General features: G+C 44.5%; 1 protein-coding gene across 1 annotated transcript; it reads left to right on the top strand.

The window, feature by feature from the left end:
- The first annotated feature begins 31,998 nt into the window (after positions 1 to 31,998).
- On the top strand, positions 31,999 to 52,446 carry LOC124613542 (skeletal aspartic acid-rich protein 1-like). The gene is made up of 3 exons (XM_047142254.1): positions 31,999 to 32,182; positions 50,439 to 50,498; positions 52,166 to 52,446. Exons 1-3 carry the CDS (start codon positions 31,999 to 32,001, stop codon positions 52,444 to 52,446), a joined length of 525 nt encoding a protein of 174 aa, XP_046998210.1.
- Positions 52,447 to 72,089: the final 19,643 nt, after the last annotated feature.

Genomic DNA, 72,089 nt, shown 5'->3' with positions numbered 1-72,089 from the left:
AACGCTCATTTCCATTTTCCAGAACTCGTGACCATATGAGTTGGACCCTACACCACTGATCAGATGAGTCCCGCTTTCAGTTGTAGGGTTCGAGTGTAGAACAGACCTCACGAAATCATGGACCCAAGTTGTCCACAAGGCACTGTGCATGCTGGTGGCGTCTCCATAACCGTTGGGCTGTGTTTACACGGAATGGGTAGGTTCCTCTGGTCCAGCTGCGCCGACCATTGATTAGAAATGGTTACGATCAGCTACTTGGAGACCATTCGTAGCCATTCAAACAACAGTGCGCCTTGTCACCGGGACACAACTGTTCGCAGTTGGTTTGACGAACATTTTAGACAGTTCCAGCGAATGATTTGGCCACACAGACCGCTCGACATGTATCGCTTCGAACATTTATGGGACACAGGCGAGGGGTCAGTTCGTGCACTAAATCGTGCACTGGCAACACTTTCGCGGTTATGGCCGGCTATAGAGGCAGGATGGGTCAGTATTTCTGCAGGGACTTTCAGCGACTTGTTCAGTCCATGACACGTCGAGTTGCTGCTCTCCGTCGGGCATAAGGAGATCCGAAACGACATTACGAGGTATCGACCTCAGTGTAAATCAACGAAGAAGACACTACAGAGGGACACAGACGCTTAGTCTGTTTCTAAGTACGTAACGCATCCACTTAAATACACTACTGGCCATTAAAATTGCTACACCACGAAGATGACGTGCTACAGACGGCCGGCCAGGGTGGCCGAACGGTTCTAGGCGCTACATTCTGGAACCGCGCGACCGCTACGGTCGCAGGTTCGAATCCTGCCTCGGGCATGGATGTGTGTGACGTCCTTAGGTTAGTTAGGTTTAAGTAGTTCTAAGTTCTAGGGGACTGATGACATGAGAAGTTAAGTCCCATAGTGCTCAGAGCCATTTTGATACAGACGCGAAATTTAACTGACAGGAAGAAGATGCTGTAATATGCAAATGATTAGCTTTTCAAAGCATTCACACAAGGTTGGAGCCGGTGGCGACACCTACAACGCGCTGACATGGGGAAATTTTCCAACCTATTTCTCATACACAAAGAGCAGTTGACCGGCGTTGCCTGGTAAAACGTTGTTGTGATGCCTCGTGTAAGGAGGAGAAATGCATACCATCACGTTTCCGACTTTGATAAAGGTCGGATTGTAGCCTATCACGATTGCGGTTTATCGCTCGGGCGAGATCCAATGACTGTTAGCAGAATATGGAATCGGTGGGTTCAGGAGGGTAATACGGAACGCCGTGCTGGATCCCAACGGCGTCGTATCACTAGCAATCGAGATGACAGGCACCTTATCCGCATGGCTGTAAGGGATCGTGCAGCCACGTCTCGATCCCTGAGTCAATAGATGGGGACGTTTGCAAGACAACAACCACCTGCACGAGCAGTTCGACGAGTGCAACAGCATGGACCATAGATGCGGTTACCCTTGACGCTGCATCACAGACACGAGCGCCTGCGATGGTGTACTCAACGACGAACTTGGGCGCACGAATGGCAAAACATCATTTTTTCAGATGAATCCAGGTTCTGTTTATAGCATACGATGGTCGCATCCGTGTTTGGCGACATCGCTGTGAACACACATTGGAAGCGTGTACTGGTCATCGCCATACTGGCGTATCGCCCGGCGTGATGGAATGGGGTGCCATCGGTTACACGTCTCGGTCACCTCTTGTTCGCATTGACGGCACTTTGAACAGTGGACGTTACATTTCAGATGTGTTACGATCCATGGCTCTACCCTTCATTCGATCCCTCCGAAACCCTACATTTCAGCAGGATAATGCACGACCGCATGTTGCAGGTCCTGTACGGGCCTTTCTGGATACAGAAAATGTTCGACTGCTGCCCTGACCAGCACTTTCTCCAGATCTATCACCAATTCAAAGTGTCTGGTCAATGGTGGCCGAGCAACTGGCTCGTCACAATACGCCAGTCACTAATCTTGATGAACTGTGGTATGGTGTTGAAGCTGAATGGGCAGCTGTACCTGTACGCACCATCCAAGCCCTGTTTGACTCAATACCCACGCGTAACAAGGCCGTTATTACGGCCAGAGGTGGTTATTATGGGTAGTGATTCCTCAGGATCTATGCACCCAAATTGCGTGAAAATGTAATCGCGTGTCAGTTCTAGTATAATATATTTGTCCAATGATTACCCGTTTATCATCTGCATTTCTTCTTGATGTAGCAGTTTTAATGGCCAGTAGTGTACGTAGGTGATGGAAACGTCTTACACCATCAGAACTTGAAAAGACTACCTTTGAATAGTATGCTACTGCACTAACGTGCGGTAACGACCTTGGCTACGTAAGGTTGCGTAGAGATCAAGAGCCGCGGCGTCTAGTAGGGAGACTACAACAGAGGACATGAGGCAGAACGTGTTCTTATACAGCTGCCTAGCCCCGCGGCGCACGGCACTTCAAAATAAAGCAATTACAATGCGCCGTGTTTACCGTTTCTTGCCGGTACGGCCGTGCATCACCGAAATGGGTCTAATTCGTGAGCGTCGCCTGACGGAGTAGTCCGACGTGTGAGAGACAGGTGCGCCCTGAACCGCTGGCCGGCTCGCCTGGAGATTAATACAGAACCAGAGGAGGAGCGCCTCGCCGCGAGGACTCGGCGCATAAATTTCGTCTCCCCGTACAGCCCCTCCGCCGGCACGACTATTTGGACTGCGGTTGAGCCTCACAGGCCTTTGTGGGCGCACCTACTGGATTCCTCGTCTTATGGGACTGCTCCTGCTGGACTGGCGTCAATTTATAAGGACTGGTCTCGGCGACTGCTCAGCAGACCTTCACGTTAATTCCGCTTTTATCTGTACACCTTAAGCACGAAATTCCAAAACCTGCAGAGGTGGCGCGATGGCTCGTGACAGCTCTCCCCTTCCCAAAACACACATCAGTGGAAGTTTTATACTTGTACTATGCCATTTCCATTGAATTTTCTCATGTTGGCAAATGAGAAGAGGCGATCCCTTTTTCTCTTGGCAAAAACTTTCTAAAGCCAAGATCGCATAAGTATTTCTTTATTTTCAACAACAGTTTTCGACACACTTGTCATCTTCAGGTCTTCAGAATTGTTTTTTACAAAACGTTTTCATTGTCAGTTGGAACCACGTACCAAGTTGGCGTGTTGGTGGATAAACTGCCTCAGCTTATACAAAGGTTCCTCAGAAATATAACATTTACAGTCAAAAAGCTCCTTGTGCACATGGCAATGTCCTTATATGTAGCGCGCACAGATGATTGTTGCGTCATAAAAATCACTGTATACAATAGACTCCACAGTAGCACATCGGTTTAAGTCAGCATGACATATTCTATTCCTTGATTATCCACCTTAAACGGCGTACATGGTACAACTCATATCCACTAACATGACTACTTGGCATGTTGTTCCAACTCACAATGGACACGTTTTATAGCAAAAAGTTTGAAGACCTGAAGATGACAGCAAAGTCTGCCGAGGCCGATTGCTGAAAATAAAGAAATACTTCTGCAGCATTGGCTTTAGAAAGTTTTTTCCAAATATGTCAGTCCCCAGAATTGAGAGATAACTTCCGCAGAATGTTTTGTGCTCACGTATTATGACGATTTGGAAAACGTAAATCTCCTTTATAAAAATCAACATGGATACCGCAAAATTCCGCACCATAGCGCTCTAGACAACGTTGATGTCGTGTTCCTCGACTTCAGGAATTCATTTGACACCGTCCCGCACTGCTGTTTAGTGAAAAAAGAGTACGAATTTACCCAGTATCGGACCACATTTGCGACTCGAAGAAAGACTTCCTTACAGATAGAACCCAACGCGTCGCTCTTAATGGAACAAAATCGACAGATGTGAAGGTAATTTCCGGAGTACCCAAGGAAGTGTGACAGGACCGTTACATCTACATCTACATCTACATCATACTTCGCAAGCCACCTAATGGTGTGTGACGGAGGGTCTGATCCCTCCAACCCTGTTCCACTCGCGAATAGTGTGTATTGGCTCTAATTTCTCGAATTTTCTTCTCGTAGTCAAGACGTGTGATGTATGTGGGGAGGGGGGGGGGGGGAGGAAGGGAAAGGGGGGGGGGGGGGGAAGAAATGTGTTGTACGACTCCTCCTGAAAAGTGCTGTCCCGAAATTTCAGCAGTAAATCTCTCCGTGATGCACAACGCCTATCTTGTATCCGTAAGCATTTTGCACGCAAGAATGACAACGTGGATTTTCTTGAATTACAGCGCCAACTACCAAGAATCAAAACAAATGTTTAAGACAAAATGTACGTAGTTTTTTATGTAGAATCTGATTCTGCAATAAAAATGGGGGTTCCCATTACAAATTTTTGCCTCCCGCCCCATACCCAGGAGGCTGGGGTGGTGTGCTAATTTTAGCACCAGCAGATGTCCTCTTCGAAAATAATTAACTTTGGATTCTACACATTTTTTTCGTGTGAAGCTTATTTTTCGAGTTATTCTTGTTTGTCAGCTTAAAATTTACACCCTGTATAAGGCAAGCTAGATGGATTTCTTCAAAAAACATTCAAAACGAACATGGATTCACACAGGAAATTTTTTTCTTTTATTAATAAGGAATTCTAGTTATTACAAGGTTGTGTGAACACCTGCCCACGCGGATGAGCTAGTGAGATCAGCGGTAACATTAAGGCACACATTCCCACCATTTCCACATCGACCGACAACACTTCCAATGCTGTTCGTGAGTCCACAAACAGAACCGAGAGAACAATGGAAGCTGACTAAGGGAAGCCGGGAGGAGAAAACGCTCCACAAAAAAAAGTATTACAAAAAAAACTGACTTGCCAAATGTAGGTGAAAACGACTGAAAGAAACATCATTCCTCTCATTTCAACGCTCACATAGCCATAACCGTCAGACCTGTGTTCACAGACATCGTGCCAAATGATATACTGCTAACCGTTGAGTGCACACTTTGACGTTAAATCATGTGCATAATGACGTTGTCAGAGTTTCTTACTATTATTGTTCTTAAATCAATTGGATGACTCACGTTGTTCTCGTATTTTAGGTCGAATGGTCTTGCATTCAACTGAATTGCAATTTCATGTATGTATGCTGAAGGGATGAATGAGTAATTACTGAACAAAAAAAAAAAAAAAGGCTCAAATGGCTCTGAGCACTATGGGACTTAACTCCTGAGGTCATCAGTCCCCTAGAACTTAGAACTACTTAAACCTAACCAACCTAAGGACATCACACACATCCATGCCCGAAGCAGGATTCGAACCTGCGACCGTAGCGGTCGCGCGGTTCCAGACTGTAGCGCCTAGAACCGCTCGGCCACCCCGGCTGGCAATTACTGAACATTTTATTATTATTATTATTATTATTATTGTTGTTATATTAATATATTTTAGATATCGCCTCGCCCCAAACTGAAGCCTGGATTTGCGCCTGAGTGCGTCAGTTTCTGCATGATACTCATCCCTCCTCATAAGATGGGGACGTAAGTCAGCACGCCTTTCTTCTAACTTTCTTTGTTACGAAGATGTAAAAAGCAGTACGTCTTTTTTTTAAAGCACCGCCTATCTTTATTCAGTAATCCACTTGCTCTTCTCAAGAGCTGTTCAAAACGTGTAATAGTGTGCCATTTACATACAGGTGACGTTATTAGTAACTTCACACAAAGTTGACTTTGACTCTCCTGTACAATAGGGTAACGCAGCTCGTCACTTGCTGGATGTGGCAGGAAAGAAAAGGAAAAACACCTGAAAAGTGTGCACCGGTCATTCAGTCAACCGTTTTCTGAGAAAGCCGATAACGATACAACTAGTGTGACGTGAGAGTGAAATATGTAATAAAAAATCTTTTACGAGGTGCTCGCTGTGTTTCTGTCAGACAGTTGTAAGTAGGCTGTTTAGGTTTTTATATTGGTAACGCCACGTAGCGCTCTGTATGAAAATCACAGGCTGTGCTGTGTGCAGTCTGTGGCTGGTTGGCATTGCTGGAATATTCGCTATTGTAGTGTTGGGCAGTTGGATGTGAACAGCATGTCGCGTTGCGCAGTTGAAGGTGAGCCGCCAGCAGTGGTGGACGTGGGGAGAGAGATGGCGGAGTTTTGAGAGCGGATGATCTGGACGTGTGTCCATCGGAGACAGTAAATTTGTAAGAATGGATGTCATGAACTGATATATATATATATATATATATATATATATATATATATATATATATATATATAATGACTTTTCAACAGTATTAACGTAAATACATTGTTTGTTCTTTATCAAAAAAAAAAAAATGGTTCAAATGGCTCTGAGCACTGTGAGACTTAACATCTGAGGTCATCAGTCCCCTAGAACTTAGAACTACTTAAACCTAACTAACCTAAGGACATCACACACATCTATGCCCGAGGCAGGATTCGAACCTGCGACCGTAGCGGTCGCGCGGTTCCAGACAGAAGCGCCTAGAACCGCTCGGCCAATTCGGCCGGCGTTCTTTATCAAATCTTTCATTTGCCAACTATGCCTATCAGTAGTTAGTCCCTTCAGTAGTTAGAATCTTTTATTTAGCTGGCAGTAGTGGCGCTCGCTGTATTGCAGTAGTTGGAGTAACGAAGATTTTTGTGAGGTAAGCGATTCATGAAAGGTATAGGTTATTGTTAGTCAGCGCCATTCTTTTGCAGGGATTTTTGAAAGTCAGATTGCATTGTGCTAAAAATACTGTGTGTCAGTTTAAGCACAGTCGTTTATAATTTTTCCTAGGGGAGGATTCACAGAGTACCTAAGTTTTTTATCGGGTAATTTACTCATTCCATTACGACCGTCGGAGTAATTCCCCCTGAAACATCGGGCCTATGAAACAAATACGAAATAGTGACATATCTACAGATCACTGCCCTGCCAAGTATAGTACAAGTTTTCAGTACTTTTTAACCGCGACACGTGGTGTTTGGAATCTGGTATTCCTGTGATAGCATCATGAGAACTGAGAACACTAAACTTATTAAGCAAAGATGCAGCTGTCTATAAAGGTCCTCGAACTTTCGTAAGAACAGCAACCCGCAGCAGTCAGCAACCTCGTCCAAGCGCACATCCCGCGGCGTCAGCTGCGGCTATGTCGTCAATACCGAGCCTCGCAAAACCTCGTCAACTGTCACGGTTCTTCTGCTGTGTGGCGTTGCTTCTTTGTACTTGCCTGGCAGCAGATGGGAGTGTGCCGTCAATGTCGTCATTTTATATCCGGTGCCGGCAGCTGAGGTGGTAAACGCGCGCACGATGCGGTTGTACTCGATACGGAGGTGGCCACATTGAGTACTGGAAGTGCGCAGGCCGCGGTGGCCGAGCGGTTCTAGGCGCTTTAGCCCGGAACCGCGCGACTGCTACGGTCGCAGGTTCGAATCCTGCCTCGGGCATGGATGTGTGTGATGTCCTTAGGTTAGATAGGTTTAAGTAGTTCTAACAAGGGGAGGCCGCCAATTGTGAAATTCAGATTCGATTCATACTGCGCATAAGAAAAGTTCATGGCCAGAGGTGTAATGTGGCAAAGCGCCAAGATGCACTTCTCAGCCGTTGTCGAGAAAATCGACAGTTAAAAGAAACCGTTGCGGTGAAATACTCTCTACGATTAATAATTTTCTACAGCATCGTGGCGCAGCGGTAAGCGCTCGGGTTCGTAATCCGAAGGTCGCCGGATCGAATCTCGCGCCATGCAATTTTTTTTATAAACTATTAATGAATTGCTTATGCATGTTGGTGAAAGCGGATCGCTCTCCAATTGTACCGCATCCATTTTTCCGTTTTTTTAACAGGTGTACCAAAGCTCTCCCGTCCGCACTGATTTTCGACGATGTTATAAGTTGCACTAGTGACCGTATCTACCTTCTTTCGAAGTTAGCAGGCAACTACGCTGTTATGCGGCGGCTCGTTTCGGCCCATTCAACATCTGTCCTTCAAGTGTAACGAGCGAGTAACGGAGTTTATATTTCATACATGCCGCAGCAAATTTGTGTTCGTGGGGTCTCTATTCTAATTCGAACGTTTGACTTACGCTATACGTATTCGTTTCGGAATACCGTTTCTACGTCTTCCGTTAACTATACGTGGTTAACATTGTGAGGACAACTAATAACATTTGTGAGATACAACTTTGTTTGCGGAAAACATAATAATGATGTTCGAAGTCGCCAGTTTTTCCACGACAAACGACTTTCAACAACTTATTATGTGCATAATTGTTGCAACTGATTGCGGGGAATTATATATATAGATATATACACATTTGAATAATAAAAAAACAAATACTAAAAAAAAAAGAGTTGCATGTTGCGAGATTCGATCCGGCGACCTTCGGATTACGAACCCGAGCGCTTACCGCTGCGCCACGATGCTGTAGAAAATTATTAATCGTAGAGAGTATTTCACCGCAACGATGTCTTTTAACTGTCGATTTTCTCGACAACGGCTGAGAAGTGCATCTTGGCGCTTTACCACATTACACCTCTGGCCATGAACTTTTATTATGCGCAGTATGAATCGAATCTGAATTTCACAATTGGCGGGCTCCCCTTGTAAGTTCTAGGGGACTGATGACCTCAGAAGTTAAGTCCCATAGTGGTCAGAGCCATTTGAAGTACTGGAAGTGGAAAACGTTCCCATTGCCGATATTTGGCTGGAAGTGTAGGAGAAGTGGTGGCGAAAAGCTCTTAATCACAAGAATACGCGTCAGTGTCGTGAGATAAGACTTGATCCTTCTGCAGTATCTTATCGAGTGGTGCCTACTAACAAGGGAACCTCCCCATCGCACCCCCCTCAGATTTAGTTATAAGTTGGCACAGTGGATAGGCCTTGAAAAACTGAACACAGATCAATCGAGAAAACAGGAAGAAGTTGTGTGGAACTATGAAAAAAATAAGCAAAATATACAAACTGAGTAGTCTATGCGCAAGATACGCAACATCAAGGACAATGTGATTTCAGGAGCGCCGTGGTCCCGTGGTTAGCGAGAGTAGCTGCGGAACGAGAGGTCCTAAGTTCAAGTTTTCCATCGAGTGAAAAGTTTACTTTCTTTATTTTCGCAAAGTTATGATCTGTCCGTTCGTTCATTGACGTCTCTGTTCACTGAAATAAGTTTAGTGTCTGTGTTTTGCGACCGCACCGCTAAACCGTGCGATTAGTAGACGAAAGGACGTGCCTCTCCAATGGGAACCGAAAACATTTGATCGCACGCTCATAAGTCAACCGATTCCTTCACAGGAAAACGAGTCTGATATATTCTATACGACATTGGTGACGGCATGTGCGTCACATGACAGGAATATGTTGTCGACCCACCTAACTTGTACACTTGGCGAATGGGTAAAAAGATTCTTCTAACTTGCCCGATTTAGGTTTTGTTATGGATGTGATAATCACTCCCAAAAAAGTGATGAAAACATAAGAGTTTGTCACATAAACTGCAACAAATGAATGAAAGAGTTTCACAGTCGCACAGTTTTCCCTGTGCTCTGTCAAAACATCTGTTTTTAACGTTTTCAAATTTTTCCGGGTGTAGACTGTCAAATCCTGCATATGTCCAAGCAAATATGAACACGTCCTGGAATTTTGGAGAGCGAAGTTGATTATGTGTGAGTGCCTGAACTTTGATAATTGTCTGAAAATAAAAAATCAAACTTTTCACTCCAGGGAAGACTTGAACCATGGAACTCTCCTTCCGCAGCTGCTCACGCCAACCACAGGACCACGGCGCTCCTGAAATCACATTGTCCTTGATGTTGCCTATCTTGCGCATAGACTACTCAGTTTGTATATTTTGCTTATTTTTTTCATAGTTCCACACAACTTCTTCCTGTTTTCTCGATTGATCTGTGTTCAGTTTTTCAAGGCCTATCCACTGTGCCAACTTATAACTAAATCTGAGGGGGGTGCGATGGGGAGGTTCCCTTGTAAGATGTTCATGGTGATCTAAATTGGGACACTCTGCTCAGTGGAGACTATCATTCTATTAATGGGGGAATACGCTATGTGCTCACACATGAGTGAACATTCTATATTCTTCCGTTCTCATTGAGAACGACACACTTAATTCTCCATTGCTGAAGTGCCCATCACAGCTACTCTCACGACTGAAACACACATTTGATACACTGCGCTGAGGAGCAAAAACGTTCCTGAACACAGCATTTTATTGTCACCAACGAACAGCTTTGAAAATAGATGACAGCGTACGGTTTGCAAGTAATGGCGGGACGGTCTTGCCGAGCGGGATTAGCCAAGCGGTCTCAGGCACTGCAGTCATAGACTGTGCGGCTGGTCCCGGCGGAGGTTCGAGTCCTCCCTTGGGCATGAGTGTGTGTGTTTGCCCTTAGGACAATTTAGGTTAAGTAGTGTGTAAGCTTAGGGACTGATGACCTTAGCAATTAAGTCCCATAAGATTTCACACACATTTGAACATTTTTTTTGGGACTGTCTTGGGAACAGCAGTGTATCCATCACATCAGCTGCTGTGACAGTGTCTTTACGACTATGCATGACCATCTCTTTATGACCCGTGTTTGTGCCCTCTTGGATGCCCCATCGGTTGAGTTCCGAACAACGGACTGTGCGAATGGAGACAAGCAGTGGGGTGCTACGTCTCTTTGCTGACGGAGAGGATGCGTTTCCGGAATAGATTATCAACGGTGATGAGTCATGGCTGCATGTTTTATGTTGTTGTTGTGTCGGCCGAAGTGGCCGTGCGGTTAAAGGCGCTGCAGTCTGGAACCGCAAGACCGCTACGGTCGCAGGTTCGAATCCTGCCTCGGGCATGGATGTTTGTGATGTCCTTAGGTTAGTTAGGTTTAACTAGTTCTAAGTTCTAGGGGACTAATGACCTCAGAAGTTGAATCCCATAGTGCTCAGAGCCATTTGTTGTTGTTGTTGTCTTCAGTCCAGAGACTGGTTTGATGCACCTCTTCATGCCACTCTATCCTGTGCAAGCTTCTCCATATCCCAGTACCTACTCCAACCTACATCCTTCTGAATCTGCTTAGTGTATTCATCTCTTGGTCTCCCTCTACGATTTTTACCCTCCACGCTGCCTTCAAGTACTAAATTGGTGATCCCTTGATGCCTCAGAACATGTCCTACCAACCGATCCCTTCTTCTAGTCAAGTTGTACCACTAATTTCTCTTCTTCCCAGTACTATTCAGTACCTACTCATCAGTTATGTGATATACCCATTTAATCTTCAGCATTCTTCAGTAGCACCACATTTCGAAAGCTTCTATTCTCTTCTTGTCTAAACTAGTTATTGTCCATGTTTCACTTCAATACATGGCTACACTCCACACAAATACTTTCAGAAAACACTTACTGACAATTAAATCTGTAGTCGAAGTTAACAAGTTTCTCTTTTTCAGAAACGCTCTCCTTGCCATTGCCAGTCTACATTTTATGTCCTCACTACTTCCACCATCATCAGTTATTTTTCTCCCCAAATAGCACAACTCATCTACTACTGTAAGTGTCTCATTTCCTTTTTTTCTTTTATATGCTGAAGCAAAACCAGTCAGCACAGTGTGGAAATCGCCAGGTTCTGCAACACCAAAACAATTACAGTTTTTGACTGTCATGGAATGATTTACCGGTATGCAGTTCCCCATCATACTACTGTTATACACGTATGCTAGACGTCAGTGTTGGCTAAACTGAGGAAGCACCCTGCGAGGAAAGGACCAGAACTTTCTCAGTCTAGGTGGCACGTTGACCATGACAATGCGCGGCCTCTCCTCGCAAATCGAATCGTGCAGTTTCTGGCTCAATTCAACATTACCTGTGTACCGCATCCCCCTTATAGCCCCGATCATGCACCCTGTGACCCTTTGTTTTATTCCCATTACCAAAGACAAAGCTTCGGAGCATTCGATTTACGAACTCAGAAGCAGTGCTTAAGAAATATCAGGCGCTTCTCAAGAACCTGACCAAGAATGGCCTGCACCATGTGTTCGATGAGTGGTAGATACGTTATAAAAAATGCATTCAAGTGGGAGGCGAGTACAAAAAAGATCATGTAAACATGTAAATGGAGTAATAAACTCTAAGAAGAAAAATCAGTGTCAGTCTTTGTTGATGAGCCCTCATATTTAGGAGTAGTCATTACACGACAAGGTAACACGCGTTTCAGCAATACTTGTTTGTTGTTGTTGTTGTTGTGGTCTTCAGTCCTGAGACTGGTTTGATGCAGCTCTCCATGCTACTCTATCCTGTGCAAGCTTTTTCATCTCCCAGTACCTACTGCAACCTACATCCTTCTGAATCTGCTTAGTGTATTCATCTCTTGGTCTCCCTCTACGATTTTTACCCTCAACGCTGCCCTCCAATACTATGACTCCCAATACCCAAATTTTTATCGGTGACATAAATTGAGAGATGATAACAGACATCGAAACAGGTGATTATGCCTTATGGCAACGTGAAAACGTGTGGTGTCACCGCCAGACACCACACTTGCTAGGTGGTAGCATTTAAATCGGCCGCGGTCCGTTAGTATACGTCGGACCCGCGTGTCGCCACTGTCAGTGATTGCAGACCGAGCGCCGCCACACGGCAGGTCTAGAGAGACTTCCTAGCACTCGCCCCAGTTATACAACCGACTTTGCTAGCGATGGTTCACTGACAAAATACGCTCTCATTTGCCGAGACGATAGTTAACATAGCCTTCAGCTACGTCATTTCCTACGACCTAGCAAGGCGCCATTACCATTTGCTATTTATCTTGTACCGTCAGACCGATGTTCACCAATTATGGATTAAAGTTAAGTATTCCAGAAGCTACGTACTATTTTTGCTACTATAAAGACCTTGTCCTGTTCCAGACCTCACGCCATCCTGCGTGAGCTTAAACGCGTGCCCTTCGGCCTCCCGTCCTAGTGGATTGGCTGTCTGGCCAGTCCAGAAAAAAAACGTTTAGCCATTTCAACACTTAGGGAAATCAAATGGAGTTTTAATAGAGATTCTTTAGATTCAATACTTTTGGTTTTAAATCTCTCAGCTGTTAAGATGTAGTTTTGATGAGAGAAAGCAATTTCTGGGTTACAGGCATTCTTCTGAAAATTTTCTAGGGTAAACTCGATGTGCTCCAAGTTTTCTTTCTTCACTGCTTTTCCCCTCTCTCTTCTCCTTTTCTTCTGTTTAGCCCAGTTGCAACGTGTAAGTTCCAGTCTGCGATTTTCTGGGAGCAGAGTTGGAATGTTCTCTTACCGTGGTGGCGATAAAAACAGCGGCATGAAGCTTAGAAATATAAGAGGTAGGGCGTCAGATATCTTGCGGATAACCGATACTCCGGAGACGGTGCAGGCTTGGCCAGGGCTCGTCTTGGACAACGGCCAGGCAATACTGGTTCCCCAGCGTCCTATCAAGCTGTGTACTGGATAGAGAGCTGCCTCAGGGAAGACAATAACATGCTTGAAATACTGCACTTACAAAAGAGTTCACAGCAAACTGAAAGAATTTTTAAACATGTATGGGAAAAAATAATCCAACTTCGAGATCGCCAATTTTCTTTACTGATTAACGATTTCGGCTCATTACCTATGAAACGTCCCCTTAGAAAAATTATGAAAGTGCTGAAAAAACTCTTACGTTAATTGATACAGAGACAGATGCGTAAAACTGAACGTACTCATACAGTTTTCTCTTTACTTATTCTGATCGTCACTAAACTGCTGAAAATAAGAATAACAATAACTGAGGTAGCCGTGCTGTAGGGTGTTTTTTCACTTTCCTTAGGCAGCGCTTATCGTAAAAGAAAACTGAAGTAAAACTTTTATGGTTGTCGGTAGCTTTGGACTCATGCTACGCAGTTTGAATCTGATGATGCTTGACTGACTAGATTTTCGGTGTACTTTTCTGTATTGCGTTATCATTTGGCTCAGGCAAGGTATTACGCCTTAAGATCTCGAAAGCCACCAAAACAAACGTGGTTAAGATTTGATAAGAAGAAGACATATTACTTCCCCCCACATACGTATCGTTGAACGACCACAATGTAAAAATCTAAAAATTAGAGCTAATACAGAGATTTACAGACAGTCGTTCTTCCCAGGCGCCGTTCGCAAATGGAACAGGGAAGGGGTAAATGGTCTATATTGTCGTAAGTTCGGATTTCCGTAGAGAATTAACGCAACAGGTGCACCGAGAAAAGTTTTAAACCTCTCGTGAAAGACATGGTGGTTAAATTACTATCATTATCTCCTATGTTTGTGCCAGCGTGTGGTGTAACGTTGCATTAATCTTATACTCTAATATTTTGTTTTATCTTCAGTTCGTATGTATGCTTAATAAGATACTGTATATCGATTGTGCTCGAAACATCTCCGGTCGTTATTAGTGCCGGAAACCTGGGGGCTGTTTCTACCAGCCAGACATTTCACGATTCCGTCGTATGTTAACATGTACACTTCAGGTACACGTCACAAATATTTTTTCCACTAACCATGTGTCGTAAGTGTTCTCAGCAGCGCGTACAAGGAGGAATGGTCAATATTCAGGAATACGAAAGGAACAATCATTCGGAGCAAGACAGTCTAGTAAACATGGCTTCTAAAATGCACACCTTAAGAGCTATGAACACTTCTTCATCTTCGACGTTGTGAAATAAATCTCTTCCACTGCAAACTCTTTCCTTTCCATATTTTGGGAAGAGGTAGTATGGTAGTATGGATCGAAACATCAACAAAATTGTCTACTAAGCACGGGCTCTAAAATGCATACCTGAGCTGTGAGTACTTGGTTCGTCATTTTACAGCCCATGTTTACTGGACATTTTTCTGTTTTGTTTTGGTCCATACTACGACCTCCAAAAATATGGAAAACAAAGAGCTTGCAATAGAAGCGATTTGTTTCACAATATCGAAGAAGAAGAGCCGCTCATAGCTCTAATAGCTATTAAGTTCTTAGAATTTTTTGGTTCAAAAGTTCGATCCTGTCAATCCTTGAATATCGCACATTCTTCCTCGTATACACTGTATATGTGTCTCTTGTGCGGAAGATACCGCACACTCTTAGGTCATTTTGTAGTCCTCTCCTTGACTGTAATTGGGATCGTTACAGTTACAAACGATTAACAATCTACTTGATTTTTGTCAACGAGTGCTCAAACACTTTTAGGGATCCCTACAAACTTTTTATTTATTACTAGAACCATCCCTGTTAAATGTATTCGCAATCGATTTGAATAATAAAAGCACAATATTGAAAAAAAACTCACTTAAAAACTAGTAATATTTCTAGCAGGCGCCCACGCTAAATACATATATCTCCACGCACATCCAGCTTCAGACTGCCCAACCACCCCTTCGCATTAGGTCGTACTGGTATCTCAAACGCTTTCCAATCCGAAAAGGCAACGTTTCCTAATAAGGCGTGCTCTGATCAGCCGGCGGGAGACTAGGATTGTATTTTCCAGTCCTTTCACCAGTTGGATCACGCACCTAGTGCGTAATCAGTACGCAGTAGATGTCTCCCGGTTGGGTTATCCTATATTCCACATCATTATACATTACACATACCGAATTATTTGACTGGAGTGACTGTCTCCAAAAACAACGATCATTATATTTTAGATATGGCGGGTCTCAGAGTAGGGCCGATTAACCCAAAACATTACAGTGGCAAATTTTCTGTATACTACGTTCCAGATGAATTCCAGGAAAAAAACACACATCTAGACTCATAAATTTCTTCCGAGGTCACGAGGAGTGTATGAGTGAAATGCGTCGCGTTTCATGAAAACCTTGAAGTCACCATTCGACTTGCTGCACATACCGAGTCTAGGTACGGGGTCGTTGCTGCGGTATTTTGCATGCAGCTAAGGCAGCAACCCCCTCCCCCCTTCTCCCTGCAACACACACCGGCTGATGAGATCATACAGCTAGGAAGGGGTGGAGGGGTTAATCCTGCGCCGCATTAAGACGCCGCTGCCTTCGTATCGCAGGAATTCTGCCTGATGCGCCGCATACCAATGCAGACCACGACGCGACTTGCCAGATGCCGACAGCGTGCTTCGCATACGGAGCCAGTCGGCTATGTGACCTCCTTTGGTGGCTGCGTCTTATTATTGAAAGCCGACTCACTCATATTTAGCCGCCAACTACGTCAGTAACAGAATATGAATCGGAAGCTCCGTGTTTGGTCTCCGGGCTTTATGTAGCACTCAACCATTGGTATCACTATGCTGAAGTCTGAGGCTTAAAAAAACTGTAGCGTTTGATCTACACTGAAACGCCAAAGAAACTCGTATAGGCATGCGTATTCAAATACAGAGATAGGTAAAGAAGCAGAATACGACGCTGCTGTCGGCAACGCCTATATAAGACAAGTGTCTGGCGCAGTTGTTAGATCGGCTACTGCTGCTACAATGGCAGGTTATCAAGATTTAAGTGAGTTTGAACGTGGTGTTATAGCCGACGTACTAGCGATGGGACACAGCATCTCCGAGGTAGCGATGAAGTTGGCATTTTCCCGGTACGACCATTTCACGAGTGTACCGTGAATATCAGGAATCCGCTAAAACATCAGATCTCCGACATCGCTGTGGCTGGAAAAATATCCTGCAAGAGCGGTTCAAAATGGTTCGAATGGTTCGGAGCACTATGGGACTTAACATCTGAGGTCATCAGTCCGCTAGAACTTACAACTACTTAAACCTAATTGACCTAAGGACATCACATACATCCATGCCCGAGGCAGGATTCGAACCTACGACTATGGCAGTCGCTCGGTTCCGGACTGAAGCGCCTAGAACTGCTCGGCCACCGCGCCCGGCTGCAAGAGCGGAACCAGCGGCGACTGAAGAGAATCGCTCAGAGTGACTGATGTGCAACCTTTCCGCAAATTGCTGCAGATTTCAGTGCTGAGCCATCAACAAGTGGCAGCGTGCGAACCATTCAAAGCAACATCATCGATGTGAGCTTTCGGAGCCGAATGCCCACTCGTGTATCCTTGATGACTGCACCACACAAAGCCTTCCGCCTCGCCACGTCCCGTCAACACCGACATTGGACTGTTTATGATAGGAAACACGTTTCCTGGTGGGACGAGTCTCGTTTAAAATTGTATCCAACGGATGGACGTGTACGGGTAAGGAGTCAACCTCATGAATCCACTGACCCAACACGTCAGCAGTGGACTGTTAAAGCTGGTGGAGGTTCTGTAATGGTGTGGGGCGTGTGCAGTTGGACTGATGTGGGACCCCTGATATGTCTAGATAGGACTCTGGCAGGCGACACGTATGTAAGCATCCTGTCTGATCACCAGTAATCACGCATGTCCATTGTGACTTGGCCAAATCCAGCAGGACAATGAGACACCCCACTCGTCCAGAATTGCTACAGAGTGGCTCGATAAGGACTCTTCTGAGTTTAAAGACTTCCGTTGAACTCCTCAGACATGAACCTTATTGAGTGTATCTGAGTTGCATTACAACGTGCTGTTCAGAAGAGATCGCCACCCCCTCGTACTCTTACGGATTTATGGGCAGCCCTGCACAGGATTCGTGGTGTCAATCCTTTCCAGCACTATTTCAGACTTTAGTCGAGTCCTTGCCACGTCGTGTTGTGACAATTGTGTGTGCTCGTGTGAGTCCTACACGATATTAAGCAGGTGTACCTGTTGCTTTGGCTCTTCAGTGTATTAGACCTAAACTTTGGTTATGGTTCTTCAGGTCACTGCGTTTTGAAGTAGTACATCTCCAAACACAGACGTGCAAGGTTCATTTACAACGCCGTTTCGAATAATGATGGCAGGTTTTTACTTGCTTACTGGCATAGCAGCCTTGAATGACATTCAAGGTACCTAAATAACTACGGTTAAGACAGCCGAGTGTTTGAGTTACAGTAAGCCCTTCAATACGGCGAGAAGCACGTGGGCTGCAATCTCGTCATCCCTTCTGAATCCAGGTCACCGCTAGAACTACTAAGACATCTGCACAGCGGACGATCCAACCATCCAGTAGTACCCGCAGTGTATCCCAGTCCTCTTAGGACTGCTTGTGTCAAATACCAAACTGCAGTGCTATCTCGTGAAGTGCTGCTGCGATACGATCCTTGAAGTTTCAAAAACAGCCTTGTAGATAGACAGTACGCATACCGGGCGCGAATGTAGCAATACGTGTCTGTTACTTGTCGGGAAATGGCAGTGGAGCAGTGAGGTGGGGAAGAATTCGTCGAATTCGACCCGAATACCGACAGGTATGTCCCTGTTTGATCTTCCATGACGACACCCCAAACCACAAAAGCGAAAACTGTACATGGGTTTTTGCTCAGCAAATAGATCACATTCCTGAATCAGCGACATTATTCGCTGGATTTGGCCCCACTTGAGGTCACTACCGCACGCCTGTGCTTACAGCTCAACGTCGTCATGTAAGGGACAGGCAAATGAAAACGAGACAGATGGGAAGAAAGTTAATAAACTATTCATTATTTCAAAAGAAATCGCCGTAACTGTCAATACAGTTACCCCATTGTGAGATGTGACAGTCAGTGCCTTCATGGAAAAATGTTTGCGGATACCTTCAGTACAACTATTGTATGCAACAGTGCACCTCTTCGTTCGAAGCCAATCGAAGGCCACTAATGCCTTTCTATAGGACTACACATATATGGAAATCTACATCTACATCTACATTTATACTCCGCTAGCCACCCAACGGTGTGTGGCGGAGGGCACTTTACGTGCCACTGTCATTACCTCCCTTTCCTGTTCCAGTCGCGTATGGTTCGCGGGAAGAACGAGTGTCTGAAAGCCTCCGTGCGCGCTCTAATCTCTCTAATTTTACATTCGTGATCTCCTTGGGAGGTATAAGTAGGGGGAAGCAATATATTCGATACCTCATCCAGAAACGCACCCTCTCGAAACCTGGCGAGCAAGCTACACCGCGATGCAGAGCGCCTCTCTTGCAGAGTCTGCCACTTGAATTTATTAAACATCTCCGTAACGCTATCACGGTTACCAAATAACCCTGTGACGAAACGCGCCGCTCTTCTTTAGATCTTCTCTATCTCCTCCGTCAGACCGATCTGGTACGGATCCCACACTGATGAGCAATACTCAAGTATAGGTCGAACGAGAGTTTTGTAAGCCACCTCCTTTGTTGATAGACTACATTTTCTAAGCACTCTCCCAATGAATCTCAACCTGGTACCCGCCTTACCAACAATTAATTTTATATGATCATTCCACTTCAAATCGTTCCGGACGCATACTCCCAGATATTTTACAGAAGTAACTGCTACCAGTGTTTGTTCCGCTATCATATAATCATACAATAAAGGAATCACATGATTTAAGATCGAAGGAGGGCCTTGGAAACAAATTGGAGGGAATTTTGTTGGCAGGTTGTTTTAAGTATGCTGCGGAAGTTTAGCTGGGAAGCCGTTACACGTCCTCCATACAGGTCCGATATCTCCCTACGCGATTTCCATATTTTTGGAGCCCTGAAGAATGTCATTCGAGGCTGTCTATTTCCCTCGGACGAAGAGCTGCACCCTTGGTACAATCACGGTTTCGGATGCAACTGAAAACATTTTTCCACGAAGGCACTGACAGTCTTGTATCACAGTGGAATAAATACACACATGAAAAAACGTGTTGCATCACCTCGGTAGTGAGAGTTCCGGAACTGTACAGAAAATTCATTTCCGCCTGTTTTATTGCTCATGAAAACCACACATTGCATGTTGTACCACCATACAGCGAGACCTTCAGAGGTGGTGGTCCAGATTGCTGTACACACCGGTACCTCTAATACCAGCAGCACGTCCTCTTGCATTGATGCATGCCTATATTCGTCGTGGCATACTATCCACAAATTCATCAAAGCACTGTTGGTCCAGATTGTCCCACTCCCTAACAGCGATTCGACGCAGATCCCTCAGAGTGGTTGGTGGGTCACGTCCTCCATTAACAGCCCTTCTCAATCCATCCCAGGCATGGTCGATAAGGTTGATGTCTGGAGAACATGCTGGCCACTCTAGTCGAGCGATGTCGTTATGCTGAAGGAAGTCATTCACAAGATGTGCACGATGGGGACGCGGATTGTCGTCCATGAAGACGAATGCCTCGCCAATATGCTGTCGATATGGTTGCACTGTCGGTCGGAGGATGGTATTCACTTATCGTACAGCCGCTACGGCGTCTTCCATGACCACCAGCGGCCCCACATAATGCCACCCAAAAACAGCAGGGAACCTCCACCTTGCTGCAGTCGCTCGACAGTGTGTCTAGGGCGTTCAGCCTGACCGGGTTGCCTCCAAACAGGTCTCCGACGATTGTCTGGTTGAAGGCATATGCGACACTCATCGGTGAAGAGAACGTGATGCCAATCCTGAGCAGTCCATTCGGTACATTGTTGGACTCATCTGTATCGCGCTGCAAGGTGTCGTTGTTGCAAAGATGGATCTCGCCATGGACGTCGGAAGTGAGTTGCACATCATGCAGCCTATTGCGCACAGTTTGAGTCGTAGCATGACGTACTGTGGCTGTACGAAAAGCATTATTCAGCATGGTGGCGTTGCTGTCAGGGTTCCTCCGAGCCATAATCCGTAGGTAGCGGTCATCCACTGCAGTAGTAGCCCTTGGGCTGCCTGAGTGAGGCATGTCATCGACAGTTCCTGTCTCTCCCAACAACATCGGTTTGGTTCACTCCAAGACGCCTGGACGCTTTCCTTGTTGAGAGCCTTTCCTGGCACAAAGTAAAAATGCGGAAGCGCTGAACCGCGGTTTTGACCGTCTAGGCATGGTTGAACTACAGACAACACGAGCTGTGTACCTCCTTCCTGGTGGAATGACTGGAAGTTATTGGCTGTCGGACCCCCACCGTCTAATAGGCGCTGCTCATGCATGGTTGTTTACATCTTTGGGCGGGTTTAGTGACCTCTCTGAACAGTCAAAGAGACTGTGTCTGTGATACAATATCCACAGTCAACATCTATCTTCAGGAGTTCTGGGAACCGGGGTGGTTCAAAATTTTTTTGATGTGTGTATTATAACAGTTATGGTGATTACTTTTGAAATAATTAACAGTCCACTTTCTTTTTCCCATCTGTCTCGTTTTCATTTGGCTACCCCTTACAAGATCTGGAGTGGCTGTAAAGATGAAACATGTGCAAATAAAATAAAATGTGACCAAGACCGTGATTTCTGTGGTTTGCTTAAATAATCGTTTGCTTAATCGTAGAGACGGGCCTTCTACTCTAAGGTGATGCTAAGAAACGGAAGAAAATATATAAAAAGACAGCTTCTATACAAGAACGTTACCAGTGTAGACGTATCGGAAACGTTGTACACACTCATCTGAAATTACACAATTACTCTGCAATTCACATTTAAGTGAATAGTGTAGACTATTTCTCTAACGTTTCAGTTTCGAATAGCACGGGGGAAAGATGTACACTTACACATGTCCGTAAGAGCTGTGATTTCTCTTATTATATGGTCATTTTTCTCTATGTATGTGAGACTCAACAAAATATTTTGGCATTCAGAGAAGTAAGTTGGTGACTGTGATTTTGTGAAAATATCTCGCCGCAACGAAAACGCCTTTGTTTTAATGATTGCCACCGCAACTCGATTTTCACATCCAACTCCCTTCGTGGTAAATCAAACCAAGCTGGCCCTTCTTGGAGCTTTTTTGACACTCTTGTCAATTATATCTGGTAAGGATCCCATGCCACTCATTGTTAGCAATACTGCAGAAGAGGACGGACATAAGTAATGTGGGCAGTCTAGTAAAACTGTTGCTCCTTCTAAGTGTTCAGCTTTATATAGAAAATGGAAGGAACAGAACGATTAGGACTATTTGTAGAACACAGGAAAAGGACGCGGCCAGCGAGAGGCTGGTCCGAGCGACAGGTAGCGCGCGCGGGGCAAGCTTCCGCTGACGTCAGCCACAGAGAATGCGTTGGGCAACGTCCGCCGGTGGACTACGTGAGGCACGCTCGGTCTGCGCATGCGCGGTGGGGCCCGCGGCGCTGAGGCCAGTGGCCACGCGGCGGCGGCGGCCCGACTTTCACTTTTCTGCGGTTTCACAGTCAAGATCGCTGACGAGTGACGTGAGCGTTCATTCATGGAGAAACCGCCGGGTATCGGTCGCGCGCACGCACGCACGCCGCATTTTCGGCCCAACGGCCGCTTTACACCGCGTCACAGCCCGAAACCAGATCCTGGATAAGCTCTGATGTCACGATGGCTGCTCATGAATAATAAACAGCGCGCATTGGGCACAGATGGTACGCAGACAATAGGCACTTAGAAGTAAAAGCTGGACCACTGCACTGCAGAGAAACTTTTTAAGTACCCTTGAGGTACAATGGCTCCCCAATTAATGCAGATAAAGCATTTGTACTCGAAAGTAAGTAGAGCGTCTCATGCGATCTTGCTGTTTTCAATAATAATTAATTAAAAATCTGTGAAACATATCGGTACTCATTTATCAGCTTTTTAGAGTGGACATGTGTTACGCAGAAACTATCAGAACAATGTTTTATACATTCTTGGTAGGTTGCCTGAACGAAAAACGCATTTCGTGAAAATATGACACTTCAGAACGTCAGTTACAACATCGCTGTACCACTGTACATCTGCAGCAGCATAATGGAGACAGACAGAAACATAATGGGTGGTTATAATTAAAGTGCAACTAATCTTAGAGATCCAGTGTGGGCTGTAACTATCGTACAACAGTGAAATGCTAATGCATTAAAGCGGAATAGATTTACGCTGTAAAAAAAAAAAAAAAAAAAAAAAAAAAAAAAAAAAAAAAAAAAAAAAGTTCAAATTTTAACCACCAGGTGCAAATCTGGCTCTTTACACCGTTCGTATGACGGTATGACTTCCACGCTGTCATTTGATAGGCCATAAAGTGAGTGAAGGGTAGGCTATGGTTATCGAGAAGAGAGACTGTGCTTCGTTAGTGAAACCGTTTTATGTGAACAGCTGCAATTACAGAGTTGCATTGAGAAAGTATCGATAACTGAAAGGTCTGAGGAGCGGCCCGATGTCATCAAATGGTTTAAAGAAGATGGTAACGAAATTAAAAAACACGGGTGAGCTTGGTGCGACACCTGGAAGAGGAAGGCATCCTGCGCCGGTGGAAGTTGTTGACGAGATTGGTATTGCTTTAATCGACCATGCAGCATGTGCCCTGGGTGCTCGCGACTTGTGGTGTGGATTCACGAGCACCTTTATTCTCGGGCCGTTCTTCTTTGAAGTGAATTAGCACACAGGGCCTGTCAGATGTACCGTGACGTCTGCGCCTTATCGAGATCTCCTTGCGCAACATGTCATTACTGCTTAGGAAGAGCGCAGCTGGTGTGGAAACCACTGTTTTCATGAAACATGGTGCAACTCCTTATGTCGCTCCCCAAGCGAAAGATCTCCTTAATGTAATCTTCCACGAGCATGCTATGTCCGGAGGCTTTCCAGATGCATGGCCTGCAATATCACCAGATCTGAATCCATTCGACTTTTGTCTCTGGTGATATCTAAAGGAACGCGTATACCGGCAGCACATTAGGTCTCTATCCGGTCCGAGGGCAAGTATACGGGAACACGATGCTCAGTTTCCACCTGAACTGTTCATAATAAACAAATTGTGTAAGCGGCGATTAATAATGAAATCAGCATTATGCATTTCTCATTTGTTTCGCCTTTTCTGCCGACGACTCATTCCTAAAGCATTTCATATGAAAACCTTTCTATACGTCTTTCTCGCATTCACAGTGCCAGATTATCACCTGGTGGCGCAAAACATAAATAATTTTTTCCCAGAATAAATCGGTTTCCAATAAGACATTAGCATTTGTACGTAGTTGCGGTGCCATACGATAATTACAGTACGCAATGGACATCTGTGAGGCATTGCACTTTAATTACAACCACCTAGTTCATACGAGCATTGACTTCCAACGTCATTGTCGTTTCGCATTTAAGTCATCTCCAAGTGTCATCGCCTCATACTGTAAAATATCCCGACGCATTAGATACGATTACTGCCGGCCGGTGTGGCCGAGCGGTTCTAGGCGCTACAGTCTGGAACCGCGCGACCGCTACGGTCGCAGGTTCGAATCCTGCCTCGGGCATGGATGTGCGTGATGTCCTTAGGTTAGCTAGGTTTAACTAGTTCTAAGTTCTAGGGGACTGATGACCTCAGATGTTAACTGCCATAGTGCTCAGAGCCAGCCAGATACGATTACTGTTTTCTTTATATGAGTGACAATGTGTTTACTAACAGCATAAAATAAAAGGATTTCAGCCATAGAACTATCGTAGCCCCTGTCCTTTCCAGACCGCTCATGGAACCATAGCAGTTGTGTGTATGTTGATCTTGTCGAAAATGACTTCTAATTTTGCAGCAAGTAGGAAGGGCTATGAGGGGAAGTACAGGATGAGTTACGTAAGAGATACAAACGTGTCACACACTTGGAATCTCGTTCACTCATCAGACGGCATTATGCCCTTTACATAATTTGTCTACCAATAGATACTGGTATACACTGACATGACGAAAGTCATGGGATACCTCCTAATAACGTGTCGGAAGTCCTTTTTCCCAGCATAGCACAGCAACTCGAAGTCACCTTCAGAAATGCTGAGTCCCCTTCAGAAAGACTGAGCCATGTTGCCTCTATAGCCGTCCATAATTGCGAAAATGTTGCCAGTGCACCGTTTTGTGAACGAACTGACTTATTCGATGGGATCCATGTCGAGTGGTCTGTGTGGCTAAATCGTTCGCTCGACGTGTCCAGAATGTTCTTCACACCAATCACGAACAACTGTGGCGCAGTGGCATGGCGCATCGTCATCCATAAAAAATTTCATCGTTTTCTGGCTGGAAATGGCCACCAAGTAGCCGAACATAGCCATTTCCAGTCAGTGATCGGTGTAGTTGGACCAGATGACAGAGTTCATTCCATATAAAGACAGCCCACATCATTATAGAGCCACCACCAGCTTGCACAGTGCCTTGTCGACAATTTGGTTCCATGAGTCAGTGGGGTCTGTGCCAGTCACAGACCCTACCATCAGTTCTTACCAACTGAAATCGGGGCTCATCTGATCAGCTTCTAGTCGCCTAGGGTCCAACCGATTTGGTTCACGAGTCCAGGAGCGGCGCTGTAGGAGTGTTAGCAAAGGTGGATCCTCTGTTGCCATAGCCCATTAACGCCAAATTTCACAGCACCGTCCAAACGGATACGTTCGCCGTACGTCCCACATTGATTTCTGCGGTTATTTCAAGCAGTGTTGCTTGTCTGTTAGCACTGGCAACTCTACGCTCTCGGTCGTGCTGGCCGCTGTGGGTGAGCGGTTCTAGGAGCTTGAGTCCGGAAATGCGCTGCTGCTACGGCCGCAGGTTCGAATCCTGCCTCGGGCATGGATGTGTGTGATGTCCTTAGGTTAGTGAGGTGTAAGTAGTTCTAAGTCTAGGGGATTGATGACCTCAGATGCTAAGTCGCATAGTGCTTAGAGCCTTTGAACCATTTTGAGCTCTCGGTCGTTAAGTGACGGCCGTCGGTCACTGCCTTTCCCATGGTGAGAAGTAATGCTCGAAATTTGGTATTCTCGGCACACACTTGACATTGAGAGGGGGGGGGGGGATACTGAATTCCCTAACCATTTCCAAAATGGAACGCCTCATCCTCCTATTTCCAACCACCATTCTGCGCTCAAGGTCTTTTAATTCCCGTTGCGCGGCCATAATCATGTCGGGAACCTTTTCACATGACTCCCCTGAGTATAAGTAACACCTCCGCTAATGCACTGCCCATTTGTACTTCGTGTACGCGATACTACTGCATCTGTATGTGTGCATATCGCTCTCCCGTGACTTCTGTCACCTCTGTAATTTCAATGGTCCGATTGCGTACGTTCTAAAGTCAGCTAATATGCTGCTTCCACCTACCTATATTTGGTGAAAAATTTGGAAATTTATGGTAAGGACTATGGGACCAAACCACTGATGTCATCGGTCCCTAGGCTTACACACTAATTAACCTAACTTAAACTGACTTACGCTAAAGACAACACTCACACCGATGCCCGAGGTAGGACTCGAACCTCCGACGGAAGGAGCCGCACGAATTGTGACAAGACGCAAAGACCGTACGGCTACCCCGCGCGGCTTTAGTAAGAAGACCATGAATATAAAATTAGGGACAAACGTACAGCAATTGTTCTTCCCGCGAACCATTCGCGACTGGAACAGGAAAAGGGGGAAGTGGCACAGATATACACAGCGCTAGGTGGCTTGCAGAGTATAGATGTAGATGCAGACGTAGGAAGCCTTCAGAGTGGATGTTTTCGCTACGCAGCTACGCACCAGCTCATTCTGCGAGGGTATAGACACACATGATTCTTCGTTGGGCTACCAAATTCTGCCCCACCGTCCGTATCTCATACTCCACTCTGCGCGGGCGAAGAAACCATTGTGTGGTAAGAATTTCCAGGATCAAATAGTTCAAATGGCTCTGAGCACTACGGGACTTAACTGCTGAGGTCATCAGTCCCCTAGAACTTAGAACTACTTAAACCTAACTAACCTAAGGACATCACACACATCCATGCCCGAAACAGGATTCGAACCTGCGACCGTAGCGGCCGCGCGGTTCCAGACTGTAGCGCCTAGAAACGCTCGGCCATGTCGGCCGGCTTTCCAGAATCAAGACGGGGTGATTTTCAAGGTGGTATTTTTCCTGATCAGTCAAAGTGCTGGCTCTACCGCATTGAAAAGTGAGTACGTAGGCAAGGACTACCACAGTCAATAAGTTTCTAGTTTTTTCCCCCGGAAACAATTAAACCTTTATGATTAATTCTCGTCTGTGCATCGTGGGACGTTTATGGCGACAGCGAATACGAGCACTAGTGCGGTCGCAGCCGTGCAGCGGGTGACCCAGTGCAGACAGCGACCGCTACACGCGCGATGCCGATCGCGCCCCGTAATTCACTCTCGCGGCCCGATCGGCGCGTGGATTACGGCGGCTACAAATTGCCTCACGACTGCCCGCCCGCTCCAGTTACGGGAACAGGTTTCGGGCGCAGCGCCGCGGGCGCAGTGAGGCCGCTGCCTGTTTGCGATGGAGCCGGCGCTTGCGTAAGCGCCGCAGTGTTTTCATCGCTGGCCTCGTGGCCGCGCAGTGTGAATGGAGAAGTGCACACAAGACGAGCCGACTTTTGCTGTGGCCTACTTTGCAGTCCAATCGCCGTCTGCTGGTTTCCAAGCCAGAGATTTGTAAACACTTAGAACGATCTGAACCCGAGCGCATCAGGATTAATACACTGCTGGCCATTAAAATTGCTACACCAAGAAGAAATGCAAATGATAAACAGGTGTTCATTGGATAAATATATTATACTAGAAATGACAAATGATTACATTTTCACGCAATTTTGGTGCATAGATCCTTAGAAATCAGTACCCAGAACAACCACCTCTGGCCGTAATAACGGCCTTGATACGCCAGGGCATTGAGTCAAACAGAGCTTGGATGACGTGTACAGGTACAGCTGCAAATGCAGCTTCAACATGATACCACAGTTCATCAAGAGTAGTGACTGGCGTATTGTGACGAGCCAGTTGCTCGGCCACCATTGACCAGACGTTTTTAACTGGCGAGAGATCTGGAGAATGTTGGTTGGTTGGTTGGTTTGGGGAAGAAGGCCAGACAGCGTGGTCATCGGTCTCATCGGATTAGGGAAGGATGGGGAAGGAAGTCGGACGTGCCCTTTCAGAGGAACCATCCCGGCATTTGCCTGGAGTGATTTAGGGAAATCACGGAAAACCTAAATCAGGATGGCCGGACGCGGGATTGAACCGTCGTCCTCCCGAATGCGAGTCCAGTGTCTAACCAGTGCGCCACCTCGCTCGGTCTGGAGAATGTGCTGGCCAGGGCAGCAGTCGATCATTTTCTGTATCCAGAAAGTCCCGTACAGGACCTGCAACATGCGGTCGTGCATTATCCTGCTGAAATGTAGGGTTTCGCAGGGATCGAATGAAGGGTAGAGCCACGGGTCGTAACACATCTGAAATGTAACGTCCACTGTTCAAAGTGCCGTCAATGCGAAAAAGAGGTGACCGAGACATGTAACCAATGGCACCCCATACCATCACGCCGGGTGATACGCCAGTACGGCGATGACGAATACACGCTTCCAATGTGCGTTCACCGCTATGTCGCCAAACACGGAAGCGACCATAATGGTGCTGTAAACAGAACCTGGATTCATCCGAAAAAATGACATTTTGCCATTCGTGCATCCAGGTTCGTCGTTGAGTATACCATCGCAGGCGCTCCTGTCTGTGATGCAGCGTCGAGGCTAACCGCAACCATAGTCTCCGAGCTGATGTCCATGCTGCTGCAAACGTCGTCGAACTGTTCGTGCAGATGGTTGTTGTCTTGTAAACATCCCGATCTGTTGACTCAGGGATCGAGACGCGGCTGCACGATCCGTTACAGCCATGCGGATAAGATGCCTGTCGTCTCGACTGCTAGTGATACGAGGCCGTTGGGATACAGCACAGCGTTCCGTATTATCCTCCTGAACCCACCGATTCCATATTCTGCTAACAGTCATTGGATCTCGACCAAAGCGAGCAGCATTGTAGCGATACGACAAACCGCAATCGCGATAGGCTACAATCCGACCTTTACCAAAGTGGGAAACGTGATGGTAAACATTTATCCTCCTTACACGAGGCATCACAACTATGTTTCACCAGTCAACGCCGGTCAACTGCAATTTGTGCATGAGAAATCTATTGGAAACTTTCCTCATGTCAGCATATTGTAGGTGTCACCACCGTCGCCAACCTTGTGTGAATGCTCTGAAAAGCTAATCATTTACATATCACAGCATCTTCTTCCTGTCGGTTAAATTTCGCGTCTGTAGCACGTCATCTTCGTGGTGTAGCAATTTTAATGGCCAGTAGTGTACTATTGTACGCTACTGTTCACTTGCAGGCGTCTGGTTACCGCCTCGTACAATTACGTTCTGAGAGTATAGTGCGAAAGGACTCTCTGCCTACCCTTTATGCACTGACGGAAAAAAAATTGCAACACCAACATATATGTAATGTACCGTTGTTTAATTTCGGGAAATACACTGGTCTATGTAACACATTTAAGCGATTAACATTACAAGATAGCAGGTTAATGTAAGCGCGAATACGCCACTGCAAACGTGAAATGCTGATACATTAATTAACAGTGCAGTCGCCAGAATGTTGAATGCAAGCAAGCCAAAGTGTACGCATTGTGTTATAGGTGCTGGATGTGAGTTTGTGGGATGGAGTTTCATGCCTGTTGCAATACAGGGAAGGTTAATGTGCTTGGTCGGTGACGCAGGTGTTGTCGTTCGTTGATGTCTCATATCTGCTTGATTGGAGACAGATCTGGTGGTCGAGCAGGCCAACAAAACATGTCGACACTCTGTAGAGTATGTCGGATTAAAAGGATTACAACAGCGATATGTGGGTGAGCGTTATCCTACTGGAAAACACCCCCTGGAATGCTGTTTATGCATGGCAGCACAACAGGTTCAAAAAATGGTTGAAATGGCTCTGAGCACTATGGGACTTAACATCTGTGGTCATCAGTCTCCTAGAACTTAGAACTACTTAAACCTAACTAACCTAAGGACGTCACACACATCCATGCCAGAGGCAGGAATCGAAACTGCGACCGTAGCAGTCACGCGGCTCCGGACTGAGCGCCTAGAACCGCGAGACCACCGCGGCCGGCAGCACAACAGGTCGTATCACCCATACTGACGTATATATTTGCAGTCAGGTTGCGTGGGATAACCACGAGAGCGCTCCTACTGTCATACGAAATTGCACCCCAGATCATAACTCCAGGTGTAGGTCAAATGTGTCTAGCATGGAGACAGGTTGATTTCAGGCCCTTAACTGACCTTCTTCAACCAATTACAGCCTGAACTGGCACCTCTTTCAAATTCAGTGAGGTGTTAATAATATCGCCTTATCGCCGTAAGGGCATTCTTGATTAACATAAACTCACCACATGCAGTCTCAAAGGTAATTAACGCTCACGACCGTAACAACGTGCATCTGAAGCTAACCTGATTTGCATCCTCAGAGTGCCGCGAAATCTGAAAAGACATCGTCTTACAGTTATAGAAACATGCCCACCAGCTTTCGTTTAAGTCGCGCAACTCCTTCTTGGTTTTGCGATTTTTTTTCCGTTCAAATGATTCAAATGGCTCTGAGCACTATGGGCCTTAACTTCTGAGGTCATCAGTCATCTAGAACTTAGAACTACTTAAACCTAACTAACCTATGGACATCACAAACGTCCATGCCAGAGGCAGGATTCGAACCTGCGATCGTAGCGGTCACGCGGCTCCAGACTGTATCGCCTAGAACCGCTCGGCCACTACGGGCGGCTTTTTTTCTGTCAGTGTACTTCCACTCGAAAGACAAAACCAGTAAACAAGATATTTGACATACACTCTATCTCATCAAAACTATCCTGAAATCTATTGGTGGACATGAATATGGGCGTGTCCACCCCTCTGTTCTACGACGGCTTGAATTCTCCTGGGGATACTTAGTGAGATGTCTGTGCAAAGCCCATATTGATGATGTTTCGTTGAATGATTCGCACGCTGACGTTGCTGGTCCAGCATTGAAATCTGCAGCAATCTGCGGAAAGGTTGCACTTCTGTCACATTGAACGATTCTCTTCCGCCGTCGTTGGTACCGTTCTTGGTTTAAATTGCTCTGAGCACTATGGGACTTAACTTCTGAGGTCATCAGTCCCCTACAACATAGAGCTACTTAAACCTAACTAACCTAGGAACATCACACATACATCCATGCCCGAGGCAGGTTTCGAACCTGCGACCGTAGCGGTCGCGCGGTTCCAGACTGTAGCGCCTAGAACCGCTCGGCCACCTCGGCCGGCGTTCCCGTTCTTGCAGGATCTTTTTCCGACCGCAGCGATTTGATGTTTCACCGGATTCCTCATATTCATGATACACTCGTGAAATGGTCGTAACGGAAAAATCCCCACTTTATCGCTACCTCGGAGATACTGTGTCCCATTGCTCGTGCGCCGACTGTAACACCACGTTCAAACTCAATTAAATCTTGCTAACCTGCCATTGTAGCAGCAGTAACCGATCGAACAGCTGCGCCAGACACTTGTTGTCTCATACAAGCGTTGCCGACCGCAGCGTTGTATTCTGCCTGTTTAGCTATCTCTGTATTTGAATAAGCATGCCTATACCAATTTCTTTGGCGCTGCAGTGTATGCTGTTAGCGCAGGTGGTCAGTTCCGCAAGACGGATTTCGAACAACATCAGGAAACTTCGAAGTGCGCTCGTCTCACTTCTCTCAAGGGCTTCTCTCAAGGGATTGTTCCTTTCATTTTTTGTATAAATAATATTAACAAATGTCACCTGTATGGTGTACACCAAATCCGATCTCTTGCAGGAATCCAGAGTGGAGAGTCAGGGGTACACAGGTAGTTGTGTGTAACAGGCTAGGAATTTGCGTCGGATGGGAAGCGTGCTCGGATGGCCGAGGCGGTTAAGTCAACAGCTCTTGTTACGCGGGTTCTAGTCCCGGTCCGGCACAGATTTTCACCTGTTACCATAACTTCATTTCGATGCCCAAATGTAGCCAATGTCATTGAAAACCTATGAAGAATAATGATTGTTCCTTTTGAGTGAGCAACCTCGACTCTGCTTACGCCGCGGTATTGGAGAAACCGTGCGAAAGCTTCCCCCGCACGCTGCTCTGCAGCCAGTACCGGCTGTTCTGCAAGAGTTGCGATCCAAACTAACAAAAAGTGGGTGTACTGATTACGGCCGGATCGGCAGGCTGGAACACTTGAATGTTTTCGAGTGAGGTGCACGGATTCGCCGCGGTCCGGCCGCCTTCGGTACCGCGGCTGGGGCAGCGGTCCGGCGGCCCAGTTGGCCATGTAATGGAGAGTAACGACCGCCGGGGCGGACCAGTCTCCGCGCCGGCCGCAGCCTGCGTGGGAGTCGGCGGCTACCTGCACAGCGAGCGCGCCTCTGCACGTATCGGAAATCGCTTACCTGTGCCGCACTGCACTCTGCAGAAATACGGCAGGGGCGTCTCCGTTACACCGCCGACGACGCCGCCGGGTATTAACGATACGCCTCCAAAAAATTACTTCGTGACTCTCTCACCGTGTCGCATAACGTTGCAATAACCCGGGTGTGAAATCGTACCGAAATGATGGAACTGCCCATACTCCGTCACACACACACCGTAAGACCCGATGTTAAATTTTAATTTCTCAAAGGAATCCCTTTCTCATAAATGCCCGTAACATGCAATCCTAAGAATGGGCATTGCTATAAAATTCTACTGAATGACTATTTATACTCAACCGACAAATATTACACTACTGGCCATTAAAACTGCTACTCCAAGAAGAAATGCAGATGATAAACGGGTATTCATTGGGAAAATATATTATACTAGAACTGACATGTGATTAAATTTTCAAGCAATTTGGGTGCGTAGATCCTGAGCAGTCAGTACCCGGAACAACCACCTCTGGCCGTAATAACGGCCTTGATACGCCTGGGCATGGCGTGTACAGGCACAACTGCCCATGCAGCTTCAACACGATACCACAGTTCATCAAGAGTAGTGACTGGCTTATTGTGACGAGCCAGTTGCTCGGCCACCATTGACCAGACGTTTTCAATTGGTGAGAGATCTGGAGAAAGTGCTGGTCAGAGCAGCAGTCGAACATTTTCTGTATCCAGAAAGGCCCGTACAGGACCTCCAACATGCGGTCGTGATTATCCTGCTGAAATGTAGGGTTTCACAGGGATCGAATTAAGGGTAGAGCGACGGGTCGTAACACATCTGAAATGTAACGTCCACTGTTCAAAGTGCCGTCAATGCGAACAAGAGGTGACCGAGACGTGTAACCAATGGCACCCCATACCATCACACCGGGTGATACGCCAGTATGGCGATGTCGAATACACACTTCCAATGTGCGTTCACCACGATGTCGCCAAACACGCGTGCGACCATCATGATGCCGTAAACAGAACCTGGATTCATTCGAAAAAATGACGTTTTGCCATTCGTGCACCCAGGTTCGTCGTTGAGTAAACCATCGCAGGCGCTCCTGTCTGTGCTGCAGCGTCAAGGGTAACCGCAGCCATCTTCTCCGAGCTGCAGCAAACGTCGTCGAACTGTTCGTGCAGATGGTTTTTGTCTTGCAAACGTCCCCATTTGTTGACTCGGGGATCGAGACGTGGCTGCACGTTCCGTTACAGTCATGCGGATAAGATGCCTGTCATCTCGACTGTTAGTGATACGAAGCCGTTGGGATCCAGCTCGGCGTTCCGTATTACCCTACTGAATCCACCGATTCCATATTCTGCTAAGAGTCAATGGCTCTCGACCAACGCGAGCAGCAATGTCGCGATACGATAAACCGCAATCGCGATAGGGAACAATCCGATCTTTATCAAAGTCAGAATCGTGATGGTACGCATTTCTCCTCCTTACACGAGGCATCACAACAACGTTTCACCAGGCAACGCCGGTCAACTACTGTTTGTGTATGAGAAATCGGTTGGAAACTGTCCTGATGTCAGCACGTTGTAGGTGTCGCACCGGCGCCAACCTCGTGTGAACGTTCTGAAAAGCTTATCATTTGCATATCACAGCATCTTCTTCCAGTCGGTTAAATTTCGCGTCTGTAGCACGTCATCTTCGTGGTATAGCAATTTTAATGGCCAGTAGTGTAACAATAACGACTTGAAGAAAACTGCAAGTTGCTGCAAATAAAATACGAATAAAAATAATCTGATGTTTTATTATATTCAATGCAATGACAAAGCTTAAGACTCAGTGACATGACTATTAGAAAAAGAGATTGCAATAAAGGTTTGAAGCAAGTGAGGGGAGCAACACCGTATCCTAGCTACAGATTGAATCACTAATACGAAGGGAACCCATAAACTGTTTTAGTTACTTCAGTGGTTGATTGAATAAAAAATAAAAACGATACTATCGCTGGAACCGGGGTTAACGGTACTGTGGCAACGGTACATGCCCTCTGTCAACAACGCCCACCTCTAACGTCGGTGTTGACGCATTTTCTCACCAATCTGCTATGGTGGTAACTAGGCCGTGCTTGGTCGCATGTGAAGAACCACAAGCTCACCCTACATGTACATCTACAACCATACTCTGCACGCCACCTGACAGTGTGTGGCGGAGGGTACTTTGAGTACCTCCATCGGTTCTCCCTTCGATTCCAGTCTCGTATTGTTCGTCGAAAGAAAGATTGTCGGTATGCCTTTGTGTGGGCTCTAATCTCTCTGATTTTATCCTCATGGTCTCTTCGCGAGATATACGTAGGAGAGAACAATATACTGCTTGACTCCTCGGTATGTTCTCGAAACTTCACCAAAAGCCCGTACGGAGCTACTGAGCGTCTCTCCTGCAGAGTCTTCCACTGGAGTTTATCTGTCATCTCCGTAACGCTTTCGCGATTACTATACGATCCTGTAACGAAGCGCGCTGCTCTCCGTTGGATCTTCTCTATCTCTTCTATCAACCCTATCTGGTACGGATACCACACTGGTGAGCAATATTCAAGCAGTGGGCCGACAATTGTAATGTAACCTACTTCCTTTGTTTTCGGATTGCATTTCCTTAGGATTCTTCCAATGAATCTCAGTCTGGCATCTGCTTTACCGACGATCAACTTCATATGATCATTGCATTTTAAATCACTTCTAATGCCTACTTCCAGATAATTTATTATGGAATTAACTGTTTCCAGCTGCTGACCTGCTATATTGTAGCTAAATGATAAAGGATCTTTCTTTCTCTGTATTCGCAGCACATTACACTTGTCTGCACTGAGATTGAATTGCCATTCCCTGCACCATGCGTCAATTCGTTGCAGATCCTCCTGCATTCCAGTACAATTTTCCATTGTTACAATCTCTCGATTTACTACAGCATCATCCGCAAAAAGCCTCAGTGAACATCCGATGTTACCCACAAGGTCAGTAATCGGAGACCGTGAAGTCCAATTCACCAACTGAACACAAGAGTTCTCGACGTCTGCAACCACTGAACTGTGACTTTCCACATCCAAATCAAGAATGTCTATTTTCACGTGTCCCTGCTCCAGACTCTACTGTTTGCGCCGTTCAGGCCGCAACCGCCAATCAGGAAAAATGGTACTGTTTACCGCTAATAGCGTGAAAACCGCCACGTTTAATAAATTCCCACCACAAAGTGTTTCCAGACGTGGGCCAATCAGAGCACATATTCCTAGTTGGTTGCTCTAGAGATTCCCGCCTGACGTCATTTTTTTAATTTCCAGAGACCTAACCAACCTGACGGATACACCGCGAGGATTCTCCTGCCAACGCGTAGGCACAGAAATTCCAAGATTTGTGATTGCTAGCCTTTAATTGTTATATGACAGCCAGATCTTGGAACTACTACCCTCAGCCTTCTACAGAGTCGAACCGCGTCGAATACCACGAACCGTATCTTAGACTGAATGACAGGGGTGTTGGCGTGTGCTCTGCCAGGTGACTCCTTGACAAGCGTAAGCTGGAACAAAGCCTTTGAATGCTGTGTGGTCTCCCCTGCCGCTCTCAGAGCTCAGTACAAACTGAGCGGTTTTTACGCATTCTTAGAGTGGAACTACAAGCCTCGATCGAAAACCATGACACTTTCTCCATCATTAAATAACGTAATGCGATTTTTAGTTTGATGAAACTAAAGTGTCTTGCCTATCGCCACTCGTGAGAAGGGGCGGATGAATTTAGCGTATAAGTGGAATGAGACAATTCAGACTGCTTGTAACATTTCAGTGTGTCGGAGATGCCGTTAGCTGGTAATGCTACTTTCTATATAGCCCGAGAGCCAGAGCAGTAACGGCAATAGCATAGAAACTGATGCCGACCAGACTACACGAAAATAAAATAAAGTAAAAAAATCGGTTTCTTTTTTCCTTTTGCTGGCTATCTGCACTGCCTGACGAAAAAATGAAGCACTCAAAAGGGGGGGGGGCAGGGGGGTGGAGGGTGGAGGAAACTTAATGTAACTTCACGGGTTGAGAGGGTATGTGATGTTATTTCAGAGATTACAATAGTGGGTAAAATTTACCAAGAATTTGGCAGTACGATCCCATTTGTCAGCTGCAGTTGTTCTGGTCTGCATGCCTGCAGCGATTCGGTTGGGAAGGGTGATATAAAGCCTTTGTAGCCTCTCCTGAGACTATCTTGCCTACAGCTGTTGTAACGACCTTTGGCATCCTCGATACTTTGGGTGTGACAGAGTTGTTGTCTGAGCTGGTCCCAAACATGTTCTATCGAGGTCAGATCTGATGATCTTGCTTGCCATGGTAATACGTCAGTCTTGCTTCGATGTCTGAAACCCTTTACGAGATACGAGAACTTTTTTGAATATTTCATTCTGACTTTTTCACTGGTGCGCGTGTTCGGAAAGCACTTTACATAAAATCCATTTTCTCGAGATTGGTGACAGATAGCAATATCCTTCCATGTTTAAAAAATAATTCAGTATGTTAGCTACATTTCATACACAGCAACATGTGACCTAACATGCAAAAAATGAAAATTCATAGCGACATCTGTTTTTCACTGCAAACTAACGATAACCACTAACTAAATGATAGGCAGTTTACCATCAAGCTGGTGAATGAAGCTGTAAGATGTGCAGGAATCAATTTCTTTTCTCTTTTTTCTTTTTCTTCTTTTTTTTTACCGAGTAGTCCCTTTACACTATTTAGAATCGTTCAGAAAGTTCGCAGATCGGCCGGCGGGCGAGTGACGTTCTATTTGGTCTAGAGTTCCCGCCCTGTAGGCTACGACGTCTGACGCCAAATAGGACTCCCGATTGGCCAGCGGAGATAGCATTTCGGGGACCTTACTAGACCTCTCTAGGAAAATAGCACTGGAGCTATCACCCGGCTAGAAGACGACAGAACCGGCAAGGGAAGCAAGGGAGACGACACGCAAGTCTGCTAGTAAACTTGCAGCGTATCATTTTCCTTGTGAGGCGGACTTAATGCCTGTGCCGTCAGAGTTCCCTCAATCACTGTCAACCGTGACCTGAAGGCATACCACGACGATAGGAGAAGCTCCGCTGTGCCTCTCCGATATTTTGGTAGAATTGACCCCACCCCAAGTCGCTGCCGTACTATCGCCGACGATGGTAATCCAAAGTATTGCAGAACCGCGACTCTAGGCTGAACACAATACGACGCCATTCATCAGCAATCTGTGTTTCCTGGTTCACAATGGTTCAAATGGCTCTGAGCACTATGGAACGTAACTTCTGAGGTCATCAGTCCCCTAGACTTAGAACTACTTAAACCTAACTAACCTATGGACATCACACACATCCATGCCCGAGGCAGGATTCGAACCTGCGACCGTAGCGGTCGCGCGGTACCAGACTGAAGAGCCCAGAACCGCTCGGCCACTCCGGCCGGCTGTGTTTCCTGGTCAGGGCACTACTCCAAACGGAGCCATTTGTGTTTTGGTGTCAACAGCAGCCTACGAATGGGACTATAATTTCCCAGTGTGGTTGCTAGCTTCCTACTAATGACGTTGGATGATACAGAACGTTGCAGGGAATCAATTACTCGCCTCCGGATGGCAGTCGCAGTTGTGAAGGAGTTGTGCTTCGTGCATAGGACGCCGATCATCTCTTTTGGAGCTCAGATGTTTTCGACTGGATCCTTGAAGACGAGTATGTATGCCCTCAGGTACCCATGCAGTCCCACATTGGGCTACTGTCACATGTGAATGTCCCGCAATTCTGAAACTGTACGTTTCTACCACTTGACTATATGGATGCAAACAATGATGCCCCTTTCAAAGTCTGTCAGGTGGTGACAATTCTGTATCACACCACTTCATACCATCCCCGTCTCCTTCACAGTGATCACTCAACATCTAACGCTGTTCAGATCCCTGATGTACCATACCAGGACTGGTAACAACACCAAACACGCACAATACTAAAACTAATGCACTCTCATGCCCGTGCTACCAGTCGCAGAGAACTGGAGCTCTGATCATTTACATACATGCCGATGGTATGTATGTGTACGAAGTTACATTCGACTAGTTTTACTGGGCGCTTCCCATTTCTTTGTCAGGCAATATACATTGTCAGACGGTATTGTTGGCAGCGCTGTCTTTTAGTAACGTCACTTGACCCAGCAAACTCAACTGCCGACAGGAGTACAAAATAAAGCACTGTTTTCTTCATCTGCAACCTGCTACCATGGATGTAGCCTTCTTATTATTCGCTGTTGGGGAATCCCATATTTTAAAACAAACAATTAAGTCTTTCTAATCTGTTCACAAAACAGCCCTTAAGAGTTTCGGACAATTGTAAAATATTGTGAGGTATTAAACAGTCCGTATTGGACACGGGATCTAATGTAAAATTTGTATGCAAAGTCCCGCCTTCAGCCATTATAACTGTGTCATAGTAACTGTGAAGTACCTTGTAGACACGCACTGGAATGATACCCGTACAAGGGTTCATCTACCGATTTCGAAAGACCTCTTTACTCTGTAATTTACATTTTCAAAAAACCCCAAGCCACTAATCAGGCAACTCTGTTTTGATTATCACGTACCTGAGAAAAGATGCATGTCTTTCGTTACAAAGTCAATCAAGGAATCATTCTGTTTAGGACAAAGTTTTTCACATTTTTCACAATTCTTCGTGCATGTGTCATTGTAACACCTTAAATCATACGATATTTCACTGAGGCGAAAAAATTCATGGGATACCTCCTAATATCGTGTCCATGCTCCTTTTGGCCGGCGTAGTGCAGCAACTTGACGTGATACGGACTCAACAAATCCTTAAAAGTCCCTGCAGAAATAATGAGCCACGTTGGCTCTATAGCCGTCCATAACTGCAGAAGTGTTGCCAGTGCAGGATTTTGTACATGAAACGACCTCTCGATTATATTACATAAACGTTCGACGGGATTCATACCGGACTTCGTGGGTGGCCAAATTACTGGCTCAAAGTTCTTCAAACCAATCGCGAATAATTTAGGCCCAGTGAGAAGGCGCATTGTCATCCAAAAAGTTCTAGCCGTGAATCGATGCAGATGGTCTCCAAGCAGCCGAATCCAATCAATAATCGGTTCAGTTGCACTAGAGCACCCAGTCCAAAGTGTAGGCCATTATGGGATCACAATCAGCTTTCACAATGCTCTGTTGACGACTTGGGTCAATGGCGTCGTGGGGTCTGCACCACACTAGAACCCTGTGATGAGATCTTACTAACGGAAATCGGGGCTCATCTGACCAGCCCAAGGTTTTCCAGTCGTCCAACGCTCAGCTGATATGCCCATGTGCCCACGAGAGGCGCTGCAAGCGACGTCGTGCTGCTAGCAAAGACACTCGCGTCGCCCATATGCTGACATAACCCATTAACTCGAAATGCCGCAGCACTGTCCTAACGGATACATTCGTCGTGCGTCTCACGTTCATTTCTGCGGTTATTTCGCGCAGTGTTGTTTGTCTGTTAGCACTGACAACTCTACGCAGTGGCCGCTGCTCTCGGTCGATAAGTGAAGGTCGTCGGTCACTGCGTTGCCCGTGGTAAGATGCAGCTCCTAAAGTTTCGTATTCTCGGCACGCTCTTTACACTGTGGATCTCGTAATAATGAATTCCCTAACGATGCCTGAAATGAAATGTCCGATGTGCCTGGATCCAAGGATCATTCGGTACCATTCCGCGATCAAAGTCTTTTAATTCTCGCCGTGCACCGTGCGCCGTGCGCCGTGCGCCGTGCGCCGTGCGCCCGTAATCAAATGGTTCAAATGGCTCTGAGCACTATGGGACTCAACTGCTGTGGTCATCAGTCCCCTAGAACTTAGAACTACTTAAACCTAACTAACCTAAGGACATCACACACATCCATACCCGAGGCAGGATTCGAACCTACGACCGTAGCAGTCGCACGGTTCCGGACTGCGCGCTTAGAACCGCGAGACCACCGCGGCCGGCGCGCCCGTAATCAAGTTCGGAACCTTTTCACTTGAATCGCCTGAGTATAAATGACACGACCGCCATTGCACTGTCCTTTTGTACTTTGTGTACGCGATACTATCGCCATCTGTATACGTGCTTATCGCTATCGCATGACTTTTGTCATCTCAGCGTAACTTCACCTGAAGTTCTCTTCCACTTAAACATTCTAAACTGTGATGGCCAGTACACACTGTACGGGAAAGTAAGAAGCTAGCCTTCAACTCTTCTCACGTTATTTCAGCCACATGTGCAGCCATCGACCGGAGGGCTGAGGAAAAACACTCTTCCGCGATGCTGACGTCATGAGCGTAAGGAAGGTAAATAACAAATGAAGAAAACATCGTTTGGTGACTCACGAGGACAGATTCCGCGGCGACAAACAGCTCTTTCTGACTGCGATAAGACGGGCCCGCGATAAGACGGCTTTAATCCCGGGGATTTGCCTCGCGGTCGAGATAACGGCTTGCGTCGCGGAGTTTGCCGACTGCTCGACTCCACTCGGTGCAACTGCTGGTTGTTTCAGTAAATGAACCTACAAGTTATTTCTAACAATAGTGCAGCGCTTCCTGCCGGTGACGATCATTCTTCGGCAAGCGAGCTACGGCTTTATTCGGATATTTACACGGAGATGCTATGCAGTTGGTAAACTCCTTTGGTATCGCTGCTGTCCACCTCTGGAACTAGGTGCCCTGCGCTCCTGGCACTGCTCGACACCCAACTGCTTTTAAGAAAAAGTCGAGGCACTTCCTTCTGCCACACTCGCATCAAATGGTTCAAATCGCTCTGAGCACTATGGGACTCAACATCTGAGGTCATCAGTCCCCTAGAACGTAGAACTACTTAAACCTAACTAACCTAAGGACATCACACACACCCATGCCCGAGGCACGATTCGAACCTGCGACCGTAGCAGTCACGCGGTTCCGGACTGAAGTGCCTAGATTCGCACGGCCACCGCGGCCGGCAACACTCGCATCGTTTTCCCAAAAAACTGACATATGTGGCCAACTCTCCCTTTGTCAAATAGTAAAACCAATGATCCTACCTTCTGTAATTTACGCTTCTTTCTATCCCCCTTTCTCTATAAGTCAAGCCAATTTCTCTTCCCTTGTATTCATTAAGTGTATGCTATCACATTCTTCTTTTCCTCGCCTCTCCATCCCTTTCCACAGGGTCCCGGGTTCGATTCCCAGCGGGGTCAGGGATTTTCACCTGCCTCGAGATGACTGGGTGTGTTGTCCTCATCATTTCATCATCATTCATGAAAGTGCCGAAACTGGACTGAGCAAAGTTTGGGAATTTGTGCGGGCGCTGATAACCGCGCTGTTGAGCGCCCCCACACACCAACCATCATCATCATCATCATCATCTACCCCTTTCTCTCATTCCCACTGCTGCTAACGCTCGTAAGTAAAACCTACATTTCCGTAATTTCTATTTATTATTGCATTCATGGAAAAATATGAACTGTGCGATTTTTAACTATACTTGTAATTTTTATTAGTAAATGTAGTGCAACATGCTTGTAGCGATACATCTAGTGTCAAATGTATAGAACGTCTGGTTATGTAAGCGAGGGCCAGACGGCCTTAATTTTCATAGGTTATATAATCAATAAATAAAAATTTGTAGCCATTACTGGCCTGTGAGGAAGTTCGCTATAACTTGATTTGTAACCCGTGGATTGCAGAGCCATTTACTTAATTTTTCATATATTTGTTCTATTTATACTCGAATTACGGACGCTTTGTGACCTGAATAGCGTTCCCGTCATTAAATATACTCTCAAATCCACTATGCTGCGGCCGCGTGTTCTGTATTTCGCGTATGAAACGAAGTTGCACTAATTTGCCTAGTTTTTGTCGTCCTGCAGTGACGCACGTAGCACACGCCTAACTACAGCGCACAAAATCGGCATGGAAATGATAGAGATACGATGTATCGTTCCTACCGAGCGAGCTTGTTAAAAAAAGTGTTCCACGTCTTGGGAACTGATAGTATGGAACAAAACGAGACAAAAAATATCTGGTAAACATTGGCTCCAAAATGTATATCCTAGGAACTGTGAGCTCTTGTTCATCTCCGCTACTGCAAGTTATTTTCTATTGCGATCGACCTCCAGGTTGCACTAGAGAAATGAGAACACATTTTTCTGTTACTATGAAACGATAGATCTTCTAATGCAATCTGTTTGCTATTACATACGACCTGCACTTGTGAAGCATCCATGAAGGTGGTGCCCAATATGGTATCTATTCACAGTAAGGCATAACAGGCGTCCATTACGCTGATAAGTACAAAGATGAAACTACTATGTAAAAGTATCTCACAAACTCATCAAAACACAAAATGGTTCGATTAGAACTAATACCTGCACGGCGCTTACGCAGAATTGTGAATTCAATTTCATCATCATCATCATCATTCGCTTGAGGCCTTAGTCCCACGGCAAAGTGGGCTCGGCCTTGTTACTATTGATTTGGCAGTGTTAGTTGCACAGGGTGGCCGGATGCCATTACTGCCGCCATCCCGAACTTCCCAGGGACAGAATTAGTGTATCCCGTCTGTCTGTGTCTAGTACAAGCCATGCAATAGTGCGAACGTGTTTCATATGTCGTGGGGACCAGCCCGGTATTCACCTAGCGAGATATGGAAAACTGCCTAAAATCCACATCCAGGCTGGCCGGCATAGCGGCCCCCGTCGTTAATCCGCCGGGTGGATTCGATCCGGGCCGGCGCACCTACCAGAGTCCAGGAAGCAGCGCATTTGCGCTCTCGGCTACCATGGCGGGTAGAATTGTGAATTCATTTTACAGAAACAATAAACAGTGATGTTTTCTGCATGCTCTATCCGTGGACAATGGCAAAAGAATGTGTCTTCAGTTTTTTCCTAAATTCTGTCCCTAGTTCGTTGCAGTAGGAGAGATGTGTTTCACAGTGGTGAAGATGAACAACTAGTCATAGCTCTCAAGGCATGCATTTTAGCGACCGTATCTGCTGAGTATTTTTGCCTTGTTTCGGTCCATACCACCAATTCTCAAAATATACAATACTTTCTTTTAAACCTTGTATATAGGATATGTGGAGGTTCAAATATTCCTTCGGCCAAGAATAATTGTTTTTTCTGTGATTTTCCAGGAATCATTTGAGGTGAAACCTGCGATGTTCAATAACCAAGGCATCAGTTAATGTCCGTTACGATCTTTGTCAAATACCAGCCTATACTGTCTTTAACAACCTCGATGTCGACGGGCGTTTAAATTCAACCTTCATTTATTTTCCCACTTACCCATAGATCCTGAAGAAGGGAAAGGGTAACCCAAAGATTCATTTATTAACACAATAGTTCACTTAGGACAGTATTGGTGGAGATCCAAATAAAGTGCACGATTTTTAATTACTGACGTAGTGGAGAAACTGTCACGGGAACATATACAGAATCGTGCTAGTGATTAGTCGTGGTAGTCGAACAAGGAGCCGCTCCAAGCCCACTTCAGCTCTCAGCGACCTTCTTTGGCCGAACGCCGTATTTATACGGTCAAGCGCCAAAGGCACTGGATAGGCACGTGTTTTCAAATACAGAGATATGTAAACAGGCAGAATACGGCGTTGCGGTCGGCAACGCTTATACAAGACAACAAGTGTCTGACGCAGTTGTTAGATCAGTTACCGCTGCTACAGTGGAAGGTCATCAAGATTTAAGTGACTATGAACGTAGTGTCATAGCAGACACACGAGCGATGGGACACAGCATCTCTGAGGTAGCGATGAAGTGGGGATTTTCCCTTACGACCATTTACGAGTGTATCGTGAGTACCAGGAATCCGGTAAAACATCACTCTCTGTCTTCACTGAGGTCGGAAAAAGATCCTGCAAGAAAGGGACCAACGACGACTGAAGAGAATTGTTCAACGTGACACACGTGCAATCCTTCCGAAAATTGCTGCAGATTTCAATGCTGGGCCATCAACAAGTGTCATTGTGCGAACCATTCAACGAAACATCATCGGTATGGGCTTTTGGAGCCGAAGGGCCACTCGTGCACCCTTCATGACTGCACGACACTAAGCTTTACGCCTCGCCTGGGCCCTTCAACACCGACATGGACTGTTGATGACTGGAAACATGTTGCCTGGTCGGACGAGCCTCGTTTCAAATTGCATCGAGCGGATAGATGTGTACGGATATGAACTTAAGGAATCCATGGAACCTATATGTCAGCAGGGGAATCTTCAAGCTGGTGGAGGCTCTGTAATGGTATGGGGAGTGTGCAGTTGGAGTGATATGGGACCACTCATACGTCTAGGTACGACAGGTGACAGTACGTCAGCATCCTGTCTGATCACCTGCATACATTAATGTCCATTGTGCTTTCCGACGGACTTGGGCAATTACAGCAGGACAATGCGACACCCCACACGTCCAGAATTGTAGAGAGTGACTCCAGGAATCCTCTTCTGAGTTTAAACACTTCCGCTGGCCACCAAACTCCTCGAAATGAACATTATGAGCATATCTGGAATGACTTGCAACATGCTGTTCAGAACAGACCTCCACCCCGTCGTACTCTTAAGGATTTATGGACAGCCCTGCAGGATTCATGGTGTCAACTCCCTCCAGCAGTACTCAAGATATTAATCGAGTCCATGCCACGTAGTGTTGCGGCACTTTTGTGCCCTCGTGGGGACCCTACATGATTTTAGGTACGTGTACCAGTTTCTTTGGCTCTTCAGTGAATTACTAAATGGCTAACCAGGGGCACTATTCCAGCTGCAGGCTTCAGGACCACAAGAATGGGATTTTCAGTACTTCATATGGACGTTGGTCGAATTAAATTTAGATTGCTGGCATAATCAACTCATTAACGTGTATGTTATGTTAATGGCGCCGGCCGGTTCTAGGCGTTTTAGTCTGGAACCGCGCGACCACTACGGTCGCAGGTTCGAATCCTGCCTCGGGCATGGATGTGTGTGATGTCGTTAGGTTTAAGTAGTTCTAAGTTCTAGGGGACTGATGACCTCAGAAGTTAAGTCCTATAGTGCTCAGAGCTATTTGAACCAAGAACTTAAGCGCCACTCCACACTGGCCACGGCCCACTTCTACAGCAGCATAAAAAATTACGCACTTCAAGACCAGTGACTTGTTGTTGTTGTGGTCTTCAGTCCGGAGACTGGTTTCATGCGGCCCTCCATGCTACTCTATCCTGTGCAAGCTTCTTCATCTCCCAGTACCTACATCCTTCTGAATCTGTTTAGTGTATTCTTCTCTTGGTCTGCCTCTACGATTTTTACCCTACGCGCTGCCCTCCAATACTAAATTGGTGATCCCTTGATGCCTCAACACATGTCCTACCAATCGATCCCTTCTTCTAGTCAAGTTGTGCCACAAATTTCTCTTCTCTCCAATTCTATTCAGTACCTCCTCATTTGTTATGTGATCTACCCATCTAATCGTCAGCATTCTTCTGTAGCACCACATTTCGAAAGCTTCTATTCTCTTTTTGTCAAAACTATCTATCTTACACTTTTCACTTCCATACAAGGCTACACTCCATACAAATACTTTCCGAAACGACTTCCTGACACTTAAATCTACACTCCATGTTAACAAATTTCTCTTCTTGAGAAACGCCTTCCTTGCCATTGCCAATCTACATTTTATATCCTCTTACTTCGACCATCATCAGTTATTTTGCTCCTCAAATAGCAAAACTCATTTACTACTTTAAGCGTCTCGTTTCCTAATCTAATTCCCGCAGCATCACCCGATTTAATTCGACTACATTCCATTGTCCTCGTTTTGCTTTTGTTGATGTTCATCTTATATCCTCCTTTCATGACACTGTCCATTCCGATCAGCTGCTATTCCAGGTCTTTTGTTGTCTCTGACAGAATTTCAATGTCATCGGCGAACCTCAAAGTTTTTATTTCTTCTCCATGGATTTTAATACCGACTCCGAACTTTTCTTTTGTTTCCTTTATTGCATGCTCAATATACAGATTGAATAACATCGGGGAGAGGCTACAACCCTGTCTCACTCCCTTCCCAACCACTGCTTCCCTTTCATACCCCTCGACTCTTATAACTGCCATCTGGTTTCTGTACAAATTGTAAATAGCCTTTCGCTCCCTGTATTTTACCCCTGCCACCTTCAGAATTTGAAAGAGAGTATTCCAGTCAACATTGTCAAAAGCTTTCTCTAAGTCTACAAATGCTAGAAACGTAGGTTTGCCTTTCATTAATATATTTTCTAACAAGGGAACCTCCCATCGCACCCCACTCAGATTTAGTTATAAGTTGGCACAGTAGATAGGCCATGAAAAACTGAACACAGATCAATCGAGAAAACAGAAAGAAGTTGTGTGGAACTATGAAAAAATAAGCAAAATATACAAACTGGGTAGTCCATGCGCAAGATAAGCAACATCAAGGATAATACGACCTCATGAGCGCCGTGGTCTCGTGGTTAGCCTGAGCAGTTGGAAACGAGAGGTCCTTGGTTCAAGTCTTCCCTCGAGTAAAAGTTTTACTTTCCTTATTTTCGCAAAGTTATGATCTGTCCGTTCGTTCATTGGCGTCTCTGTTCACTGTAATAAGTTTAGTGTCTGTGTTTTGCGACCGCACCGCAAAACCGTGCGATTAGTAGACGAAAGTACGTGCCTCTCCAATGGGAACCGAAAACATTTAATCGCAAGGTCATAGGTCAACCGATTCCTCCACAGGAAAACACGTCTGATATATTCTATACGACACTGGTGACGGCATGTGCGTCACATGACAGGAATATGTTGTCGACCCACCTAACTTGTACACTTAGCGAGTGGGTAAAAAGATTTTTCTACCTTGCCCGATTTAGGTTTTCTTGTGGATGTGATAATCACTCCCAAAAAAGTGATGAAAACATAAGAGTTTGTCACATAAACTGCAACAAATGAATGCAACAGTTTCCCAGTCGCACAGTTTTCCCTGTACTCTGTCAAAACATATGCTTTTAACGTTTTCAAATTTTTCCGTGTGTAGACCGTCAAATCCTGCATATGCCCAAGCAAATCTGAACATGTCCTGGAATTTTGGAGAGCGAAGATGATTATGTGTGAGTGCCTGAACTTCGATAATTGTCTGAAAATAAAAAGTTAAACTTTTCGTTCGAGGGAAGACTTGAACCAAGGACCTTTCGCTCCGCAGCTGCTCACGCTAAGCACGAGACCACGGCGCTCTTTAGCTTATAATTTCCTTGATGTTGCTTATTTTGCGGATGGACTACTCAGTTTGTATATTTTTCTTATTTTTTTCATAGTTCCACACAACTTCTTCCTAATTTCTCGATTGATCTGTGTTCAGTTTTTCAAGGCCTATTCACTGTGCCAACTTATAACTAAATCTTAGGGGGGTGCGATGGGGAGGTTCCCTTGTAAGATAAGTCGTAGGGTCAGTATTGCCTCACGTGTTCCAACATTTCTACGGAATCCAAACTGATCTTCCCCGAGGTCGGCTTCTACCAGTTTTTCCATTCTTGTGTAAAGAATTCGTGTTCACCTGACCATAGAATTGCATATACTGAAGAGATTTCTTAATTGCATGTCTCCCTTTCCTTGCAACACTTCTGCGTTATTGTCAATGCTAGGTATCGTCATTGTTCATTTTGTAATAAAACTCATTAAGACAATTTGCTTGAATTGTTTATCTAGCGATTCGAGAAAGCAAGCTTCCTAGACCTCACACATTCAACGACTAGGAAGGAAGCAGTGTTGTCACAGTGTGGCCAGCTTTGTGCGTACCTGCAAAACTGGCAGGGGTTCGAGGAAGTACTGACGTCCAGGTCCTACCGCTCGAACGTCAATCACAACATTATTTCAATGAAAGCGTAACAGTGTATAGAAAAAAAGTAGCGACAACGTTAAAGCTGCTTAACTACAGGCACATCTTCCTGCAGCGTACTGTCCATCTGAATTTTTTTTTTTTAACCTATGTTGAATTTCGGTATCTTGTTGGTATTCCACAAATATAGTCGTCTCCTTACTTTACAGCTCCGTCATTGGATTAATTCTGTCTGACTGTTCCTTAAGAACTGATTGTTAATACAATCTTAAGCTGCCTTGTCAAAACAGCTTACTGCATTTTGACGTGAGATGTAGTTAGTAACGTTTTCGAGAAAGATATAAAAAGTAATTTACTGCAACGTAGATGGCAAACAAACGGACGGCCGTAAACTTGCCCCATCGTAACAGACGCAGCGGGGATCGGCCGCTGTTCTAGAGGCAACGCAACGGCTAGCCACGACTTCCCACGCTAGAAGCTTGTTTACTGCCACTTAAAAGAAGTCACGTTGAATGGGCGTCTACGACAGTCGTGTGTACGATCTCTCCCACGTTTTAAGAAGCTACCAAGGAAAGATATTCATTGTCGGGTGATGTACAGATAACCATTTCTCCTCGTAGTATTACTTCCTTCTCATGGCATCCATAGGGACTGTTATCAATAAGCTGAGACGATACAAGGCTTGGAAAACTAAATAAAAAAGTCCATTGACTGTGTTACAATAGTGCTCTTTATGCGCCAAAGAACTTTTCGTAACACAGCTATACCCTTCGAGTTCTGCTGAAAATTATGGGACCTCAACTTTATTGTAATCGTGATCGAAAAGCGTACCCGCGGGAGGTTAAAACGACGAAATGATGTCATAAATACAGGATGCTACACAATACCTGTTGCACACTTACAGCAGCTGTAGAAGAGACTTAGCAGATAAGGTTTTACATATTAACGTTAATCCAGAAACTAAATGCTACAATATTACAACGGCTTCAAAATTTACTCAAGTTTCTCGTGGTGACGTTCATCTTTCACAGATAGTTAAATCTGACGTGGTTATGACACGCCTCCCGTGATACAAATAGCCGGAATATAGTATTAGAATTAAGCAACTAGCTATGACAATAATTACTGAATGACCAAACCAAATTCCACAACGCCTGTTCTTGGCAAAGTTTGTATTGTAAACTGCTGATAAATGGAACAACAGGAAAAGTATCGGCCAAATATTTCACAACATCCTCATTCAAGTGCTAGCGAAAGTATCTACTGCGCACACAAACACACCAAACTATCTTTGTAAGGTAATATATGCAGCCTATTTATCCTGTCCATTGCGCCTTCTTTTTCGAAGTACCACGTAATACCAAAAACAACTGTACTTTTCTCCTTTAGCAGACCTGAACTTTTCGCTGATACAAAAAAGATTGTTCAGTGAAAATTGTTACATCAGTTTATGTTCTTATTTATAAACAGTGTAGACTTTTTCTCTGTACAGTTATTGTAAAACCTACGTCATATTGTTGCTTTCAGGTGTCTGTTCTCTCTTGTGGAAGAACATTCAAGGCAAAAAAACATGCGAGGCGTCATGGAGTACTTGCAGTTTGTCACGAAAGCAAACACTAAGAAGATTCAAAAAATCCAGTCCTGTCAAGTGTAAATGATGAAGGTGGTGGTGATGATGATGATGATGATGATGTTGATATGACGATCGTTATGATGATACTGATGTTGAACGTGAGCACAACAAAAATAGGCCTCTGCTGTTAGCAGACGGCCGGACGCCGTGACCTAGCGTTTCTAGGCGCTTCAGTCCGGAGCTGCGCGACTGCTACGGTCGCAGGTTCGAATCCTGCCTCGGACATGGATGTGTGTGATGTCCTTAGGTTAGTCAGGTTTGAGTAGTTCTAAGTTCTAGGGGACTGATGACTTCAGATGTTAAGTACTATAGTGCTCAAAGCCATATGAACCATTTTGTTAGCAGACGACAACACTATTCTCCCCACCAACACCATGGGCAAAACTTTCTTCCCGGAAAACCTTGACTTTGTCGTCATGTTTCGTTCCGTTGATGACCTATCTGAATACTGCTCTTTGAAATACACTGCGGAATATTTTCCATTTCGTCCTGTTCCGTTCTGTCAAGTGTATATCGACCTTAAACTGCTTCAATATCAACCCAAGCCTTAGGAAGGCATCATCGATGCACTGAACAGTTCGTGTAGTCGCAGAACCAGAGGTGCTCTACACCAGTGATGAGTCGATAGATGGATGGTGGTGAGGAGGAGGAGGCAGAGGGAGAGGAGGATGACGACAAGAACAGCGACAACGACGGCGATATGATATTATGACTATGATGATGATGATATTGATGAAGGTAGTGATGATGGTGATGGTGATGATGATGGTGACAATGATGATGATGACGACGACGACAGCAATTATGCTGGTGATGATGGCTCTGATAAGAAGATTGTTATGATGATGTTGCAGGTGAGGATGATTTTGATGGTGATGATGATGATGATGATGATGATGACAGCAATGATGGTGGTGATGATGGCTCTGATAAAAAGATTGTTATGATGATGTTGATGATGCAGGTGAGGATGATTTTGATGATGATGACGATGACAGCAATGATGGTGGTGATGATGGCTCTGATAAGAAGATTGTTATGATGATGTTGATGATGCAGGTGAGGATGATTTTGATGATGATGATGATGATGATGATGATGATGACGATGACAGCAATGATGGTGGTGATGATGGCTCTGATAAGAAAATTGTTATGATGATGATGATGATGGAGGTGAGGATGATTTTGATGATGATGATGACGATGACAGTAATGATGGTGGTGATGATGGCTCTTATAAGAAGATTATGATCATGTTGATGATGGAGGTGAGGATGATTTTGATGATGATGATGATGACGATGACAGCAATGATGGTGGTGATGATGGCTCTTATAAGAAGATTGTTATGATGATGATGGAGGTGAGGATGATTTTGATGATGATGATGACGATGACAGCAATGATGATGGCTCTTATAAGAAGATTGTTATGATGATGTTGATGATGCAGGTGAGGATGATTTTGATGATGATGATGATGATGATGATGACAGCAATGATGGTGGTGGTGATGGCTCTGATAAGAAGATTGTTATGATGGAGGTGAGGATGATTTTGATGATGATGATGATGATGACGATGACAGCAATGATGGTGGTGATGATGGCTCTGATAAGAAGATTGTTATGATGATGTTGATGATGGAGGTGAGGATGATTTTGATGATGATGATGACGATGGCAGCAATGATGGTGGTGATGATGGCTCTGGTAAGAAGATTGTTATGATGATGACGATGGAGGTGAGGATGATTTTGATGATGATGATGATGATGATGATGACGATGACAGCAATGATGGTGGTGATGATGGCTCTTATAAGAAGATTGTTATGATGATGATGATGATGATGATGCAGGTGAGGATGATTTTGATGATGATGATGATGATGACGATGACAGCAATGATGGTGGTGATGATGGCTCTGATAAGAAGATTGTTATGATGATGTTGATGATGGAGGTGAGGATGATTTTGATGATGATGATGATGATGATGACGATGACAGCAATGATGGTGGTGATGATGGCTCTTATAAGAAGATTGTTATGATGTTGATGATGGAGGTGAGGATGATTTTGATGATGATGATGACGATGACGGCAATGATGGTGGTGATGATGGCTCTGATAAGAAGATTGTTATGATGATGTTGATGATGGAGGTGAGGATGATTTTGATGATGATGATGATGATGACGATGACAGTAATGATGGTGGTGATGATGGCTCTGATAAGAAGATTGTTATGATGATGTTGGTGATGGAGGTGAGGATGATTTTGATGATGACGATGACAGCAATGATGGTGGTGATGATGGCTGTGATAAGAAGAGTGTTATGATGATGTTGACGATGGAGGTGAGGATGATTTTGATGATGATGATGATGATGATGATGACAGCAATGATGGTGGTTATGATGGCTCTGATAAGAAGGTTGTTATGATGATGTTGATGATGGAGTTGCGGATGATTTTGATGATGATGATGATGATGATGATGATGACGATGACAGCAATGATGGTGGTGATGACGGGCTCTTATAAGAAGATTGATATGATGATGTTGATGATGCAGGTGAGGATGATTTTGATGATGATGACGTTGATAATTACGGTTATTATGATGACACCATTGACAAAGGAGATGATGTCGATGATGGGATTGGGTACACAGTGTCCAGGTCTGCAGCCTTAACACTGGACAACGTCCACGTCATTTGCTGGGAGTCGCGTGAAATGGGCCGGCGTCGAGATGAGACCCTCTTGGACCGCACATTTAGCCAGAGTGTCGCCTCTCGCTCTCGCCGTAGGCCCAGGCTGCGCCTGATAAGATTACTGCGGCTGCAGTCCCGCTAATGGGGAAGGCAGCGGCGGCGGCGGCGGCGGCAGCGGCGGGGGCGGCTGGTGTGGGCTGCGACTGTACGCAATCAGGACGTCTCTAGGGAGCGCACACCTGCCCAGTCGCTGCCAGACACCTCATCACCTTCCAGCTGCGCATTGGTGTGCCACCACGCCAAGTCTCTCCTGCATAAACACTCGTAGGTACGCCGTCAGAGCGTTACTCTGCACTGCACGGCGCTGATTTGTACACCGCTAATTCCTTTTAGTCTTATGAAAGACAGCGAGGAATCACAAAGTTTAAACGTAACTGACCTGTTTTGAAATTAGTATAGAACAAGATGTACGGATTAGTGAAACAGTTGATATACGAGTGTTTCTGTATCGAAAGCTTGTCCATTCGGGATTTTGCATTTCTTGTGCTTTTGTGGAATGGGATAATACTGTTTGCGTACGAAAAACAAGTATTTACATGTTTTGAAATTATTGCACGTAAAAGTACAAGCTACTAAAGTAAGATTGAAACACGCAGGTACGTCATTGTTTATACGATACAAATTCGTGGTTTCTGTACGGCGTATAGCTGCTTTTGCATGTACGGGATGTCCCAACTAACTTTTCCACTACATACATTTCCGAAATGAAAGAAAATGTGAAAAATGCATTTGGTCAGGGTAGTACTTACATCAGGGGCCCACACAATGGGGAGGAGTGGGGGTTGTTTGGGGGAGGAGACCACACAGCGAGGTCATCGGCCTCATCGGATCAGGGAAGGACGGGGAAGGAAGTCGGCCGTGCCCTTTCAGAGGAACCATCCCGGCATTTGCCTGGAGCGATTTTAGGGAAATCACGGAAAACCTAAATCAGGATGGCCGGACGCGGGATTGAACCGTCGTCCTCCCGAATGCGAGTCCAGATTGGTAGCCACTGCACCACCTCGCTCGGTAATGGGCAGGAAAGGCACACTTCCTAAATGTAAACAAATATCTCCTTCAACACAAAGTTACGTTCTTTTAAAAATGGCACACGTATTTTTTTTTTTTTTTACCGAAGTGAAAACTAGACGTACAATTAGTTATGGCAGACTTGGTTTCAGTGCTTTAAACCGTATGCCTACTGCACTACTTAGACTTTATAATGGAAGAGGTGCCAAAGTTTCAGCCGTAATACGGGTTGCCTACACTATCTTGATGAGGTGGCAAGAACTAAGAACGACAAAAACATCTTTAACACAATAAGAAAGGTTTAATTTCACAAAAGAATAAAATGTTAATAATTTTTGAAGCATTTTAGGATTACTAAGCAACTATCCTAGAACCGGGTACCACTTAATGGTACCCTATGTAAAATCTTCCAGGGGCAACAAAACATTATTTTTAATATTATGCGTAATTACTGATCACAGTTAAAAATTTAAAATGCTCTCACAATCTGCTCTAGGCTTCCAACAAATTTTAAGCGTAATTTTAAACCTCTTCCTCGCCTACATTCTTAACGTCAAATATGTAACATATCAGCGTATTTGTAAAGGAGCCTAATCAGACGATTGGAGCTGTTTTATATATGGGAGTTCAATTCTCTAAAGGATTTAGGTCTCACTGGTATTAAACCATTTGTCACTTGGGAAGTGCTGCATAATCGCCTCCTTATAAGAAAATCAATTACGGCTTACTTTACAGCAAATAGGTGAAATGTATTAATCGCTGAACAGTTATTAGGCAGTGACCACGTAATTCAGTATTGCTGCGGTTTTCAATTTATATGGAGATCCGCGGAAGACATGTGGTGGACTGTAAGTTATGAAATAAAGCAGTGTTGAACCCAAGCGTCTAGTTTTTCAGCTTCAGGCTTAGACCATTCTGAAATAAATTTATGTGCGTTTTTATCATTGTAGCATAATTGATTTGAGAACAGACTTCGAATTCCAGTCGTCAAAAATTATTTTATATGACCAGCACAAATAGTAGATCTTGTGGTGCCATCCCCACTCGTATTCCAGCTTTGAAATCAATCCACGGTCACAATATTGTTGCCCAATCCTACAAGTAGGATCGAACCGACGCCCTTTGACGCAAATAATTTCTACCTCGATTGATGTGAGCAGCTCTCTTTCGGAGGAGTCGGTCAGTAACACAAATCTATCAACCGTGTTTCACTCCATTATTTTCAGTAGCCATCCATATATGCACAGTTGGCGCTACTACTAATTAATTCTTGAGACTTGGTTCGTCTAATGCAGTGGTAGTCAACCTGGTTCCTGGCGCTCACTAGTGGGCTTTGTAGTTTTCACAGTGTGTGGTGGGGGTTTCAAGAACATTCTCATTGGATTTTCATAAAATCTTGATATAAAATATTTGGTAAGGAATTGTTATCAAATTCTTTAACTTGCTGTAACTGTACTCAGCAAATTTTATAAAGTAAAATTACTCCATGATTTTATTAATCACCACTACTGTGATTCCAGCGAGCGCTTAGAAAATTTTACTACAAACTGAGTTAAAAAAAGTAGATGGTAGGTGTAAAAGGTTGACTACCTTTGGTCTAACGTAACTAAATTAGAAGCTGCTTTTACTGTGTCATAAGCGTTTCTTATTTGTAAAGCATCTTCAGTGGCCTGTAATACAGTTTGTTTCCGTAATAATGATAATAAGCGTATGGCATTGGTGGCCGGGACTCCCCTCGCGGGGCGGTTCGGCCGCCGCCCCACAAGTTCTTTAACGCCACTACGGCGACTTGCGAGTGAATGAGGATGAAAGACACACAACACGCAGTCATCTCGAGGCAGAGAAAATCCCTGACCCCGCCGGGAATCGAACCCGGGACCCCGTGCGCAGGAAGCGAGAACGCAACCGCAAGACCACGAGCCGCGGACGTTTGTTTCCGTATATCACATTGGTATCATATAATACTTAAACGTTTGCAACTACCTTAAAGTTTTTTGTTATTGTTTTGTCGTTAGTTGAGTAAACAACTTTTTGTAGCACAAATTTGTATTTGTTCCTGCTTACGGTTAGTCGCATATCTTAGGTCCTTGAGTTGTACTTAGATGTTTTGCGTACCCAGGATGGCTGATTTTCGGCATTTTAAGAACACATTTCGACTTAACACCTCATTTCGATTGATCACTTTGATTTGGCCGGCCGGAGTGGCCGAGTGGTTCTCGGCCCTTCAGTCTGGAACCGCGCGACCGCTACGGTCGCAGGTTCGAATCCTGCCTCGGGCATGGATGTTTGTGATGTCCTTAGGTTAGCTAGGTTTAAGTAGTTCTAAGTTCTAGGGGACAGATGACCTCAGATGTTAAGTCCCATAGTGCTCAGAGCCATTTGAACCATTTTGAACTTTGATTTGGTTTCGTTTGTTTACTGTACGTAGCGTTGCCAATTATCGCTCTGTGTTTATTGTTCATCTTTTGTTTTTGTTGCAGTACGTGTGCGTAGTTTAATATTCGTGTTGCAGTACGTGTGCATAGTTTAATATTCTTTTCTTTGTTAGCCGCGCGGTCTCGGGCATCTTGTCGCCGTTAGCGCGGCTCTCACCGTCGGAAGTTCGATTCCTCCCTCGAGCATAGGTGTTTGCATTGTGCTTAGTGTAAGTTAGTTTAAGTTACATTAATTAGTGCGTAAGCCTAGGGACCGATAACTTCAACAGTTTGGTCCCATAGAACCTTACCAAAAATTTCCAAATTTTCTATTCTTTGTTATTTGTGTGTATCTGCAAAAGTTTTTTAATTAATTAATCTAAGACAGAGGCCGAAGAAGGTTACTACCAAAGCCTTTACACAACAAACACATAGCCTGAGTCGTGAGGTCGCACCTGTGGCCTTGCGGAAAGATGGTGGTCGTGTAATGCATTCCGACTGCGACAGTGTGGCCAACGCGGCCAATTTATAGCTGCGCAGAAGAGTGCGCCGTGGAAGAGCAGTTGGCATGGGTTAGGGGTGGTGGGTGGGGAAGGGAGCGGGAGGGGGGGGGGGGGTTGGAGCAGTCGTTCCGCCAAGCGGGAACGGCTCCCCAGCGGGGCGCTGCCAGAACGCACTCGGAATTAAAGTCGCTATCCCGACCAAGCTGTCGAGCTCCGTACACGCCGTTCTCTGCCGCAGCGTTTACGCGGGTTTTCACCGTCTGCCTCAGAGACTCAGACAGAACTACGCCTCATTCGTCTGTTCTACTTCCTTTCATTCTCTTTTTTTCCACTTCCTCCGTCTGGCTCCTAGATGAGCTAGAAATGCGGTCGGTGTTCCCGGTCTCGACGGGATTCTTCTCCTCGTACAAACGGTGCCTCGAGAGTGGAAGAGGGAGCGGCGCTGGAGCTGGAAGTTTGAACGCTGTTTACACACTTTTTGAGGTCTGGCGGGGTGTATGTAGCCGAATCAACGCAGCTACACAGGATCTGCCACGGTTTAACTTTCTACCTCTAGCTACTTTTCCTGCACACTCTTGGCTGTCGTATCACAACTCTCGAATAGACTAACAAAAAATGTTTGACGTCCAACACAAAGTCACCAGTCTGTTATTGACTGTGTAATGGTCTCTCGAATACAAGTGCGACTGACGCAGGATACTGTTCATCTGTGCATTATTGAGCAATTCCGCCTTCATACAGGATACGAATGCAGAATTAGCATTTAACTTCCACCTGCCCATTGCAAAAATCTTTTATATTACAATATTTGAAACCTTTTTAAAATGAAAATTAAGTCTGCACGATGCCAATACCAATCGAAAACAAGCATTACTTTCTACCATGTGCGTTTATTACTACACGTCACTCAGCTATTCCAGTCCGTGCTCATCGTCAGATGGCCATTCAGAATACATATTACACTAGTGTACAAAATTAAAGCAACAAACGGAAATTTTGCAAGGTTGCGTATATTTTGCCACAAAACAGTACAAACAGGTGATAGTAAATTAGAAGCCCACACATACTGAACGTAATCAACTGCAACATACATAACGGTAGGCAAAAATGTTCATTTTTTTTTTCTAATTAAAGGGTTTGCCCACACATTCTGACAACTGTTTCATGTGCTCAGTATGAGGTGTCACCACCTCGGCACCAATACAGCCGTGACAACGACTGGACATGCTACGAATGATGTCCTCAGTCACATGTTGAAGCAATAATGCCCATTCTTCCTGCAGAGATGCTCGAAAGTCATGCACAGTGGTTGGTGGGTGCTGACGTGATGCAGCCCGTCTCCCAAATGTATCCCGGAAATGCTCTATGGGATTCAATTCGGTTCACATGGTTCAAATGGCTCTGAGCACTGTGGGACTTAACATCTGTGGTCATCAGTCCCCTAGAACTTAGAACTACTTAAACATAACTAACCTAAGGACATCACACACATCCATGCCCGAGGCAGGATTCGAACCTGCGACCGTAGCAGTTGCGCGGTTCCGGAATGAGCGCCTAGAACCGCGAGACCACCGCGGCCGGCGATGCAAATCGGGAGAGAGAGCAGGCCACGCCATTCATGCAATATCTTCCGTTTTTTTTTTCTTTTTTCTTAAAGCATCAACCATCCGAGCTCTATGACACTGCACCTCGCAACAACCGCGCATGGAATCTTAAGATCAGTTCTGTCTTCCATGTGCAGAACTTTCGAAATCACCCTCGTATACGTATTTAGAAAAAGAGGTATCACCAAGTAGAACCAAAAATAATCCTGGCAGTAGCATAATTTAGCTACTGAGAAACCGTGAAGGCAGGTATAACAGAATACACAAAATAAAAAGAAATCCTTGCGAAAATTTCAACGTATACTGATACCAGTTTAATATAGTACCAACGTAAGCAATAGCAATAAGTTACACAGAAACTCCCATCAACTAAACACGAGAGAAAACTCAGAAATCGTTAGTTTAATAGACCAAGGAAAGGGAATGGATGGTCTCTGAAGAACTTGCGATTAACATAGAGACACTTGATAATGCAGAGCTCATACTGAATGACGAAACAGAGAGTAATAATACTACATACTTCAAAAGTTAAGGTCGTGATTCACGTAAAATGATGTCTGAACATCGCAAGTCTAATGTTTTTCATTTTTATCATAATTTGTTCATAATACGTTTACCTCTAAGTTTAGGTAATAATTCCAGTACATCGAGAACCAATCCAGCTGCAATAAAACTTTAATTTTCTATTACTGCTATGTGTCAAATACATTTTCAGATGCATTTAAACGTATTTCATTGATGAATGTTATCTATAACGTATATTTCAGTGTGTCTGGCTGTCGTATTTGTTAACGTTTCAACTGAATCCAGTGATGCAGTGCTGTATCCAAACTCAAAACTTAAATCGTATACGTGGAAGCGAGTCAGATATGGGGACTTAACGGGAACAAAAAACAATTGGGTAAGTGGGTGAGAGTTAAATGGCAAAAAGGTGAAATCAATAGATTTGTCGAGTCAGTTCTTGGACAGTGCAATGATTTGGATAAGAAAATTGCATACAAGACTCTAACCACCCTATTCTAAGAGTAACCCTGCAGTTTTTGTACCTTTACATTAAGTCCGACCGTTTATGTCGAGGACTTGAGAGCCACAAGCTGCAAGGATCGTAACATGTTGGTATGTCGGCAAGATAGACTAACAATATATTACATTAAATTAAAAAGTAATTGTTGGTCTTGAGAATATGCTGCTCTCACTGAACAATATTTGGTTAATACACAGACCTGGTTATCAAAGCATGCTACGAACAACTCTATTGCCTCCAGCGTATTTTTCCCTTGATGTACACGTTGATGTGCGCGTACAGCTATTTTTTACCGGTAGTTGTATTTATGTTGTGGGTCTGTTCAATTAAAGAGACTGAAATCGGTTGTGGTTGGGCGGCGAGAAAAACGCACGTGCGCTAACATGTTAATGATTATAAATGTTTAAATAATTTGTTAACTTGAATGGTGAAGCAGATAATATCGACCGACGGCGGGTTGGATGGATGGAAGGTATGGGTACAACAATACCTTTGAGCTTGTAGATGATTGCTGGTTTGCGCATTAAAATGAAGCCAAATGCATGTGAATGATCTGTTATCTGTTTCGAAAACGACGTGGCGAGTACTGAATTGTCTTTCCTCAGTTATTACAACAACCAGTCATATTTTCGAATATGTGAGATGAAGAGAGAAGCGTTGTATTACATGCTCGAGATGATTCGTGGTGCCAATAACAAGTAGGCTCACAAACTCCCTGCACAATGTCAAGTAAATTTCGCAATACAGACATATGTCTGTTAACCTTCAATGACTGTCATTTAGCATGTAGGTGTGAAAGACAAATATAAATTTTAGAATAAAATTAACTGAACACCTAAAGCACTGAAAAGTGCAGAAACACATACCACCCGTGCAAACCACCTCATATGACAGAATCATCATACTAGTGTCACAAAAACACCAGTAAGCAGTAATAATAATTCGTAGAAAGCTATTGCCCACCTACTATGACCCAAAATGATTCCACTACAGGTAACTTTAAGCATTAAAGTTGATATACGCCGCCGGCCGCTGTAGCGGAGTGGTCCTAGGCGCTTCAGTCCGGAACCACGCTGCTGCTACTGTCGCAGGTTCGAATCCTGCCTCGGGCACGGATGTGTATGATGTCCTTAGGTTGGTTATGTTTAAGTAGTTCTAATTCTAGGCGACTGATGACCTCAGATGTTAAGTCCCATAGTGCTCAGAGCCATTTGTACCATTTTTTGACACACGCCACCTTTCTCATATGACGCACATGATTTTTTGCGGTTATAATATAGGCCTAATATTTCCGATACAGGTTTTGCCATGTATAAACATGGGGCTGAAATGCCTAGACAGTCACATAACATGCATAATGTGATACAGCGCAATGTTCAGTTACTTATTATTAAACTTTTCAGTTGTTCGAAACTTATAGCTTCTAATACAGTAGCGACTTCAGACCATAAATTCCGAGATAAATTGCTGTTATTATATTTCCCATCCTCAGGGAGCCACAGAGTCCTCCTTTCTAGTACACAGTTTAAAAAAATTCGCACAATCCATGTTTTGCATGTGAGAATGTCATCAAACTCGACCGAAGAAAACAAATTTATTTGAATGTCGTTGACTGTCGTCCGAAGTCTGCACGTTCAGATCTTCAGATCGATTCCATCCACACTGCGAACACGCTGGCGTGCAGACTAGAGGAACATCGGGCGCCCTCGGCCACTGTCGGTTGCCATCGGAATGGTCCGATGTCGGTGCCACTGTGTCAGCAGCCTAAGTCACGAGTCTCTGCAAATTTGATCTAACAACACAACCTTCTCCGGAGGATTTAGGTAGAGGAGAACTACAGCTACATTAACGTGACCTCCTCTGTGTACAATACAGTTTCGCATATTTTCGTCACACCTTCCGGCTGATTATCGACTTGCAGTCCTGTGGAGCTGACCTGGGGGAACACGGCGTGTGTGGGCCGAAGTCTGCAGTGCATCTGTCGCGACACCTGCAGGCGCAGGCGCAGCTGTTGTGGGAAGGATTCGCCAAGAAGCCGACCACGCCGCCTGCACCTGCCTCTGTTCCCCGAGCTCGACCCCATTTACTGGCGCCCGGCTGGCACCTGGCGCCCCAGACACGACTTCCCCCCTCTTACGCTCTTGCAACTCCATGCAAACTGACCTTTGTGTGCTGCACGCACCTGTCGCGTCCTAAATGTGGCTAGCGGTGGTGCAGCTGTTGTCCCTACATCCATTCCAAGAAAAGTACTTCTCACACCGCATTTGTACAACTAAGTCTACCCGGCACCATTTTCCCTTTTCAAACACATTCATGTTTGATTCATTTTAGTCCACTTACGTATAACACCACTGTTACAGTCTACAGACAAAATCTTTAGTTATAATGGTACGTCCGTATCTAGACCTACGTGATTACTCTGCAATTCACACTATCTGTTTGGTAGAGAGTTCATAGAACCAATTCCTGAGCGTTTCTCGACCATTCCACTCACAAACAGAACGTGGGAAACACTTAAATATTTCCCTACGTGTTCTGATTTCTCTTATTTTATCACGATCTTCATTTCTTCCTATGTGTGCAGGAAAGAACGGATTGTTTTTGCATTCGAATGACAAAGTTGGTGGCCGGCCGGAGTGGCCGAGCGGTTCTAGGCGCTACAGTCTGGCACCGCGCGACCGCTACCGTCAACACCGACATTGGACTGTTTATGACTGGAAACGTGTTGCCTGGTCGGACGAGTCTCGTTTCAAATTATGACGAGCGGATGCACGTGTACGGATATGGAGACAACTTCATGTATCCATGGACCTTGCATGTCAGCAGGGGACTGTTCAAGCTAGTGGAGGCTCTGTAATGATGCGGGGCGTGTGCAGTTGGAGTGATATGGGACCCCTGATACGTCTAGATACGACTCTGACAGGTGACACGTACCTAAGCATTCTGTCTGATCACCTGCGTACATTAATGTCCATTGTGCATTCCGACGCACTTGGGCAATTCCAGCAGGACAATGCGACACCTCACACGTCCAGAATTGTTACAGAGTGACTCCAGGAACACTCTTCTGAGTTTAAACACTTCCGCTGGCCACCAAACTCCTCAGAAATGAACATTATGAGCATATCTGGAATGCCTTGCAACATGTTGTTCAGAACAGACCTCCACCCCGTCGTACTCTTACGGATTCATGGACAGCCCTGCAGGATTCATGGTGTCAGTTCCCTCCAGCACTACTTCAGATATTAATCGAGTCCATGCCACGTAGTGTTGTGGCACTTTTGTGTATTAGTTTCCTTGGCTCTTCAGTGATTTACTAAATGGCTAACCAGGGGCACTATTCCAGCTGCAGGTTGCCTACCTAACGGCTTCAGGACCATAAGAATTGGATTTTCAGTACTTCATATGGACGTTGGTCGAATTAAATTTAGACTGCTGGCATAATCAACTCATTAAGGTGTATGTTATGTTAATGGTGCAGGCCGGTGTGGCCGAGCGGTTCTAGGCGCTTCAGTCTGGAACCGCGCGGCCGCTACGGTCGCAGGTTCGAATCCTGCCTCGGGCATGGATGTGTGTGATGTCCTTAGGTTAGTTAGGTTTAAGTAGTTCTAAGTTCTGGGGAACTGATGACCTTAGAAATTAAGTCCCATAGTGCTCAGAGCCAAGCATTTGACAAAGTCGGTGGCTGAAATTTCGCGAAAAGATCTCCCCGCAATGGAAAACTAACGTGTTTTAACGATTGTTACCCCAGCTTGCTTATCATACGTGTAACACTCTCTCCCATACTGCACGAGAATACAAAACGAGCTGCTCGTCTTTGAAGTTTATCGATGTCTTTCGTCAATCCTATCCGGTAAGCATCTCATGCCGTCAAGCAATACTCCAAAAGAGGATGGAGAAGCGTATTGTAAGCAGTCGCTTCAGAAGATTTGTTGCATCTTCTAAATACTCTGTCAACAAGACGCAGTCTGTGATTGGCCTTCCCCACAACATTTTCTACGAGATGGTTCCATTTTGTCTGTAACTGTAATTCCTAGGTATTTATCTAAATCTACAACATTTAAAGTGTTGTTAAATGTCATGTACCCAAAATTTAAAATAATTTTCTTAGTATTCATGTGGAGAATATCACAACATTTTTGTCTTTACGCTCAGTTACCATTTTTCTGGTGAAGAACATATTTCTCTAAACGGTTCTGCAAATCATTTTCATCTTCTGAGCCGAGCGGTCTAGGCGCTGCATTCATGGACTGTGTGGCTGGTCCCAGCGAAGGTTCGAGTCCTCCCTCGGGCATGGGCGTGTGTGTTTGTCCTTAGTATAATTTAGGTTAAGTAGTGTGTAAGCTTAGGGACTGATGACCTTAGCAGTTAAGTCCCATAAGATTTCACACACATTTGAACATTTCATCTTCTGATGACTCTACCAGACAGTAAACGTTAGCATCATCTGCAAACCATCTAAGAGTGCTTCTCAAATTGCCTCCTACATCGTTCATATAGATCAAAAACTGCAGAGGGCCTATAACCTCTCCTCGCGGGGAGGACCCAGCATATCGCTTCGGTTTCACCAGTTACTACGAACTGTTATCTTTCTGACAAGAAATTATAAATCCAGTAACACAGCTAAGGTAAGCTCCATAGCCACGAAATTTGTTCAGAAGCCGCTTTGAGGAACGACCTCAAAAGCTTTCTGGGAATGTAGAGATATGGAATCAATTTGAGATCTCCTCACGGCTCTCGACAGATGACAGAAATAGTCGTCAGGAGCAAATCAATAATGTTCAGCGTCCTCCGATAACAGATCAGACATTAACATAGTGATACATCGCGTGGGGAGTGGGCATGAGTTTTATATGTCCCTCTCTCTCCTCCACTCCCACTAATTTCACTTTCATTTATCCTCGCGAGAGACATTTTTCTTGTTTCTCAGAACTGAAATCAACACTTCGTTGGTAAGCATTTTCAGATCACCTAAGAAGTGAAACAACGGTGCTTGATGCACTATGTGCAATAATTCTGAAAGATTATAGGAATTGTATCCACCAACAGGGGATCACTGAAAGAAGTGTATTGATGTTCTTAACTGTATTTGGACGAGGAAGGAATTTTGAGCATGTTCAGTAAAACACAAGAGGTGTAACTGACAATCTGTAGCTACTTTGGGGTAAAACGTGGAGCAACGGCTTCTTGCAACCACAAAATGAAGTAGAAAGCGTTTATCATTGTCTACACGTTGCTCACACGCAAAGTAGAAAAAAAATGCCTCTCTACTTAACTCTATCACTTTTATAACATCGTGAAATGTTACTACTTTGTGGTGAGACAATAAAACCTTTTCTTTTTCTTGGCTCAGCAGGAATCTAAAAATGATTGTAAATTACAACTCACTATCAGGTCGTCAGCAGTACAACCAGGACTGTGGTATGGTCGCCATAACACTCACCTGAAATAGAAAGAAAACAGAATATCAGTAAACATTCGACATACGATTCACACGTCCGGTGTGCAAGAGGCAAGCCGGCCGCGGTGGTCTCGCGGTTCTAGCCGCGCAGTCCGGAACCGTGCGACTGCTACGGTCGCAGGTTCGAATCCTGCCTCGGGCATGGATGCGTGTGATGTCCTTAGGTTAGTTAGGTTTAAGTAGTTCTAAGTTCTAGGGGACTGATGACCACAGCAGTTGAGTCCCATAGTGCTCAGAGCCATTTTTTTGCAAGAGGCAATAATTTGATGGAATTAAGTCTGTTATGGTCATCTGATAGCTTATGGTATATATCTTATTCTATACTATTCGCATTAATTAAATTAAAAGCTTTGTGTCCAGAGCCACGCAAATTAATTAAGCTGTAGAAAGAGGCATAAAATTTAAAATTACACATCCTCTGTAACGGAGAGTACGCAAAAAGCATTCATGTCCAATTTAATTTAGAAGATGGTATGAAACATACGTGATTTACAAAGCGGCTCCGAGTCCGTTAATAACTCAGTGTACACAGTGTAAATACGAGGAAATGCAAACTCTCTTATGGCATCTCTTTGGGTGGTGACTGAGACTCTTGGAATAGGGATGGGGATAGAGAAGTTGAAAGCGCGAAAAAGTTACAAAATCCTCGCTGTCTGCTACACAACACATCACCTTGCGGTATTTATCACACAACTTTTTCGCAACGGGTTCCAAATACAGAGTATTTTTTAAAGTAATCCTCATTTTCCACAAAGGCTGCATACGTTACTAATAAATATGTTTATTTCCAGTACCGTATGTCAGTTTCGGTTAGTAGTAATTTCTATCTGCACGTGCTTAAACCATAAATCAGCACTCATTTATAAGGGAAAAAGTTTTCAACCAGGTACACAAAAGCACCAAAAATTGCAGCCGCCATATATGATAGATAGATATCACATAGCAACAGCTTTAGTGGGGATTGCTAAATTTTTGCTTTATGTTAGATGGCACCTTATTTAAGATCTCTACACCAGAGTATATAACTGCACTACGGAAACTAGAGAAGAAGGAGAGGTACAGTCGTGGACAAAACGAACGAGACCCCTCGCCTTTTCGTTATGCTGCTCCGCACAGCTTTAAAGTCTGCTACGCAGCATAACGGGCAAGGCGACGAAATGCTACTAACATACTATGCACAGGCGTGAAATTGAAAAACTATCCGAAATTTGTCAGACTGTTTTCAATCATGTGTCAGACTGTATTAATGCTGATTAGTGTGTTAACCACAATACTTAAATATAAGATATAAATGAAAGAAGAAACGCTAACTAGTATGAAATGCACTAATAAAAATGAATTTCAGCTTATCGAGATAACATAACTGTTTTAGTAAGACAAAGTACCCCAGATCGTTACGAATTAGCAAAATATTATGCGCATTCGGCCGCGAAATGGTCTGTGTCAACGTTAATACCAGTCATACTGGATTACCGTTGCTGACCTACCATGAAATTGTGCAAATTTAGCAATGCGTGAAGATTCATAACGAAATTCAGTTAAAAATCATTCAGTGCCACACTTAAGTCAACTCAATTATTGACAGAAGCGGAAAAGTAGACAGTAACAAGTATGAAATTCTACAAGAGTTTCATATCGACATACACACGGCCCCGGTACAGAATAAATGTAGCAATAAAACGTATTGGGGGCGCGAGAATTTCTTAAATTCCTTTACTGATAGTCCACCTGCCTCCACCGAGATTAGAACCGAAAACAAATTAGACCTCCCTTGCAGTAGCAAACACCTTTCACTACGCTAGCAGACAACCCAGGCAAACAGCCCTCTATTATTACCAAAGACATAAATAAGCCGGCAATTTCGCACTGAAAATGGCAATATGATCTGCAGTTTCTGTTGCATAGAGCTTTCTGGACTCAAAAAGATGAATTGTCTACCTTTATGTCACCGCTTATGTGACAATCATTCGGGATGTTTATCGAAATAACAGAAAACTGTTATTAGCGAGTAAATTTAGTAGGATAATTCTGCACCACCCCAGGAAATAAACGGCGACGTAGCTGCCAAACGTATTCTACAATCTTTCGAATTCTCCATTAGACGTGCCACAGCCAGAAAACGTTCATTAGTCGAAGTGTTCCTTAACCCTTTGTTTCCTGACATAAGAAAAAATTTACTTTTTAACATTTTCTTTGCAGAATTTATGCTATTGTGGCCTCAAATAACGGTAGGATTTTTTGTAAAATATTATTTTATTTTTCACAACTTTTTTCTCTCCTGGTACTTAGAAGTACCGTCAGACTCCATGTACAGTATCACAACATGCGCAGAAAAATGCTCCAATTTTTATAACTTGTACCTTATTCCACATAAATATTAAATATTTTTACATTAGAAAATTAATTATCCGAAATATGATATTTCTGAATTTCTTTTTAAATTTCGCATAAATTTATTCTAGAGCAACTTCACAATACATAGTAACTTAGCTATACATTTTTGACAGTATACACATATCACATATTTACTGATACCTCATGACATTGTAGGAAACAGTTCTTTTTCTCATTGCAGCACAAATACACTTTACATGTACTACATTGTGAATGTGGTCTCGACTGAATTTTATTTTTCGCACACATTTCGCATCGTCCTCTTTTACAACTGAACACTACAAAATGGTTTCCTCGGTTGCCAAGACGTACATCCTTCGGAACAGAAAAGTTATCCTTCCTTCTCTTTGGGAGAGTTATTTCATCTTTACCAGAGTTTCTCTTTTTGAGATTTGGCCCTTGCTGTTCATTCATTAGCCCTAGTGCCACAGCACGCCTGAATTCCAGCAGTGGCAGTGCCCCATGTAGATCACTGAAAATGATGCAAGCATTGACAAAAGCAATTTCTATTGCTCCCCAGAAGAGACGGTACCACCATTTCTTTGATCGCTTGTCAAGACCATAAGTTGAATGTAATCTGTCTGCATGATCCACACCACCCATGTTTTTATTGTAATCACATACAATAACTGGACATCGTATAGTCATACTAGTTCCATCTTTCTGTTTTCTTGTCACTACGCTCTGTTCAATGCCATGCAAGTTTGACGCAAAATATACTACTTTATTTTCCTTCCATTGAAATACTGTTAGGTCTAAAGATGACTCTCTGTGATTTGATTTAGACATTTTTCTTTAGGTAAATTCCCTGGCAAACCTTTCCTGTTTGTTCTAATTGTTCCACAGGCAAATGTATTTGCCGATTTCTGTGTGAGAAAAAGTGGACAGAACAACTAGTGAGAAGTAACGCATTGTTGCTACAGTAAAGTGTTCGCACAACCTGACGGTACTAATAAGTCCGCTTTATATTTTCCACTTTATCTCATTCACTTGTAACGTAATGCTTCAAACTATTATAAAAAAACAAAGAAGGTAAGTACGTACAATGGAAAACTCAACGGAAGTTTCAATAAATTGCGCACAAATTCAGGCAAGACCATGGAAACAAGCACATACAGTCTTCTGTTTTCACAGCAGCGCGCGAAAAACAATTTCAAGCTCTGACCGCCAGAGAGGTCTATGTATTGCACAATAACATCTATGAAACAGTAGAGTAGAGTTACTGTTACGTACCGACAGGCTCTCAGATCACGAAACTGCACCACGAGAAAATAATTAAGAGTCAAAACTTACTGGTACTTTTAAGTACTGTCAGGCAACAAAGGGTTAAGGTAGCTTACCAATGGGAATGCTCGCACATCTAAAACGCGGTGGCATTGATAGTGGGATCTGAATTACCACGTGTATAGGCAAATGGATTTTATTTGCATTCCTGTAAACGTGATTTGGATCGAAAGCGTAGCTACGATTAATATGCTGATATATCGATTGCAACTGGAACATCTCGAATACAGAGTAGGGGAAATTATTATGCTGCCCTCAGCTTCAGTAACTATTTTCATTGTTAGGATTTCGTTACGTAAATCGGTAAAAATGGAACCCCAACCCTTAAAACTCGTTTACCTCGAGTACGGGTGGACATAATAAGCGGGAATGTATCGCACTTCCTGCGGTATACGGTCCCTTGGTGGTGTAAAAAAGTGAGCTATGTCAACGCAGTCTAAAGATACGGCCGTTTATGTAAAGAAAATTTACGCGAAAGGTCAAAAAATGGCTCTAGGAACTATGCCATCAAACTGATTAGGTCATCAGTCCCCTAGATCTGGAACTACTTCAACCTACCTAACCTAACAGACATCCATCCCGGGGAAGAATTCGAACTGACGGCGCAGGAAGCCGCCCGGTCCGCGATACGACGCTGTTGAGCGCACGGCTAACCCGCGCCGGCAAGCTGTTAATATCATCTAGTGTTACTAAAAAGTTATTCGTTTCTGCTGAATGATTTTCTGCGCAGTTCATTTAACAAAGAATAACTAAAATATATTTGATGTTACGGAAGAGGAAGGACGCCTAATTCATTTCCCCTTGTCTTTATTCATGATGTTGGATTCGCAATCTGAGCATACGTACTATCCATAACCACACTTTAGATCCAAGTCATAGTCACAGATATGTGAATCCAACACATTGGCTTATACTTGAGGTATTTCGTTTCCCACGAAGTGGTGGCAGACGATGTTGTGGCGTCTTCGAAGGGCGAGTTTCGCCAGTGCTAGCTAGCTATCTCAGCACATCAGCTGAGCGAACTTGCATAGTATGTTGGTAGCACTTCGTCGCCTTGTCTGTTATGCTGTGTAGCAGACTTAAAAGCTGTGCGGATCAGCATAACGAAAAGGGGAGGGGTCTCGCTCGTTTTCTCCACGACTGTACATATTAATATTATTTTTCTATTCTATTGTTCAAATACCAATATGTACTGGCAAATAAGTCTAAGAATTATATACTTCTTGGAAAGACTTCGGAACGAAGCCCGGTAATCAGCTTTTAACAATATCCCCAAGGCTCACTTTTGCTGAATGAATACTTTATTTACTTTACTTTATTTACTTTAGGTGCGTTGCCGCAGATCATAATTCTGTGAAGAATAGGGTTACTGGCATAGGCGTCCGCAAAGTCAAAAGAGTGAAGAGGTTGGTGGAAGTGGAACGAGTGCGCATGCGCCGACTTTGCGACGTGACACAGTTTCCGTTAGCTAGGCGAAGTACAGAGCAGTAGCGCGCGGCGGGTAGCTCTGTTGCGGGCGAGTGGGAAGCGGCGCCAGCCTTGGCAAGGGCGTGACGCAACGCTGACGTCACCGCCGAAAGCGGCCGCGGGTAACGGACGCCACCAGCAAAACACGCGCGCCCGCTGCAGGCGCACGTACTCCACTGTACACTACACTGCTGGGAGGCGGAGGCGCCGTGCTCTCCTAAGGCCTGTCTGCCGCGATGCAGGAGCACCCACGCGAACAGCCGGCAGCTAAAACCCTGGGTACTGCGTGGGTGCATTCCAAGGCTCCAGTGCCTGCATACTGTAAACGTACATATCCGCTGGGGCATTCGTAGATTAGATTACAATAGTACTTGTTCCATAGATCATGAATACGACACTTCGTAATGATGTGTCAGGTTAATAAAAGGTGTCTGTACAAGATATTACATTAGACAAAATATTACACACTCTCTCTCTCTCTCTCTCTCTCTCTCTCTCTCTCTCTCTCTCTCTATATATATATATATATATATATATATATATATATATTTTTTTTTTTTTTTTTTGAGGTTGGGAAATTACCCATTTGCTATATCCAAAAATTCATCTAATGAGTAGAAGGAGTTGCCATTAAGAAATTCTTTAAATGTCCTTTTAAATGCTATATGGCTATCTGTCAGACTTTTGATGCTATAAGGTAAGTGACCAAAGACTTTTGTGGCAGCATAATTTACCCCCTTCTGAGCCAAAGTTATATTTAACCTTCAGTAGTGAAGATCATCCTTTCTCCTAGTGTTGCAGCCCTGTACGCTGCTATTACTTTTGAATTTGTTCGGATTGTTAATAACAAATTTCATAAGAATATATATATATATATATATATATATATATATATATATATATACTGTGAGGCTACAGTGAAGATTTCTAACTCTTTAAATAAGTGTCTGCAGGATGATCTTGGATGAGCTCCAGCAATTATTCTGATTACACGCTTTTGAGCAATGAACACTCTTTTACTCAATGATGAGTTACCCCGGAATATGATGCCATACGCAAGCAGAGAATGAAAATAGGCGTGGTAAGCCAATTTACTCAGATGTATATCGCCAAAATTTGCAATGACCCTAATAGCATAAGTAGCTGAACTCAAACGTTTCAGCAGATCCTCAGTGTTTTTTTTCCAGTTCAGCCCCTCGTCAATGCATACACCTATAAATTTTGAATATTATACCTTAGCTACCGATTTCTGATCGAAGTCTATATTTATTAATGGGGTCATTCCATTTACTGTGTGGAACTGTATGTACTGTGTTTTGTCAAAGTTTAATGAGAGCCCATTTGCAGAGAACCACTTAATGATTTTCTGAAAAACGTTGTTTACAATTTCACCAGTTAATTCTTGTCTGTCGGGCGTGATAGCTATACTTGTATCACCGGCAAAAAGTACCAGCTTTGCATCTCGTGAATACAGAATGGCAAGTCATTAATATATATTAAGAACAGCAGAGGACCCAAGACCGAACCTTGCGGCACCCCATTCTTGATTGTTCCCCAGTTTGAGAAATCACCAGTTTTTTGCATATTATGTGAACTGTTTATTTCAACCGTAGTCGTAACAATGTGAAGGTTTCGGCTGGGGTGCGTGTGCGCTTTCATGTGGTGAGTGGGTTGACAGACTCTAACGGAGAAACTGCGGCACGTGGAATATAAATGAATATGACTGTAGGTGATACGTAAAGCAGTGCCAACGTGATGAGAAAAGAGTAGTTACTAGTCGTTCAGAGGATAGTGACGAGTTAACAAGGAATTAATGTTCGGGTGTAAAAATATTCAAAGTGGTTAAAAGTATCAATCGCATCGGGATGATAGTGTATAACATGAATAATATTGTTAATGGCTGTGGCACAGGCAAAATTACTTCCGTCCTTGCGAATGTCTTTGCATCCAGAGTTGCACGCTACATTTCTGTCTGTTGAGAAATCCTCAGTTCTGCAGTGAAATTGATGCGATATCCCATCGAAAATATTTTCTGTGGCAAATTTCAGTACAGCACATCATCGAAACCTTGAATGTAGGCAGACATCTAGTCTCCCTAGGTACCTCTACAGTTATTTCTTAACCCCAGCAATACCAATACCTTTTTCATAAAGCGCATTGTCAAGTGGGAGGAGAGGGGTATTTTATGCTCACCTAAAAAAAACTAAAAAAAATACAAATTTCGTTAATAGTCGTTGATTTATATTAACAACATACTTTTTATAAAGAGGCACAGATGTGTTGGTAGTGTCCTGAAAATGAAAATATCTTTTACCATCATCGCACTTTCAATAACGTCTTCTACCACGGGGGGGGCGGCTGTCACTTTACGCCCACTAAAAAAAAAAAAAAAAGCTAATTGTTGTTGATTTTTACTCTAAACATGCTATTCAAAAAGACTTAAATTTTTGGGTAAGTGTGACTGAAAAATATAAAATATTTATGGAATCCGGTAGATAAATTCATTAAAAATAATAAATACTTTTTTTCAAAATTTGAGAATATAAAGTAACTGACTAGATTACAA

The sequence above is a fragment of the Schistocerca americana genome, chromosome 4 (genome assembly GCF_021461395.2).
Source record: "Schistocerca americana isolate TAMUIC-IGC-003095 chromosome 4, iqSchAmer2.1, whole genome shotgun sequence".
Lineage (NCBI taxonomy): Eukaryota > Metazoa > Arthropoda > Insecta > Orthoptera > Acrididae > Schistocerca > Schistocerca americana.
Note: the sequence above shows the minus strand (reverse complement) of the source record. Positions and strands in the feature narration are given on the sequence as shown.

What these genes read in the sequence shown, in the direction of transcription:
- LOC124613542 (XM_047142254.1), top strand. Translation starts at nt 31,999, where the DNA reads ATGGAGAGTAACGACCGCCGGGGCGGACCAGTCTCCGCGCCGGCCGCA. An exon ending in ACCGCCGACGACGCCGCCGG is followed by an intron (nt 32,183 to 50,438) that starts GTATTAACGATA and finishes ATGATGTTGCAG; the next exon opens with GTGAGGATGATTTTGATGGT. An exon ending in TGATGACAGCAATGATGGTG is followed by an intron (nt 50,499 to 52,165) that starts GTGATGATGGCT and finishes TTGATGATGCAG; the next exon opens with GTGAGGATGATTTTGATGAT.